General features: G+C 38.2%; 1 protein-coding gene and 1 long non-coding RNA gene across 5 annotated transcripts; one reads left to right on the forward strand and one right to left on the reverse strand.

The window, feature by feature from the left end:
• Positions 1 to 1,627: 1,627 nt before the first annotated feature.
• LOC138176232 (uncharacterized) lies at positions 1,628 to 7,556 on the reverse strand. Of its 2 annotated transcripts, XR_011172190.1 has the most exons (5): positions 6,929 to 7,556; positions 4,349 to 4,434; positions 3,602 to 3,672; positions 3,384 to 3,503; positions 1,628 to 1,904 (listed from the first exon to the last, which is right to left on the reverse strand). It is a non-coding gene; the product is annotated as an uncharacterized lncRNA (long non-coding RNA). The 2 variants fall into 2 exon arrangements; XR_011172194.1 differs by lacking the exon at positions 3,602 to 3,672 and having other exon boundaries at positions 6,929 to 7,548.
• Positions 7,557 to 29,237: 21,681 nt separating this feature from the next.
• MEFV (MEFV innate immunity regulator, pyrin) lies at positions 29,238 to 60,427 on the forward strand. 3 transcript variants are annotated; one of them, XM_069106807.1, is made up of 11 exons: positions 29,238 to 29,374; positions 31,659 to 32,011; positions 37,168 to 37,890; positions 47,810 to 48,249; positions 53,035 to 53,130; positions 54,660 to 54,890; positions 56,337 to 56,359; positions 58,016 to 58,131; positions 58,446 to 58,478; positions 59,075 to 59,107; positions 59,618 to 60,427. In XM_069106807.1, the coding sequence occupies exons 2-11, from the start codon at positions 31,732 to 31,734 to the stop codon at positions 60,160 to 60,162; spliced, it is 2,520 nt and encodes an 839-aa protein (XP_068962908.1). In that variant the 5' UTR covers positions 29,238 to 29,374; positions 31,659 to 31,731; the 3' UTR covers positions 60,163 to 60,427. The 3 variants fall into 3 exon arrangements, with proteins under 3 accessions (XP_068962908.1, XP_068962912.1, XP_068962913.1); XM_069106811.1 differs by lacking the exon at positions 29,238 to 29,374 and having other exon boundaries at positions 31,621 to 32,011; positions 54,717 to 54,890; XM_069106812.1 differs by lacking the exons at positions 29,238 to 29,374; positions 54,660 to 54,890; positions 56,337 to 56,359; ... (2 more) ...; positions 59,075 to 59,107; positions 59,618 to 60,427 and adding an exon at positions 53,344 to 54,631 and having other exon boundaries at positions 31,621 to 32,011.
• The last annotated feature ends 521 nt before the right edge of the window (positions 60,428 to 60,948 follow it).

Raw genomic sequence — 60,948 nt, forward strand, 5'->3', positions numbered from 1 at the left:
GTGGGTCAAGAGGGTTGTGACATTCTCTGATCCAGGAGAAGGCTATATATACCCTGATGTGAGGCTTTGCTTTGGGACTTACTTTAATAAGAGCTGTGTGATTTGACCAGATGAGACTCTGGGCAGCCGTTGAGCACCCCCCTACCCCCCCAACTCAGATGTTGATGCTTACCTCTCTGGTAAGTGACTAGGTATGGATGTAATGGTCAGGCAGCTGGAAGCCTGTCTGCTGATTTGTTTCTCTGTCTGTAATTTTTTTGTTTGCTTGTAACCTCTGTATTCTCTGAAGTTTGGGGTGCTGACCTTTTTCCCCTGAACTAGGTAAATGATATATGTTTGATTAAAGCAAGATTGTTAACCCATTTTGAGTTGCTTTCCTTTAGAAAAGCAGATCTAAGAACCTGTGTTGGCAGCTATCCTGGGGATGCTAGGGTGCTTGCTGTTACACCTGGTAGCTCACTAAAACTCATATCTTTTTTCATGAATTGGTACCTTCAAGTAAAAAAAGGTCTCTCCCACCCTGTACTTATTTTGTTGATTATTTTTCATCTAGGCACTAGACTGTTATCCCTATTAAATTTTATTTTATTATCAAGCCTATTTTTTCTAACTTGCTGAATTCTTTTTGTATCTTCGTTCTGTATTTCAAAATCCTTTCCAATTTCTTATCATTCACAAATTTGCCAAGTGTGTTGTCTAGGTATTTTTTTCATATAAATCACTAATAAAAATTTTAAACAGAAAGGACCAAGAACAGAACCTTAGGGTACTACACTGGGGACCACTTTCTAAGATTGACAACAATCCATCAATTATTACTATGGGTCCAATTCTGAACCTAGGCTCCTATAATCTTTTCTACATTTTTCCTTTGTGTCCATATCGTGACACTTTGTCAGATGCCTTGTTGAAATACTGATATGCTATGTCTATCACACTGGTCTATAATTTAGTAACCTTGCCCAAAAAAAGAGAATGAGATTAGTTTTCCTTGTCCTACCTTGATGATCCCCTATTCTTAGTTATCATTATTTCTAAGAGTTTAACCATCCTTTAGTAATGTTTTTGAATTTTGCCAAAACAGTTTTCAGAAGAAATCAACACTAACAGTCCCATGAAAAAATGCTTTAGATAACTACTGATTAGGAAAACGCAAATTAAAATAATACTGAGATACTACCTCATATCTAATCATATTGGTTAAAATGACAGAAAAGCAAAATGACAAATGCTTGAGGGGATGTGGAAAAAGTGGGACACTAATGCACTCTTTCTTGGTGGAACTGTGAATTGATCCAACCATTCTGGAGAGGAATTTGGAACTATACCTACAAAACCGTACACACTCTTTGACTCAGCACTACTAGGTCTGTATCCCAAAGAAAGCAAAGAAAAATGATCTATTGGTACCCAAATATTTGTAGCGGCTCTTTTTGTTGTGGCTATTGAAAATGTAGGAGATACCCAACAACTGAGGAAGGCTGAACAAGTTGTGATATATGAATGTAATGGAATACTATTGTGCTATAAGAAATTATGAGCAGAACAGTTTCAGAAAAACCTGAGAAGACTTTTACGAATTGATGCAAAGTGAACTATGAATAACCAAGATTCTATATAATCTATAGTTTAAAGAACTAATCTTTTTATGTTTTTTGAAAACCAGGACAATTCCCAACGTCCACTTTGAAGAACCTCACCTATTCTCCATGATCTTTCAAAGATCACCAATAGTGGCTAAGCAGTCACATAAAGTTCTTTGAGAACATCCTTGTCTGGGCCTGGTGGTTGGTTGACTCAGTGTGGGCAGTGAGGAACTCTTCTATCCTGTCCTCACCTCTCTGGAGGTTCACTCAATGCTTTCTAAACATTTTGTTCTGTCCTTCCCCATCCTAAGAAGTACCCTTTGCAAGAGAAAACAGAAACAAAGGAGTTGAGTCTTCCATGTGCCGCCAATTATCACACAGTGGTCTTCTCCCTTCTTGGAGCTTCCTTGTGCCTTCAATAAATCTTAGCTTTGCCCCCTTTTTTGCCCTGAGTATTGACCACCACTTTAGCTCTCTCAAAGGTAATTGCTTTTGACACTATTTTTACAGGACCATGCCACTCTTTTAGAGCATTCCTCCTCAGTTTTGCCTGTCTTTTAAAGTCTCTCAAAATGAAGCTGGTCAATGAGTTTGTTGTCTAAGTACATTTTTCCAGGTAGGTACCCCCCCCTCCATTTAGGCTCATTTGTGTCACTGACACCTGTTATTCACGATCCTCTGTATGCGTATCCTGGGTGGCTGTTAACCTGGTATGCCTGGCCTGCCTATTACTCTACATTGCCTCCTCCTAGAGTTGGGCTTCAAAGGATGGGCAAGGATGAGATGTGAACTTGAGGAAATAAATTTGGGCCAGATTGTTGTGAACACATGACAGGATAAGTCAGAATTTGATTTGAGAAGTAGTAACAAGGTTTGAGATGAAGATGGTACTTGGACAGTAATTTGTTATGGCGTTCAGGACAGGCTGTATAGAAGCAGGGAGGAAAGAGCGTAGCAAAAGGGAGACTATTTAGAAGGGTATTAAAATATTCTAAGTCACAGCATGTCAAAAAAATATTAATACTGTACCCTGTATTTTAGGCACACATATTCCAGAAATAATTTAACATTAATCTAATATCCAAACCATTTCTGGCTTAGAAAGAGAGATGTACAAACTGGAATAGTTCCTCCATGTCTTCTAACATACCTCAAAACAATTTTAGGTAACATTTACAAGAATCCTGAAGAAAATCACATTATGCAAAAACACAGTTTGGGGTTAACATTCTAGAAAAGATGAATAAAATAACCAAGTCACCATCCCATTTCTTTCTGGATGACTCCCTTTCAGGGGTCAATAAGGCTTCTTCTAAGAGATTTATAACAAGAATCTTTTGGAAAAGGAGGCCAAGAGTATACCTCCCTGTCCATGGAATAGAAAACATTTCCCTTGGAGGGTAGGAGGCATCTTAGTGCTCTCACACTTAAGTTTATTTATCACTCAATCCATTTCCCTAAGAAAAGTCATGGCTTTTGTTCTACCCGTTTTCCTAAGAGGAAAATTGGATAGGGATTTAGACTCAGAGAAAATATTTCTTAATATCTCTAGAGAAACTAAGAAGGAAATTTATAATATGTGTCCACAACTCATACTACTATATGTAAGGTACACTAAAGCTGAAAGATGAAAGTCCCTGCCCTTAGCCAAAAGGCAGATGATTTGGTGATAGAGTTTTTCTTCAGCATGGTGAGGGGGGGTTGGGAGTGTACAGGAAGGACAGATAAGGGCAAACTCAGAGGAAAGGCCAAATATGTACTGTTGGCTAGTACAAACCTGGTGGTTTGGGATTTTACCTGCCTAGGATGTTCAACTACTCTGCAGTAAGTCTGTGTAACACTGAGAAAACATCAACATCTTTGGCTGTATGTGTCACACACGGAGAGATGCTTGTCCCATGGCAAGTGGTATTTGTACTGTAGAACAAAATATGCCAGAAATTGATTTCAACTTTTTAAAAGAGAATTTGAGCTCTTGAACGTCTGCCTTATAAATAGCAGTTTAATTTTCTTACTCTTCCTCAGTTTTCTTTCACCAAAGTGAAATGATCACTGACATTATATTTCTTTCGCGTCATGAGATAAACTGTGAAAACAAAAGAGTTCAAAGTTCTGAAGAAATGTAACCACATAGTATATTATCTTTTAAAATGGCTTAACCTTTTTTTTGTGTCATTTTTTTGTTTTTTTTGAGGCAGGAAGGCAAGGCAATTGGGGTTAAATGACTTGCCTGAGGTCACACAGTTAGTAAGTGTGTCAAGTGTCTGAGGCCACATTTGAAACTCAGGTCCTCCAGACTCCAGGGCCGGTGCTCTATTCACTGTGCCACCTAGCTGCCCCATCAAAATCTTTTTAAAAAACAAGTTTGGAGATCGCAAATTAAGAACCCTTGACCCAGAAGATCTAAGGTTCCAATCCCCACTTCCCCAAATCCTGAGTGTTAGAGAAACCTAGAAAGACAAAGAAAGGTCGTGAAGACAAGTATATGACTTCAAGAAAAGAACAGAAGGGAAACCAGAAACTTTTGTTCAGAAAAGAGGTTTCAAGAAGTCAGAATTGTAAAATGGAAAAATTTTATAAATGTAAAGAATGTTGGAAAAGTTTCCATGGTTACTACTACCTTATCTTATACCAGAGAATCCACAAAGGAGAGAAGCTTCATAAATGTGGGAAATTGTATTAACTCAAACCTAGGCATTTTGCACTGAGTGCTTACAGGGAAGAAATCCCACAGTCAGCGTGGAAAAAAACTTTAACCATACCTTCACATTGTTACCATTGGTAAGATTTGACAGGATGACAGCCTTCCATTAAGTAGAATGCAGAATTCCTTGTTTACTGGAGATTCCTCAAAGGAAAGACGAAATGGAAAAAGCAATTACAGAATGAGCCTTATTCAAGAGTTAGCTGACACAGAGTAAACATTTAATAAATGCTTGTTAATTTGACTTATAAATAAATATAAGTAAAGGAGCTTCAGTCGAGGATCACAGTAATAAAAACTGACATTTACATCGAAATTTTAGGTTTGTCAAGGATAATTTTCTAGCTTGTGAACCTGGATAAGAGAAAGAGGGGTTGAAAAATATAGAAAGGTCAGAAGGGGGTGCTGTTTTAGTGTAAAAATAATGAGTTCTTAGAAACAAAGTAGGTACTCATTGATTGGGAAATGGTTAGACAAACTGTGATAAATAAATGTAATGGAATATTAATGTGCTGGTATTAATATGAACATGATAAATATGGAGAAGCACAGGACAGCTTAATATGAATTGACTGATGCAAAATGAAGTGAACAGGCCCAGGAAAATAGTATACACAATAACTACAACAATGTAAATGAAAATAACAACCACCACAAAACACTCAAAAACTTTACTCAAAAAAGTAAAATCATCTTTACTGCAAAGAAGAGATACAAGAAGACATTTCCCTCTGCCCCTTTGTGGAGGTCAGGGCTAAGGGGTGTGAAACATCAAATATGTCAGACTTGGGGGGAAGAGGGAATGTGGTGATTGATTTTATGGTATTTTTTTCCTCTCCCTCTCTCTCTTTCTCTCTCTCATAATGGTCAACTCTCTTCGAGAACTGTTGAAAAGGGATGTAGCTAATAATCTAGATGACGCAAAAAAAGATATCAATAGAAGTATTTTTAAAAGATAAGTTGTTATATATGTGTTGAATTAAAGATGTTTAGGGGATATTCATTTTGAGATGTCCAGAAGGCAGCTGAAAAGGCAGAACTGGACACTAGCTTGGGAAAGGTAGATCAAGTTGGGTAGGATAGCACTTTCCTAGCACTTGAATAGATGGTTCTGGGTAATATGAATGAAGATGAAAGTTTGATAGGAGTAAAAATAGAAGGGAAGTTCTAGCTCAGGCCTAGACTTCCATATGACATAGTGAAAGCTAAGGCAGCACATACCAAAAAGCTTCAAAGGGCAGCTCCGTACAAAAAAATCCACAGTCAGAGAATGAGAAATAAATTAATATCCAAAACAATCTTGAAGCAGGAAGGAGCTAAATGTGACAGACAAATGTCTTGTAGTAGTTGAGAGAAGGCAAAGCTCATATCTTCAGAACTTTCTGGAAACTGTGGGTTATTAATCTGAGAAGCTAGGTTGCATAGCAGATAGAGCACCAAGTACAAAGTCAGGAAAACCAGAGCTCAAATCTAGCCTCAGACACTTCCTACCCTTGTGACCCTGGGCAAGTCATGTAACCCTGGGCAAGCCATATAACCCTGTTTGCTTCAGTTTCTTCAACTGCAAAAAATGAAGGAAATAGCAAACCACACCAGTGTATTTGCCAAGAAAACCCTACTGGAGTCACAAAGTGTTGGACACACTACTGAATAATAACTATCCTGTTAATGTACTTTAGGAAGACTATTCCCTTGCGTTTTGCAATGAATCCCCTTTAAATACATGAGGTTAGTGTACTACTGCAGCACAAAATAAAGGATAGAAAAATCTTTGTAAATAAAGGGTAAAATCTGCTGTGCTAGATGATCTTTTTAATATCCTTCCCAGCTCAAGATCTCTTATGATAGGATAGTTAGCCTACATTTAATAGAGATTGGTCTTCAGCAAGGGATTCAATCAAGGTCACAAGTTATTGGCCTAGCTTAGGATCCTTTTCCCTCTGAGGAATCTTGAAAACTGATTAGTATCACAAAAATCAGAGGTATGTAGAATTCTCAATATATTCTCACTTCCCTATTTTATCTCAGTTTTTTACTGAAAATCTTAATTCGGGAAGATGTTTTTATCTTCATTCGCCCCTTGTAACAGGACTAACTTCTCTACAGTATCAGACATCCTTAACCACCTCCTGCAAAATCACCAATTGCCTGAAAAACGTTTACATCTGGATGTCCTATAGTCACCTTCAACACAACATTTCTAAAACTGAACTCATCTTCACCATCACACCAAACTCCAACTTACCAATCATTCCAAAAATACTGGGATTTATAGAGGCCATTAAGTATTTTTTGCCCGATCCAAATTAACCTAGTAATCGGGTTAAAGCAGATAAGTGTTATTCCTGCTCAGATTTACTTTACTCTAGGTTAGAACTAGAAGAAACCTTAGAGATATAGATCAACATCTTGCTTTTAATTATGGGAAAACCGAGGCCCATAGGAATGAAGTGATTTATCCCACAACAAAAAAAAGTGGCAGAGTTGCAACTACAATTCAGATCTCCTGAAATTCCAGACCTAGGTTTCTTCCCTTACATTATGTGTTGCAAGGCCAAACACACCTTTATGGAAAAGATGCCGCCATTTGCTTTAAGGGACAAAAAGGGGAGAGAGTAAAGAAAATCTGTCACCATACCTAGAAAACATATCGACTGACCAAACTTTATGGAGGGTTCTTCAAAAGCATAATCAGGATGCTGATAATCAACAGCAGGTCAGGACTCCATAAATCGGAAAGAGTTACAAATCTGAGGGAGGTCTTTTCCAGGGCGTGGTTCTGGGGATACAGGAAGGGACACGCCCTCGCCCGGCTTCATCCCAGAGGGCTACTCAATGGCTAGTTCGCTTTTCCGGAGGCATTCTGGGAAATATCAATCCCAGCGGGCTTCCTTCGCGCCGTTTGATTGGTCTGTTGAGTTCCGGCGTTCTCTGGGAGTTGTAGTTCCAGGAGCTACTCCTTCCAAGGGGGTTGGTTTCTCTTACTCTAAGAATTCCTGGTCCTAATTGAGGGAGATGGGGGAGGAACTGCTCTGCTCCTAACTCCCAGAGGTGGGGGATGGAGCCTGCGGGGGGAGACAGAGGCGGAGGCTAGTAGAATTGTTTTGGGGAAAGGGGGCAGCGAACAACCCCAACTGAACATGAGATGAAGAGTAAAAATGAACAATCATCTCCTCCCTTGCATCCAACCTCTTATATCTTGAGACACTCGAGCTCCTCAAAAGACCCCTTTTGTTCTAGTCTCAGGAGAGACCTCCTCCCTTCTGCCCCTTTACGCTCCTCCCCTTGCTCTCACTCCGCCTCCGGGAGATTGCCTCACCTCTGCCTACGCCCCTTTAGGCTCCTCCTCCTGTTCTCGCCCCGCCCCTAGGGAAACCGCCCCTTCAGATCCCGCCTCTTCCTGCTCTCGCTCCGCCCCTGGCAACTTGCTCCTCTCTCGGCCTGCCCCTCAAGACCCTTTTTTACTCCCCGCTCTCTGGGGGAAAGATTCTTCTAGCCTTTCCCCGGACCGGAGAAATCCCCTTCCTTAAATGTGCATGCTGGAAGGGATATCAGAGGTCACCTAGTCCAACCCGGATCTGAACAAAAGTCCCTTCCTTTTAAGGGAACTTTTAAGTTGTCCCCGCCTCCTGGGCGTCTATCCTCGCCAGTAAAGGGGCACGTCACCCCTTCCTTCCCAAAGCTGCTCAGGCTCTTCTGAACCTCTTCCACCCGCTCCACCTGGCTCTTTGAGTGTTTGTGCACTGAGCTGCTCTGTCACATCCCGAAAGGTTTCCTCCTTGGGCTCCCTCTGGATTCCTCTCTCTTCTCCTAAACTCCTACCTGACCCTCATACTCCTTGAAGACTGTCCCCAAACTGCCTTTTCCTTCCCTCCTATCTCCTCCCTTCTTGTTTCAGTCCTATGGGACTCTCTGTGACCTCAATCGGGGTTTTCTTAGCAAAGATACTGGAGTGGTTTGCCATTTCCTTCTCCAGCTCATTTTACAGCTGAGGAAACTGAGGCCAACAGGATTAAGTGACAGCTAGTATGTGTCTGAGGCCATATTTGAACTCGGACAGATGAGGATTTCTATGTCCAGCCCTAGCAAGCAATCCACTGAGCCATCTCCTCCTTTCTACACCTCAAAAAATGCTTTGTAGTTGAGGGTGGAGAGGGGGAGGATCATAGTAAAATGCAATTGTGAAGTGGATGTGGTTTTCTCTACTGGGCCTTCTACCCCCCTCAGGGATGTAAGTGCAAAAGCAGTCTGCCCAATCATGCCTCACCTCTTTCCCCTCTGACTTGTACCCAGCTGTGACCTGGCTTTGAATGAACTGACCTCAGACTAAAGGCGTGTCCTTCTATCACAGGGCTCTTAAAATAGCTGGGAGATTGAGTCAGCTGGCAAGACCTTAGAGTTTATCTAATCTATTTGATCTTCAGCTTTCTATTCCGCATTTTTTTAAAGTGTTAAACTCTTGTGATTTTCCCCCCCAAACATGATACCCTGATTACTATAGCCAATTGTCCAAACATATTAATTCCTTATCTTTTGTTTTGTTTTGTTTTTGAAGGCAATTGGGGTTAAGTGACTTGCCCAAAGTCACTAGTAATTGTGTCAAGTGTCTGAGGCTGAATTTGAACTCAGATCCTCCTGACTCCAGGGCCAGCATTCTATTCACTTCACCACCTAGCCGCCCCCAATTCCTTATCTTTCAGACCTTTTTATCCCTCCTCAAACGTCTCATGGCTCCCCACCTCCTCACCCCCATCCTCTCAGCTGAGAACTTTGCCTCATATTTTATAAAAACTGAGACCATTCCCAGTGAGTTGTCTTCTCCCCTCTTCCTCATCTCTTATTTCTCAGATGCCTTCTGCCACTATGACCTCCACTCCTGTCTTATAAGAAGTAAACTTACTCCTTATCAAGGCCCACTCTTTCACCTGAAAAAGTAATCCCATTTCTTCCTCTCTGCTCCAAAAGATTGCTCCCTCTGTCATCCCCACTCTGCCACTTATCTTTATTCTCTCTCTGTCTATTGGCTCCTTCCCTATTGCATAAAAACATGCTCATTCCCCCTCATCCTCTAAAAACACTCACTTGATTTTTCTATCCCTGATAACTGTTGTCTTATATCTTATCATTTGTGGCTAAAGTCCTTGAAAAGACCATCTATACTCTTCTCCCTCACTTTTTTTTGTTTTGTTCTGTTTTGAAGGGGAGAAGGCAAGGCCATTGGGGTTGTGACTTGCCCAAGGTCACACAGCTAGTAAATGTGTCAAGTGTCTGAGGTCAAATTTGAACTCAGGTCCTCCTGAATTCAAGGGCCATTGCTCTATTCACTGTGCCACCTAGCTGCACCTCTCATTTCTTTTTTTTCCCCTTTTTTTGGAGGGGGAAGTCAGGGCAACTGGGGTTGAGTGACTTGCCCAAGGTCACATGGCTAATTTTTTTGTGTTAAGTGTCTGAGGCTGGACTTGAACTCAGCTACTCCTGACTCTAGGGCCAGTGTTCTATTCACTGTGCCACCTAGCTGCCCCCACCTCTCACTTCTTAATCCCTTACAATCAGGCTTGCTGCCTCATCATTCCACTCAAACTCCTCTCTCCAAAATTACTAATGATCTCCTAATTGACAAATATAGTGGCTTTTTCTTAAGCCTCATTCTTCTTGACCTTTCTGTAGCCTTTGACACTTGATCACCCTCTTTTCCAATTACCTTTCAGACATCTCAAAATGTATGTCCAGTAAACATCTTAAACTTGACGTGCCTCAAACCAAACTCATTATCTTTCCCTTTAAATTCTCCCCCTTCTAAATTTCCTATGACTGAAGAGGGCAACACCATTAAGCCCATTCCCTCAGGTTCACAACCTAGGTGCCATCCTTGACTTCTTGCTATTATTCTCCATAACCAATATGTTGCCAGTACCTGTCAATTTCACCTTTGCAACATCTCTCAAATATGCCCCCTCTCTCTTCTTCTCACCACTTTGGTACTGGTCCTCATCACCTCACTCTTGGACTATGGCAATAGCCTGTTGGTGAATCTGCCTGCCTCAAGTCTCTCCCACTACAATCTATCCTCAATTCAGCCATTAAAATAGTTTTCCTAAAGCAAAGGCCTGACCATGTCATCTCCTTATTCAATAAACTTCAGTGGCTCCCTGTCACCTCCAGAATCAAATACCAAATCCCTTGTTTGGTATTCAAAGTCCTTCATAATCTAGACATCCCTCTCCTACTTTTCCAGTCTTTTTACACTTTGCTCCCCAGTATGTATTTTTTGATCTAGTGACATTGGCTTCCTCGTCGTTCTGTAAAAAAAACACTCCATGTCTTGTCTCTGGACATTTTTTCTCTCTCCCTTTTCTCTGCTTATTGGCTTCCCTGGCTTCCGTCAAAACACAATTAATGGGAAACATTTCCTAATCCTTGTTTATTCTAGTGCTTTCTATTCTATGTCCTGTACATAATTTGTAGGTGTATAGTTGTTTGCATATTGTCTCCTCCAAAAAAGACTGTCTTTTTTTGCCTCTTTTTGTATCTTCTGCTCTTTGCACAGTGCCTGACACATAATAGATATTTAATGAATCAATCAAATTTGCCTTTTTCAATGGAGTAGTATGGGTCCTAAGACTAATGACCAGATATATGGGGAAGCTATGTTGTGAGGAAGACAGAGTTAAATGTGATTATTAACCTTAACCTATTCACTTAATGAAAGACCTTCCCCCTCCCCCCATTTCATGCTGACCTATTATTACTTTTTTCCCTAAGAACTTTCCCCCAGAATATGAAAAGAGCATTATAAAAATATTATTTAATATTTTAAATTTTATTATAAATTAGATTTTCAATATGCCTCCACGGTACATATATGTTATTTTCCTCTTTCTTTGATGTGAGTCAAAAGTTATGCACACTTTAGTAACTTTGGGGCATAGTTCCAAATTATTTTTCAAAATGACTACACCAATTCACAGCTCTGCCAACAGTCAGATTATTATTTCCCCAAAGCTCCTGTAACAATTGTCATTTTCTTCTTTTGTTACCTTTGCCAGTCTGATTGACCAGGAACCCTGAAGTTACTTTAATTTTAAATTCTCTAATCATTAGTGACTTAGAGAATTTAAAAAATATAGTTGTTGAGAGCTTGTATTTCTTCTTTTTTAAAATTGTCCATTCACAGGCTTGCTAGGTGGTGCAGTGAGTAAGAACACCAGCCCCAGAGTCAGGAGGACCCGGGATGGGTTCCAGCCTCAGATATTTAACACCCACGCAAAAAAAATAACTGGCCACGTAACCTTGAGCAAGTTACTTAACCCCAATTGCTTAAAAAAATTTTTTTTTAATTGTCCATTCATATACTTTGACCATATCTATTAGATAATGACTCTAAGTCTTATATGAGTCAGTTCCAGTATCTTAGAATGAGCCTTTTATCAGAGAAGCTTCCTGCAAAGGTTTTGCCCATTTATATTCCCCTACTAATTTTACTACGTTACATTTGTTTGTGCAAAAAAATTTAAAATATATAATCAAAATGGTTTATTTTATCTTCTGTGACCCCATCACTTGTTTAGTCATGAATCCTTCACTATCCATAGATCTGAATGACAATTCACTCTTTATTCCTCTAATTTGCTTATGATATAACCTTCTATGTCTAGGTTATTTGTCCATTTGGAGTTAATCTTATTATATGATATGAAATATTGGTATAAATTTTATTTCTTCTAGACTACTGTCCAGTTTTCCCAGCATTTTTTGTCACCTAGTAATAAGGGTCTTTGGATTTGTAGAACACTATGCTACTGTGTTTCTTTGCTTCTATATGTTGTGTGACATCTCTGTTTTTTAACTAGTACTAAATTATTTTAATGATTTCTGATTTCTACTGCTTTGCCCCTCCCTCCTTATTTTCATTGAAATTCTTGAATTTTTGTTCCTCTGTGTGAATTTTACTATTATTTTTTCTGCTTCTTTAAGGTACTTCTTTAGCAGTTTTGTATAATACTGAATAAGTAAATTAATTTAAGTAGCATTGTCATTTTAAAATTATATTTACTCTACCCCTGAGTAATGAATATCTCTCTATTTATTTATTATTTATTTCTCCAGTTATGCAAAGAGTGTTTAATAGTTGGGTTCATATAATTCCTGGGATCATCTTGGAAGTTATACTACTAAATATTTTATATCTTCTATAGCTTTTAAATATAAATTTTATTTTCAGTTTCAAATTTTCTCCCTCCTCTCTCCTCTCCCCCACTAATTAAGAAGGCAAGAAAAGCAAGACCCATTGTAAATATGTATTAATGCAAAATAAATATCCATACTAGCTATGTCCAAAAAATGAGAAAGAAGAGGAGGAGGAGGAGAAGAAGAATCAAAGGAAGAATTTTATTTTGAGTCTTTTGGAATGGTATTTGGTCATTGTATTGATCAGAGTTTCAAAATCTTTTAAAGTTTATTATCTTTATAATGGGGTATTTGGAGTGCTCAGGAGGACTAACATTTCTTTTTTTAATTTTTAAAAATTAATTTGTTTGTTTACTTTTAGTTTACAAGATTCCATTCCACAATTCCTTGAGTTTCAAATTTTGTCCCCTCCCTCCTCTCCTCCCCCCCATGGCAGCATACAGTCAAGTATAGGATCTGCAAATACTTTCACATTAGATATTAGTCAGATTATAAAGACAGAGTGTATCAGATGGAATGAAAAATGGTAAAGAGGAAATAAAACCAAACAAGAAAAAGAAAAAGATCAGGTGATTTGCTTCAATCTGGATTCAAACTCAGTTCTTTCTAGTTCTTTCTCTGGATGTAGACATCTCTCTCCATCATGAGTCTTTTGGGATTGACTTATTTCACTGCATTGCTGAGAAAAGTCCAGTCTATCCAAGTTGGTCATCACACATATGTTGTGTCTATAATTGTGTACAAATTTCTGCTGGTTCTACTCTTCTCACTCAGTATCAGTTCATATAAGCCTCTCCAGGTAAATATGAAGTCCATCTGCTCCTCATTTCTTATAGCACAATAGGATTCCATTACATGCATATGCCATTACTTGTTCAGCCATTCCCCAGTTGATGGGCACCCCCTTAATTTCCAATTCTTTGCTACACAAAAAGAGCTGCTATAAATATTTTTGTACATATGGGTCTTCCCCCCACTTCTATGATCTCTTTGGGATATAACCCTAGAAGTGGTATTGCTGGGTCAAAGGATATGAAAGTATTTATAGCCCTTTGGGCATAATTCCAGATTGCTCTCCAGAAAGGTTGGATCAGTTCACAACTCCACCAGCAATGCATTAGTGTTCCACTTTGCCCACATCCTCTCCAGCATTTGTCATTTTCCTGTTTTGTCATCTTAGCCAATCTGACTGGTGAGATGTGGTACCTCAGAGTTGTTTTGATTTGCATTTCTCTAATCAATAGTGATTTAGAGCATTTCTTCATGTGCTTATAGATATCTTTAATTTCCTTCTCTGAAAACTGCCTGTTCATATCCTTTGACCATTTATCAATTGGGTAATGACTTGTATTCTTATAGATTTGACTCAATTCTCTGTATATTTTAGAAATGAGTCCTTTATCAGAGACATAGGTTGTAAAAATTCTTTCCCAATTTCCCACCTCCCTCTTAATCTTGGTTACATTGGCTTTGTTTGTACAGAAGCTTTTCAATTTAATGTAATCAAAATTATCCATTTTGCATTTCATAGTGCTCTCTAATTCTTGTTTGGTCATAAAAGTCTTTCCCTCTCCACAAATCTGACAGGTAAACTATTCCTTGCTTTCTGAGACTGCTTATGGTATCAACCTTTATACCTAGATCACGCACCCATTTAGACTTGATTTTGGGATATGGTGTTAGGTGATGGTCTGTGCTCAGTTTCTGCCATACCATATTCCAGTTTTCCCAGCAGTTTTTCTCAAGTAATGCGTTCTTATCCCCAAAACTGGGGTCTTTGGGTTTATCAAACAATAGATTACTATAGTCATTGATTGCTGAGTCTCGTGTGCCCAATCTATTCCATTGATCCACTCCTCTGTTCCTCAGCCAGTACCAAGTAGTTTTGATGACTGCTGCTTTATAATACAGATTAAAATCTGGTGTAGCTAGTCCACCTTCCCTAGCATTTCTTTTCATTAATTCCCTTGATATTCTGGACTGTTTGTTCTTCCAAATGAATTTTGTTACTATTTTTTCTAGCTCTATAAAGTTTTTTTTTTTTGTAAATTGATTGGTATGGCACTAAATATATAATTTAATTTAGGTAAAATTGTCATTTTTATTATATTAGCTCAACCCAGCCATGAGCAATTAATATTTTTCCAAGTAGTTAGATCTGACTTTATTTGTGTGAAAAGTGATCACATAGAGGACTAACACTTCTGGCACAAGGGCTTGCCAAACCCTTTTCAGTACTTCTTATCCACTTTGGTGTCCACCTGGTTCACTAAACTCTCACCTGTGGTTCCAAGCAGCTATAACATGTTCAGTGGCCATACCATTGTAAAATCTTCTTTGTTGACATGCTACACCAGGTTGAACATAATTGATTGGCCTCAAACCTGTTGGTGAATTAGGAGGATGTCTACCCCAAGCAAGTGAAAAATGGCCAGATGAGAACAGTTTGTTCCAATGGCCATGAAGGCAGCTAAAGCAGACAGTATGGAGGTCTTAGATTTTGGTCAGACACCAAAGATACCAAGGTCATCTACTGCATCCCAGGCTATCACCAGTCATCTTGATTTTTGTCTTGCCACTGGACTTCTATGACTCTGGAAAAGAGAATGAAGCTGATGACTTTGTTCAACTCTGACTCACATAATTCCAAGTCACATTTAAGTCAAGATATCACCTTGTGATGTCATTGGTCAATTTTGAAAATGGACAAAAAATAACTTTATATAATTGCTGTTATTGTATTAATTATTCTCCTGGTTTGTAACATTCTGCTATGTTATGTGGGTAGGTATACTCACCTCAACAGGCTTCGGACGTCTCTGGCTCCAGCGGCTCCAGCTACCGCTAGAGAATGACTCCACAGAATCCAAGAAAGGTACACTTTTCTTTATTAAGGACTAGAGGTTACATCTTCCATCCCGAACTACTCCCAACTGCTCTCTGCCTCTCCCCGGGTCGTCCCTTATCTTATCTTTTCTTTTTCCAGCCACTCCTCCCCTTCACTCATGGCCACAGCGAGCCAATCGTGTGCCACCCTGAAGAGGAGGAGGAAAGCCAAGTATGTGGTCATCCCGTGATGAAACACTAGGGCCTCACCCCGTGATGCCAACTCAGCACTTTTGGAGACCCCCCATGACGGGACGCCAGCGACCACGTGCACTCCTGTTAGCTCTGGACCTCACCGGCCTTACACTGGTTCTGCTCACTTCACTTTGCATCAGTTCATACAAGTCTCCTGGGTTTTTCCAAAATCATCCCCTTCATCATTTCTTATAGCACAATTGTATTCCATTATATCCATTTAAGTCAAGTTCAATCATTTCTCAGTTGATGGGAATTCCTTAAGTTTCCAATTCTTTCCCATCACAAAAAGGGCTACTGTAAATATTTTTGTACATATGTGTCCTTTTCCTCTTTTTTGGATCTCTTTGAGAGGTATAGACCTAGTAAAAGTATTGCTAAGTTAAAGGGCATACACATTTTAATAGCTTTGGGGGCATAGTTGTAAGTTGCTTTCTAGAATGCTTACACTACTACACAGTTCCATGATCTGTACCTATTTTGAATGGAATTCCTCTTTCTAGCTCTTCTTCTAGAATTTGTTGGCAGTATAGAAAGATTCTGATAATTTATGTCAAAAATTTTATATCCTGTAACTTTACTGAAGGTATTGTTTCAATTAATTTTTAGTTGATCCTTCAGGGTTTTCTAAGCAAATCATCAAATCACCTGCAAAAAATTTTACTATTTTCTTTCCTCTTTGCTTATGTTTATTCTCTAGATTTCTCCTTTTTGTCTTAGTAATACAGCTTTAGCAGTATGTTAATCAATAGCAGTGATAATGAATATCCTTGTTTTATACCTAATCTTATTGGAAAAGCCTCTAACTTTTTTCTATTACATATAATTTTTGCTGTTGGAAATAGATATTATTTACAATATGAGGGAAAGGTCCTTTTATTTCTATGCTTTTACTAGAAACAGGTACTGGGTTTTGACAAAAACCTTTTTAGCATTTCCAGATATAGTTACATGGTTTTTATTATTTATATTCTTAACATGATCTATCATATTTATCATGTGTTTAACCAACAATCCAACAATCTTGATATGAACACAAACTGATCATACCATATAATTTTTTTAATGTTTTGTTGTTCCCTACTTCTAATACTTGATTTAAAATTTGGGGGTCAATATTCATTAATATGTTGTTCTGAAGTTTTATTTTGCTACTTGGTCTCTTCATGGCTTAGATATTGAGACTATTTTTGTATCATAGAAGGAGATTTGAAGGGTATCTACTTTTTTTTTTTTATTAAGCAATCAGGGTTAAGTAACTTGCTCAAGGTTACACGGCCAGTTATTTCTGGGTGTGGTGCTGAGTATCTGAGCCCGGATTTGATCCAGGTCATCCCGACACTGGAGCCAGTGCTCTTACTTGCTGAGCCACCTGGCCGCCCCTAAGCAATTGGGGTTAAGTAACTTGCTCAAGGTTACATGGCCAGGTGTTTCTGGGTGGGTGCTAAGTGTCTGAGCCCGGGATTTGATCTCCAGGTCTTCTCAACACTGGAGCCTGTGCTCTTACTCGCTGTGCTACCTGGCCGCCCCGGGTATCTACTTTTCTTATTACTGCAATTTATGTAGTATTGGAATTAATTGTTCTTTAAATGGCACTTGTTAATTTGCTAGGTAGTGAAATGACTTTCTTTGGGGGTTAGTTTATGACTTATTTAATTTCTTTTCTGACATTGGATTCTTTAAATAGTCGATTTCTCCTTTGTTAATCTGGATAGTTTATATTTCTGTAAATAGTTATCTATTCTAAAATGCCTGTTTTCTTAAAATGTGATTGGGTAAAATAGTTTCTGATAATTTACTTTGTTTTCCTTTTTTGAGTTCTCTGTTATTGTTGATAACAACAGTTTGTTTTCCTTTCTTTTTATAAATCATATTAAATACCTGTTTATTTTATTATTATTATTTTTTAAAAAAAACTGAAGGGAAGGGGCAGCTAGGTGGTGCAGTGAGTAAAGTGCAGGCCCTGGAGTCAGGAAGACTGGAGTTCAGTTCCAGCTTCAGACACTTAACACCCACACACAAAAACTAGCCAGTAACCTTGGGCAAGTTACTTAACCCCAATTGCCCTCCCAAAAGGCAAAAAAAACAAAACAAAACCTGAAGGGAGCCAAAACATCTGATCCAGGAATCAGGCTGGTCCTAGATAAGCTTGCTCCAAGTTTTTGCTATGGCTAGTCCAAAGTAACTAGTCTTGGTTTTTTCACTTGAGAAGCAGCTGTTATCAGAGCCTTTCTGATATCCTGTGATTCAGGTAGGTACCCTGATCTGGGATTATTCCCAGAAGATGTTAACTGCCTATTATACATTTTTAGATACTATACTTTGGGACCTGATTATCTTCAAGGCCTAATAGTTGACATCACTACTTGGTATCTTATTACTGAACAAAGAGTATTAAGAAAACCAAGTGACCTATAATTACCTTCTTTGTTTTAATTCTCTATAAAAACCTTGCTCATGGTATCAATAAATAGATTGCTTGACAATCACACCTGGACCACATTTACACATCCCACTTTCTCAGTCTAGTCTGTCAGTTTAGAGCTGGCTTAAGAAACCAATCAAGTTAACTCTACAAAAAAACAGCTTAGTTTTATTTGTCAATTCAATTATTAACTTTTTGCCCTGAATTTTGTTAATCCCATCTTTAATTTCAGAATTTCTGGGGGTTCACATGCTCAATTCATAAATTTGTTCTTTCTCTCTTTTGGTGAAGAAAGTATTTAGAGATAATTTCCCCTAAGAATAGCTTTACATTATACCAAAAGTTTTGATGTGTTATGTACCTATTGTCATTTCCTTTGATGAAGTTTTCTATTGTTTTTTATAATTTGTTGTTTGAGCTAGTTCTTTAAAATTATGTCATTTCACCTCTAATCACTTTTCATTTCTTTCCTTAAAGTTCCTTTATTGAACATTGCTTTTATTCCATTGCAATCAGTAAATTATGTATGTAGCACTTCTGCTTTTCTAGCTTTTGGAGAGGACTTTGTGTCCCAATACATGATTAAAGTTTATAAAAGTGTCATACATTGCTTAGATTATGCAATTTCTTTTCTATTTCCATCTAGTAATAACCAAAGACCTATTTTCACTAATTTTCCTAAAGTTCTATTCATGTCCTTAAGTTCTTTCTTGTTCTTTCCTTATCTTTTGTTTGGATTTTTCTAAGTGTGAAAGTGTTTTATTAAGATTCCCCATTATTGTAATTTTACTCTCTATCTTGCCAGTTCAGTTAATTTTTTCTTTAAATATTTAGGTACTATACTAGTTGTTGGTTTGTATATATTAAGTAATGATATTGATTCATTATCTATGGTTGCTTATCTCTTTTAATCCTATCTATATCTGAAATCATAATTGCTGCCACTGTTTTTTCTGAGATCAGCTGATGCATAATAAACTTTGTTTTAGCTCCTCATTTCAGCTTTATGTGAATCTTTTGTTTTATGTGTTTTGTTTTGCATTTTGGAGGGAGGAAGGCAGGGCAATTGGGGTTAAGTGACTTGCCAAAGGTCACACAGTTAATAAGTGTGTCAAGTGTCTGAGGCCAGATTTGAACTCAGGTTCTCCTCACTCCAGGGCCAGTGCTCTATTCACTGCACCACCTAGCCACTCTTGTTTTACATGTTTTTTGTAAATGACATTGTCGGATTCTGTTTTCTAATCTCTTCTGCTATCCTCTTTCATTATGAGGGTGAGTTTATCCCATTCACATTTATGGTTATGCTTATTAATTTTCTATTTCTTTCTTGAAATTTTTCATCTCTTTGCTCCCATCCCTTTCTTTGCAAATATGAATATGGTGGTAAAAGAGAGAATCACTGATACTTAAAATCTAGAAATGCAATATCCAGTTTCCCTTCTGTTGTAGCTCTTCTCTTCCCCTTGCCTTACCCTGTATATCATGTTTTCACTTTTTTCTTCTTTCATTTTAATCCCCGTTTAGTTTTCCTCTCTCTAATTTTTAAGTTGTTTTTCTTTTTTGCTTATGACCATTTCCTTACCTATCCTATCTTTTCTTTTAGACTTCTCTCTATACTTCCTTTATCTCTGTCCCCTCCTATTTCTTTTTTTAAATTTACTGTAATTTAATACTGAAATCTCTGTATTGCTCTCTATCTCTTGTTTGGTCATAAATTCTTCCCTTCTCAATAGATCTGATAGACAGATTGTTCTTTGCTCTCCTAATTTTCTTATGTTATCACCCTTTATGTCTAAATCATATACCCATTTTGATTTTATCTTGGTATATGGTGTGAGATGTTGGTCTATACCTAGTTTCTGTCATGTTATTTTCTAGTTTTCCTAGCAGTTTTTGTCAGATAGTGGGTTATTATTCCAGAGGCTGGGTTCTTTGCATTTATTAGACACTAGGTTACTATGGTCATTCACTACTATGTCTTGTGTACCTATTCTATTCCATTGATCCACCACTCTGTTTTTTAGCCAGCACCAGATAGTTTTTTTTTTTAAAGCAATTGGGGTTAAGTAACTTGCTCAAGGTTACATGGCCAGTTATTTCTGGGTGTGGTGGCGATTATCTGAGCCCAGGATTTGATCTCCTGGTCATCCTGACACTGGAGCCGGTGCTCCTACTCGCTGAGCCACCTGGCCGCCCCCAGATAGTTTTGATGATTATTACTTTATAATATACTTTGAGATCTGGTATTGCTAGGCCACCTTTCTTTGCATTTTAAAAATTAATTCCCTTGATATTCTTGACCCTTTATTCTTTGAGATGAGTTTTGTTGCTTTTTTTACCTAGCTCTATAAAATTTTTTTTTTGTAGTTTGATATGTACCATTTGGCATGGCATTGAATAAGTAAATTAGTTTAGGCAGAATTGTCATTTTTATTATATTAGTTTGGTCTGTTCATGAGTAATTTATATTTTCCCAGTTGTTTAGATATGACTTTATTTGTGTGAAAAGTGTTTTGTAATTGTGTTCATATGGTTCCTGGATTTGTCTTGGCTGGTAGTTTCCCAAACTTTTTTTCATAGTTTCTCCAATTGTTTTAAATGGAATTTCTCTTTATGTCTCTTGCTGCTGGGCTTGTTGGTTATAAATCAAAATGCTGATGGTTTATGGAAGTTTACTTTATATCCCTGCAACTTTGCTAAAGTTGTTGTTTACAATAAGTGGTTTTTTAGTTGATTATATAGGATTCTCTAAGTATACCATTATGTCATTTGCAAAAAGTGATAGTTTTGTTACCTCCTTGCTTATTCTAATTCCTTCAATTTCTTTTTCTTCTTTTATTGCTAACATTAACATTTGTAGTACAATATTGAATAATGGTGATGATGGGCACCCTCATCTTATTGGAAAGGCTTCTAGCTTATCCCCGTTACAGATAATTCTTGCTCATGGTTTTAGATAGATACTACTTACCATTTTAAGGAATGCTCCCTTTATTCCTACACTCTCTAATGTTTTTAATAGGAATGGGTACTGTATTTTCTCAGAAGTTTTTTCAGTATCTGTTGGGACAATCATATGACTTATGTTGGTTTGTTATTAATATGGTCAACTATATTGCTAGTTTTCCTAATACTGAACCAACCCTGCATTCCTGGTATAAAGGGAACCTGGTTATAGTGTATGATCCTTGTGATATAGCTATAATCTTCTTGCTAGTGTTTTATTTAAAATTTTGTCTTAATATTCATTATGGAAGTGCATCTATAGTTTTCTTTCTCTGTTTCTGCTGTTCTTGGTTTAGATATTGCACGATATTTGTGTTGTAAAAGGAATTTGGTAGGTCGCCTTTTTTGCCTACTTTTTCCAAATATTTTACATGGTTTAAGAATGAGTTGTTCTTTAAATGTTTGGCAAACTTCACTTGTCAGTCCATCTGGTCCTGGAGATGTTTTCTTAAGGAGCATATTTATGGCTTGTTCAATTTCTTTTTCTAAGATAGGGTTATTTAAGTATTCTATTTCCTCTTCTGTTAATCTGGGCAATTTATATTTTTGTAAATATTCATCCATTTCACTTAGATTGTTAGATTTACTGACATATAATTCCATGAAATATTTAATAATGATTGATTTAATTTCCTCTTCATTGGTGGTGAATTCACCCTTTTTATTTTTGATATTGGATAATATGGTCTTCTCTCTTTTTTTGGATTATCTATCTTATTGATTTTTTCATAAAACTAGCTCCTAGTTTTATTTATTAGTTCAATAGTTTTCTTAATTTCAGTTTTATTAATCTCACCTGCAGTTTTCAGGATTTCTAATTTGGTGCTCAATTGGGGATTTTTAATTTGTTCTTTTTCTAGTTTTTTTAGTTGCCTGTCCAATTCATTGAAGTGCTCTTTCTCTTTTATTGATGTAAGAATTTGAGAAATAAAATTTTCCCTGAGTGCTACATTAGTTGCATCCCATAAATTTTGGTATACTATCTTATTGTTATCATTATCTTTAAGGAAATTATTGATTCTATGATTTGTTCTTTGACCCACTGATTCTTTAGCATTAGATTATTTAGTTTCCCATGAATTTTTAATCTATCTTTCCACTGCCCTGTGTTGAATGTAATTTTTATTGCATTATGATCCAGAAAGGATGCATTTAATATTTCTGCCTTTCTACATTTGATTTTGATGTTTTTATGCCCTAATACATGGTCACTTTTTAGGGAGATGCCATATACAGCTGAGAAAAAAGGTATATTCTTTTCTATTACCATTCAATTTTCTCCAAATGATCTGTCTTATCTAACTTTTCAAAATTTCTATTCATGTCCTTAGTTTCTTTCTTGTTTATTTTTTGGTTGGACTTATTGAGTTCTGAGAGGGGACAATAAGAACATCCTCCCCTCCCTACCCCCAGTATAGTTTTGCTGTCTATTTCATCCTGTAACTCACTTAACTTCTCCTTTAAGAATCTGGATGTTAGGGGTGGCTAGGTGGCTCTGTGAATAGAGCACCAGCCCTGGAGTCAAATCCAGCAAATCAGACACTCAACACAAAACTAGCTGTGTGACCTTGGGTAAGTCACTTAACCCCAATTGCCCTACCTTCTGCCTCCAAAAAAAAAAAAAAAGAATCTGGATGTTATACCACTTGGTACATATATGTTTCCTCTTACTGCTCTGTAGGGTAAGGTAGATTTCTACACTAATTTGATTGTAAGTTATTCCCTCTTTGAGCCAATTCTGATGAGAGTAAAGTTCAAGTGATGCCTACCACCCATCCTCCCATTTTCCTCTCCACTGTGCTAGGTCTTTCACACCTCTTTAATTTACCCTTTCTACCTCTCCTTTCTTTCTGCTCCCAATAGAATCCTCTTTTTTTTTTTTTTTGTTTTTGGAGGGCAGTTGGGTTAAGTGACTTGCCCAAGGTCACATGGCTAGTTTTTGTGTTAAGTGTCTGAGGCTGGATTTGAACTCAGGTCCTTCTGACTCCAGGGTCAGTGCTCTATTCACTGTGCCACCTAGCCACACTCTCTTTCTTACTCTTTAATTTTTTTATGTCATTCCCTCAAATTCACCGTATACTTGTACCCTTTGTCTATGCATACTCCTTCTAACTGCACTATTAGTGATATCATTCTTAAGAATTACAAGTATTTGGGGGCGGAGTCAAGATGGCAGAGTAGAAAGAGGACCTCCACACAACTCCAGCTCCCACCACCTCCAATCCATGTAAAAGGGTACTCTGAGCAAACTTTGGAGCTACAAAATCCACAAAATGAGACAGAGAAGCTAACCTCCCACTGAGGACAACCCAGCAGGCCAGCAGGAATCAGCAGTGCTTTGGGAGCTGAGCCTAGCCCCACTCTGAGGTTTTAGCCCTAGGGCAGGCCTGACCAGCTGCCGGGTGGAGGGACTCCAGATCACCAGCAGCTGTGGTCATATCCAGAATTATCAACACATAGATGCTAAAGACAAAGTGAGAGGTCAGTGCAGTGTGGACTTTGGGACCCAGTAGTTGGGAGTGCATTGGCTTTTGCCCCTGGGGCTAGAAGCTGCTGAGGGCTGTGGGCCAGCTGCCACCATGTGGCAGCTTCAGCTCCTGGCCTGCAGAGTGTAGGGGGACCAAGGGACCACTTGTTTTAACCTGCTTGGATCTGGATTTCAGTCTAGGGTGGAGGTCCTGGGGTGTGTGACCAGCTTGCCAGAGTGTGTGGAGGCTTCAGAGAGGCACCCAACTAATACCACCGGCAGCTGAGAATACCCCAGCATTTGGAACAAATCTCCCCTGTCTGGTGGCAGAGTCCTACTGTGGCAAAAAGCTAAGAGATTGAGAAGCAACATTACCAGGCAAAGGAAGCAAATGAAGCAAAGCAATCCAATATTAGACTCCTATTTTGCAGACAAAAAGAATCAAAGCATGGAACAGGAGAAAGACAGTGAAGTCTGCACCAAAAAGCTTCCAAGAAAAATACGACCTGGTTACAGGCCATAGAGGACCTTAAGAAGCAGATAAGAGAAGTGGAGGAAAAATTGGGAAGAGAAATGAGAACGATGCAAGAAAATTACAAAACGAGAGTCAGCAGCCTGACTGAGGAAAATAACACCTTAAAAAACAGACTAACTCAAATGGCAAAAGAGGCTCAAAAAGGCAATGAGGAGAAGAATGCCTTAAAAAGCTGAATTAGCCAGATGGAAAAAGAATCTCAAAAGCTCACTGAGGAGAATCATTCCTTCAGAATTATATTGGAGGAAATGGAAGCTAGTGACTTTATGAGAAATCAAGATGATGTTAAATAGACCCAAACAAATGAAAGAATAGAAGGCAATGTGAAATATCTCATGGGAAAAACCACTGACCTGGAAAATAGATCCAGGAGAGATAATTAAAAAATTATTGGACTACCTGAAGCCATGATCAAAGAAAGAACCTAGAAAGCAACCTCCAAGAAATTCTCAAGGAAAACTGCCCTGATGTTTTAGAACCAGAGGGCAAAATAGAGGTTGAAAGAATCCACCGATCATCCCCTGAAAAATATCCCAAAAAGAAAATTCCTAGGAATATTATAGCCAGGTTCCAGAATTCCCAGATCAAGGATAAAATATTACAAGCAGCCAGGAAGAAACAATTTAAATATTGTGGAAATACAATCAGTATAACTCAGGATCTGGCAGCTTCTACACTGAGGGATCGAAGGGCTTGGAATATGATATTCCAGAGGGCAAAGGAGCTGGAATTAAAACCAAGAATCACCTATCCAGAAAAACTGAGTATCATGTGTCAGGGGAAAATATGGTCATTCAGTGGAATAGAGGACTTTCAAACATTCTTGATGAAAAAAACAGAATTGAATAGAAAATCTGACATTCAGACACAAGAAGCAAGAGAAGCACAAGAAGGTAAACAGGGAAAAGAAATCATAAGAACTTATCAAAGTTGAACTATTAACATTCCTACATGGAAAAACGATAATTGTAACTGATGAAACTTTTCTCTGTATGAAATAGTTGAAGGGAATAGAAATATATATATACATATGAGGGTATATGGGAATATGAATACATATGTGAATGTGTGTATATATGTCTACAGGTATACATAGATAGAGAGCACAGGACCAATTGAATAGGAAGGGATAATACTTAAAAGGTGAAATTAAGAGGTGAAAGGAATATAATGAGAGGAGATGGGGAGAAACAAAATGGGGTAAACTATCTCATATAGAAGAGGCAAAGGAAAATGGTTACAATGGAGGGGAAGAATAGGAAGGCAAAAGGGAATGGGTCAACCTTATTCTCATTGAATTTGTCTCAGGGAGGGAATGAAATACACACTAAATAGGCTATCTCACCCTACAGGAGAGTAGGGGGGAAGGGGATTAGAGGGGGGATGATGGAAGGGAGGGCAGGTGGGGGCAAGGGGAGGGACGTTGATAGCACCCACTTTTGAAAAGGGACAGGATCAAAGTAGAGAATAGAACAAGTGGGAGGTGGGATAGGAGGGAGGGAAATATAGTCAGTCTTTTACAATGTATCTACTATGGTAATGTTTTGCATTAGCTACACATGTACAACCTATACTGAATTGCTTATCTTCCCAGTAAGTGTGGGTGACAAGGGAGGAAGGGAATGAATCTGGAATTCAAAGTTTTAAAATCAAATGTTTAAAGTATATATATATATATATATACTATTAATACTATTTTACATGTAATTGGGAAATAACCTATACAGGCACTGGGGCAGAGAGATCCACCCTGCCCTACTGGAAAAGTCGAAGGGGGTATAGGGAGAACATATGGGAGAGAACAGATTGGAGGAGGGGATATCCTGTGGGACTGGTATTTTGGGGCAGTGGGTGGAGGAAAAATGGGGAGAAAATTTGTAACTCAAAATCTGGTGGAAATGAATGATATAAATCAGAAGTTAATAAAGCATTTGAAAAATGAAAAAAAAAAGAAAGAACTATAAGTATCGGGGGCGGTGAATAGACTGGCCCTGGAGTCAGGAGGATCTGAGTTCAAATTCGGCCTCAGACCCTTCATTTCATTGTATTGGTGTTATACTTAGTGCCTACACCTGATTGGCTTAGCTTGCTGAAGCTTGAAATACATGGGCTTGATCTACCAGCCTCAGCCTTCTCAGTCACAGAGATTGTAGATGTTTGACACCACACCTGGCCTCAATATTTCTTCTCAATATTTCAATTTCAAAATATGACATTTTATGTTTAGATCATGTGTCCACTTGGAGCTTATCTTGGTATGTTGTGTGAGGTATCCAGTCCTTTCCAAAACACTAGGCTGCCTCCCCTGACATGGCACAGAACTGAATGTTAATGGTTTCACCAATCTCGAGGACAGCACATAGTATACAATAAAATATAATCAAGAGCTTTAAAAAATGTCTTCTAATTTCCTATATGGAGCCAGGATGCTATGAGGGCAACCCAGGAGCAAAGTGAAAACAAAAGCACTGCTGTTTCACCTACCCTAAGAAACATATTTGTTGAGGGTCATTCACCTATGACTAATCCTAGATAAAATAATGAATTGGATGAAACTGTGGTCAGTTTGCTGTCTTCTCTCTTACCCAAATCAGGCACTCATTTTCCAGGCTTACCCTGTTATTTCTAATGTACAAAATGCTAATCTATAAACTAATCCTAGCTAGTACAAATGTATACTTAGAAAAAAATTTCTAATTACTCAATACATAATGTTATGTGAAATGATGGTCCTAGTTTGCTTTATAGTTTACCAAGTATTCTCCTCATCTTGGAGTTAGGTAGCAGGACAATTACTATTCCCATCTGACAGATGACACTCAGAGGAGATATGCCTTACTAACATCTATCAGTCAGTAAGTGTCTGAGCCAGAACTTGGACATAGATCTCTCTTTATGCTAAGTGCTCATTCCATAGCATCATGTACCTAGTGTCTAATGGACTTTCATGGATTGTCCCTTGGTAGGGACATCAGATTCAAAATCCTAAGTGGGATGGAACATTGATGTATCCTAGAATCCTAGAAGAATTGATTGTTTTTGAGGGGCCCAAAATGTAAATTTCTGTCACTAATTGTACTCACCTTATGACAAAGAGAAGGTCACTTTCCCACGGTGGCGTATCTAGAATCCTTCATTCCTGCATCCCTTTTGTTCCTATCCTTATTCTTTTATTCTCAGACTTCTCCACCATCTTCTAGATTCAATCTCTGCTCTGTCTTTTCATCCATTCCTGAAAACCTTATTTCTGCATAGACTCTGGGGTTAGTTGAAAATGAGGTTGCTAAGATGAGCCATGCCTGGCAGATCAGTAGTGTAATGGCTCCTCTAGCATTTCCCAGCCTCTCTGTCTCCCTTTTGGCCCTCCTTTTCTGCCTCCTTTTGCCACTTTTGCTGTTTTCTGATTTCCCCTCTGCCTCACCTGTAGAGTTCCTCAGTTGACTTCTCTTTGCTCAATAAATACTGTCATCATAAAATCAGTGAACCAATTTCCTCTTTCAGATATGGTCTCTGTCTTTTTCCTTTCCTTTCAGATTCACTTCTGTGATTCATTTAGTAATCAATTCTCCATCCATTCCATTAATCTCCTGCTTATATTTGACTAGAAGGTCCCTCATACAAAATAAGGGAGTAGTTTTGGAAAGGTACTACTCTCAAAATTTAGGGCTCTTGCCTGAAAAGAAAAGAAATGCCCAGGTTTGTAATGAAGGAAAGAGGAAGTTGGATGTGTGACAGGAATATTTCATCTCACTTTGGGAAAGTCCTTTTGATGACTACTTGATGAATAAGGTAGATGTCATTACTGAAGTTCCATGAGAAAGGAAATTTAGGAATTTCCCAAAATATCTGTTTTTAATATGCTCAGCTCTCATCTACTTCCTGTGAAAGGCAAGTGAATACGTGTGAGAATATTTGATACCTTTGTTAATGTGTGGAGAAGAGGAGAAATCAGAAGCCATTCTGATTTGTTTTGGAGAGCTGAAAGGAAGTTAGGAAGCGAGTAGAAGAGAAGTCTTCCTAGAGGGGATTCTAGAGAATCAAATAGAAGTTAATTGAAACAATAACTTCACCAAAGTTGCAGGATAGAAAAATAAATCCATATTAATTGTCAAAACTTCTATATATTATCACAAAACCCAGCAAAATAAGACAGAAGATAAATTCTATTTAACGTAACTATAGAATGCATATAATACTTGGGAGTCTACCTACCAAGACACACATACAGGAACTATATGCATAGAACCATAAAACACTGTTTACAGAAATAAAGACAGACCTGAATAATTGAAGGAATTTTAGTTGCTCATGGGCAGGCCATACAAATATAAGAAAAATGGCAATACGACCCAAGTTAATTTGTTCATTTGATGCCATATTGGTCCAATTACCAAAGGATTACTTTATAGAATAACAAAATTCATCTGGAAGAACAAAAGGTCAAACATCTCAAAGGAATTAATCCAAAAAGTAGGAAGGAAGGGGGCTTAGCAATACCAGATCTTAATCTACAAAGCAGTAATTATTAAGACACTTTGAAACTGGTTAAGAAATAGGTTTGTCAGTGGAACAGTTTAGATACATAGTATATAAAAGCAAATTAATCTAGTAGCCTGATGTTTGATAGAACCCCTTCCCCCCACCTCCAGCAACTAGAGGTAAAAAAAACTATTTGACAAAAAGTGTTGAAAAAATTGGAAAACAGTTTGTTGGAAATTAGATTTAGACCAGTATCTCACACTGTACACCAAAGTTAGCTCAAAATGGACACGTGACTTAGATATAAAAGGTCATATTATAAACAAATTAGGAAAACAAAGAAGAAATTTCCTTGCAGAGCTATAGTCATGGAAAGAGTTCAAGGGACAGAGAAGATTGCAGAAGATAAAATAGGTAATTTTGATTACATAAAATTAAAAAAGTTTCACACAAAGAAAAGCAATGCAGCTAGAATAGGTAAATGGGGGAGAAACTATGATAGGCCTTATTTCATATATATGCATATATGTAATATATGTGTTTATATATACATATATCTGGAATTGATTAAAATTTATAAGAATAAACTCATTTTCCCAATTGATAAATGGGATATAAAAATATAAATATATAATATATATTAAAAGATATAAATTAGCAGGGAGGAAGGGAGGGAGGGAGAGTGAGAGAAAGAAAGAAAGGAAAAGAAAGAAAGAATATTATTATTCTCACTATTTTCATTTTACAGATAAGGAAATCAAGACCCATAGAGGCAAAGTGAGTTGCCCATGGGCATACAAGCAGTAAATATTAGAGCCTGATCTAGTTGGAGCCTCTATGACTATTGTGCCTGCCAGTACAACATGTCACATCCAAATCTTCTGCATTTAGGACACAACTCCAGGTCTGTCTCCACCATGAAATCTTTCCTTATTAATTAAGTCTACTATTTTTTCTTTCTTCTTTGAACTCCTAAAACATAGTCTGCTCTGTGTAATAGAATTAATCATTCACTGTTTTGCAGTTGTACTCAATTGATTTGTGTGTGATTTTTTTTCTTGATGAGATTCTAAATTCCTTGAGGGCATAGGCATTGTCATCTACTTCTGTAGGCCTCATAGTTGTAGCATAGGGCTGGGAAAATTATAGGTTTGGGGTAGTTCTTGAATTGAAATTCTACCCCCAAAATACTTACTGAGTTGATGCTGGGGGCTGTGGTGTCTCTTTTGACAGCCTAGACCTCAGCCTAAACAGATCAGAACTGTTATCAGATCCCTAGGTAAATGTTATACCTACCACATTCTAGGGCCTCTCATTAGCCCCTTATGTTCCCAGTGCCCTCAGGATGCTTTCTGGTTGTATGATTCTGTCTCCCCACCCTACATACATACTTTGACACTCTACCCAGATCTGCTCTCCTGAGAAAGGCACCAGATACTAGAATTAACCTGTCCTCTATGGCCACCTCCCACCCCACACCCTCAGCATAGCACCAGACACAAGGGTCCCCCATAGAGGCAGCATCAGTGCAGCACTAGGTAAACAGCCAGAGTCTACAACCCCTGGTACAAGAAGCCTGAGACAATACGCCTTCCAACCCAGGAACAGAGCTCAAATTTAAAAGAAAGGAAAAATCCCAAAATAATATGAGTTCAAAACAAAACAAAGCAGAAAAAGAATCCGACCATAAGAAAGTTATTATAGTGACAGAGAAGATCAAGACACAAACTCAGAAGAGGATAACAATGTCAATGCACCTATGAAAAAAATTCCAAAGAAAAACAGGAAGTGATTGTAAGCCCAGAAAGAACTCATAGAAGAGCTCAAAAAGGAACTTCAAAATCATATAAGATAAAATAAAAATTGGGAAAAGAAATGAGAGTGATGCAAGAGAATTACAGAAAAAAAAGAGTCAACAGCTTGGAAAAAGAAAATAACTGCTTTAAAAGTAGAAATGACGGGATGGGTAGGTGGTGCAGTGAGTAAAGTGCTGGCCCTGGAGTCAGGAGGACTCAAGTTTGGTTCCGACCTCAGACACTTAACACCCATGCAAAATAACTAGCCGCGTAACCTTGGGCAAGTTACTTAACCCCAACTGCCCTCCAAAAAAAAAAGCAAAAAAAAAAAAAGAGGCAGCCAGGTAGCACAATGAGTAAGAGCACCGGCCCCAGAGTCGGGATGACCTGGGATCAAATCTGGGCTCAGACACTTAGCACCCACCCAGAAACACCTGGCTGTGTAACCTTGAGCAAGTTACTTAACCCTAATTGCTTAAAAAAAAGTAGAAATGACCAAATGGAATAGGAGAAACAAAAAACTGCTTAAGAAAATGACTTCTTAAAAAGTAAAATTAGTCAAATTGAAAAGGAGGTACAAAAGCTAACTGAAGAAAATAACTCCTTAAAAGTTAGAATTGGGAAAGTGGAAGCCAATGACTCTATAATACATCAAGACTCAATCTCTCTCTTTTCTTTTTCTTATTTCTCTTGGTTTTTCCCTTTGGTTCTAATTCTTCTTTACAACATGATTAATGTGGAAATATGTTTAATATGATTGTACATGTTCAAAAACAGTTATAAGGGATGGCTCTGTGGGAGGGGAGAAAGGAGGGACATAGGGAAATGTAGGTGATAAGAAAACAAAAAATAACAATAAAAGTCCAATTTTAAGAAAAAATGCCTACCATTTTTGGAACTCAAAATCTTGTAAAAGTGAATGCTAAAATTTTTCTTGACATGTAATTGGGAAAAAAATAATATTAAATAACAAACTGTAATAAAACCTATACTACACACCTCAAAGAACAGTTGTGTGGAAAGCACTTTGTAGACTAAAAAATGTCACGTAAATGTTTATTGTTCTTTTTCTTCTTATTATTCCTTGAGCCTATATACAACCATTTGGCTAAAGTAGCAAGAGTAGTGGTCTCCCTGGCACTTGTTTGTTTCTTTCACAGTTAGATGACTGGAGGTCACCCTTCCCTAAAAGCCTTCATGATATTTTGATGCCTATGGAGCTGTGATTGATGAGCTGGTGGTTGGGAGAAGGTGGCCAGACCTCTGTCATAATAAAAGAGCTCATATGTTGATGGTAAGAGGAGGAGTCTGGTTTGCCACTGGTCCTCCCTCCCCTTCCTGTTTTCCTTCCTTTATTTCACAACTTGTCACTTCCCCGTATCTCTTTCACAGTCCCAGGGCTGGAGATTTCTGTTCCCTTACTGATGCCTGGCTTGATTGGCTCAAACAGCATTAACCCGGTCTTATGGCAAAGACCCTGAGTGACCACCTGCTGCATACCTTGGAGAGCCTGGTCACCTATGATCTGGAGAGGTTCAAGTTCAAACTGCAAAATGTCAACTTGGATAAAGATAGAGATCGCATTCCCCAAGGCAGGTTGCAAAATGCTGTGGGGCCGGTGGAACTTGCTGCCCTTCTGATCAACTCTTATGGGGAAAAATATGCTGTGAAGTTGACTCTGCAGGTGTTGCGAGCTATCAACCAAAATCTCCTGCTAGAGGAGCTCAGCAAAGCAACTAACACAGGTAAGTCTGGCAGCCATGAGAAGCAGCCTCTCTTTTTTTTTTCCTTCCAAAGCAATATTAGTGCCTCTTTACATTTGCATTGTTCTTCAGACTTTCAAAGAACCGTCACATCTGTTTTCTAGAAGATTGGAAACTGGAAGGGACCTTATTTTTAGAATTTAGAACATAATGTCAGTGTTAGAAGTCCCTGACACACACATAAAGTTAAGAACTCTTGCCCTAGAACATATGTTAGAAGTGGAAGGGAATCTGAAAAATAGAACATAGAATATTAGAACTAGGAGGAACCTTAAGATAATCAAATATCAGAGCTAGAAGGGATCTTATAACATAAACCACAAAATGCCAGAGTTAGAAGAGACATTAGAACAGAGACCATAAAATGATAGAGCTGGAGAGAACTTTAGAGAACGTTTTACAAAGGAGGAAATCAGTGAAGTGTCACGTTCGCAGAACCAGTCAGTAGAGCTAGGTCTCCTGATTCCTAATCCAATACTCTTTGTAGTATAGAATGTACCTTACACTGGCCCTTTCAGGCAGTTAGGGCAAGAAACTAATAAGCCTATTTTATAGATGGTGAAACTGAGATGTGCAGAGCTGGTGACTTGTCCAAAGTCATTTGGTTAATAGCTAAATCAGAAGGAAAGCCTAACTCACAAGCCTAACTCACAATGGCTCTTTCCATTAGATCAAAGTGCTAGTGGTTTCTCTTCATCACCTCTTGAGTTTCTTCATAGCTGGGTAATTTTCAAGTGTTCCCCCTTCTCAGAGGCAGAAGAATAATCTCTGGCTATGTGGAAACTTTCAGGCCCAGATCATTGCATTTCAGGAAACTTCTAGTTTCACTTCCTCTTTGGTTTCTCATTTTCTCCTGTTGTTCCTATATACTGCCCTAGGCCAGGTAGGTGACACCATGGAATCAGGAAGACTCTTCTTCCTGAGGTCAAATTTGGCCTCTGACACTTACTAGCTGTGTGAACCTGGGCTAGTCACTTAATCCTCTTTGTCTCAGTTTCCTCCTCTATAAAATGAGCTGGAGAAGGATGGCAAACCACTCCACTATCTTTGCCAAATGGGGTCATAAAGAGTCAGACATGACTGAACACTACCCTATTGCTTATCAATACCTTCCTTCCCCCTTTCTGAAAACCACCCCATGCATCAGACAGACATACACATATTCTAAAGCCTAGCCAGGGAAACTGTATTTGTTCAACAAGTCTAGAGTTTCCATTCCTAAAGACTGAATGGCCATCAGAGATAGATGGGATTTTGTATGACTTTGTCCAACTCTTCCACCTCAACCTTCCCCTTGTCCCTAGAAGATCCTTGGTGGAAACTGCCAGTCTTCTAGCTACCCCATTCCATTATCTACTGAATCCCACACTCCCTTTGATCACTGCTCTTGCCTTGCCACCCTCCTATCACTGCTCATACTTTGTCATGCTCCAACCCTGAATTATCTCCACTATCTACCTTCTCTACTTCTTCTTGCATACTTATTGCTGGGTGCTGCTAGAGAAAATTATTCAGCTATACTAACTGAATGCACTGCAAATTTAAGTTATCTAATATCAACTGGCTGCTCATGGCTCTATACCAGTCCTTTTATCCTTCCATGTGTAGAAGTAGCAAGTTATCACTGCATTTTACTTGCCCCTACCCTTATGTAGATTAGATTTCTTCCCCATCGTGGGAGGGCTTTTCTTCTTGATCCAAGCACAGAAAATTGGAAAGAAATGGCCAAGGCTCTCCCTCCAACACCACCCCAATTTATCACCTTGCCGCCTCCCAGACATAGTACTGACTCATTGTTTAGAAAGACCCTGGTATGATTGTTCCCTCTGCCTTGGGAAATTGAAGGAAAAAAAAGAGTTAATATTTCTTTTTTTTTTTTCAGCTCCAAGCCTTCAACAAGAGCATTGATCTGGCAAAATAACTTCCTTGTAATTTCTTTCTTTCCCTTCTGTTTGCTCCCTTCTGGCCCCTCTCTGCTATATTTGAGCAAGGAGACACATAGATTAGCAATGAAATGATTAAAAACAGTTATCACAGTATCATACTTTTGCTCAGAATAAAACAGAAAGGTAAACAAACTTTTAAGAAGGAAAGATATGTTTTGGGAAACAGGCATGCATCTTCTCAGAAGGGAGGGAAGGAAAGAAAGTACAAAGCTATTTGTCAGTTGTGCAGTCATGGGTAGGTTTCAGTGACATCATCAGCATCAGTCCTGACACATCTTGCACATGACATGCCCAGACATCCCTGGGCCTGGAGTCTGATACTGAGGACATTACAGCTAATGCTGTTCCCCTACATGGCTTCTGGTCTCCTGGCCCTAGTTCTTCTGCTTTCAGGACACTGCCCACCCTCCAACCCCCTCTTCTACTGCTAGTGCCAATGTGCTCTAGAATAACTTCAGCTACTCACAGTCCCTTTATTTGGAGGCTGAAGTTACATCAACCCGCATCCACCAATCCCCAGGTCAGAGCAAATTTCCCAGGGAGATTGAGGAGGAGTGGAGAATGGGAGCAGGCATCTATCTCCAGCATCCTGATCTCCTTGGCAGTGTTAAAGCAGTTCTTCAGTTCACTGAATGTCTTAATGCTTGTAATGGAAACCTTTTCTTTTCTTTTCAAACCACCTATGCCACTCTTCCCCTCTCCTTTTTAGCAGAGGAACTCACCTTTTATTTTACTAGGCAAATTGAGATCATCAGTCATACCTCCCTCCCCTATTCCATACTTCAAATCCCCTCAACATCATTCCCCATTCTCTTCACTTGTTCAAATCTTTGAGAAGCAGTGGCTTTTTTCCTTGCCCTTCTACGTGTCCCTGATCACATCTGGTTTCTCCAGGAATTTGCCCCTTTGATCAGTTTCCTACCCCCTGCCTCTGCAAATATCTTTAAGCATATTAGCCTTGTTGGTGCTCACTAATATATGTCTTCAGTCTAGAAGATTTTTCCATTTCCTTTCTAGAAGAAACACAGCTCTCTCTCTCTGTCTGTTCTTTGCTTCTTTTCTTTCCCGTGGAAAATGTCGTAGCTGCAAAGGAGAGGACAGATGCTATGAGAAATCTGAGAAGGGAAAATTTCCTTTTAGCTCAGGGAATCAAGAAAGGGCTTGTGAAGGAAGTGGTACCCAAGTCATGGCCTTGAAGATTGGGAACTGGGGTGAGGGCCATATGAGTAGTTATGGTAATAACTACCCTACCTACCTCACAGATAAGAGGACCACATGAAACAAAATACATAAAGTACTCTACAAATACAAGATATTCTCATTCAAATGCAGCTGTGGTTGTGTGAGATAGTTAAGATACATTGCATCTAAAATTAAGTATTCACCAGGACCTGTTCTTCAGGAGACTAGAGAGTTCAAATTCAAACAAATGGCATGACATTAATAATCTGGAAATTTGGGTGTTAGTCCAGCTACAACACTAATAAAATCTGTGACCTTGGGCAGCTCTTTTCTTCTCTGGGTGTCACATTTCCTCCTCTTATCAAGTCCTTTCCAGCTCAAATGTGTGATTCTGACTCTTAACAAAGTTAGGAGATGAGTGAGGCAAGAGTATTTGTCTTAGAATTCCTTAATGAGTAAGTAAGAATCAATTGAAATTATTATATTGAGTATATATATGCCATCAAAATTGTTTGGAACTTCTTTTCTTTTTCTTTTTTTTTGGAGGCAATTGGGATTAAGTGACTTGCCCAGGGTCACACAGTTAGTAAGTGTCCGAGGCCGAATTTGAACTCAACTCCTCCTGATTCCCGGGGCCCATGCTCTATCCACAGCCCTTTAAGAAACAGTGTGGTATAGTAGATACAGGATGCTAATCTTGGAGTCAGAAAGAGCTGGGTTTAAATGCCACATCTGACACTTTTTACCTGTGTGACCATGGGCAAGCCACTTGAACTTCAGGTAAATCTTAGGTAATTCTCTAAAATATATCTACTAAGTTATAGACAAATTACAATCTGAGCTGATGGAAGGAGTGCCCACACCTTCCAAGTCACAGCTCCTCATTTAATGTTTACAGAGGACTTCTTTCCTCAGAACATCCCTGTGAGACAGGTAATGAAAGTACTATTTTTAAAAATACATTTTATTGATACCTTTTGTTTTTAGATTACCAGAATTTATCCCAGTATCCCCTTTCTTGTAATGGAGAGCAACCCTATGTAATAAGTAATATTTTTTAAAAGGGGAAATGAGACAAAAAAAATCAGCAAAACTGATTAATACAAGGGGTGGCTAGGTGGCGCAGTGAATAGAGCACCTGTCCCTGGAGTCAGGAGGACCTGAGTTCAAATTTGAACTCACCACTTAACCGTTACTAGCCATGTGACCTTGGGCAAGTCACTTAACCCCAATTGCCCTGTCCTCCCCCCTTCAAAAAGCAAAAAGCCCCCAAAAAACAACAAAAAAACCCCTGATTAATATGTGGGACAAAAGTTTGAAAATAAATGCAATTTACCACACCTGTGGACCTCTGAAAAAGAATAAGGTAGCAGTGAAAATATTATTATCTCTTTTATGTATGAGAAAACAGAGGTGATTTAATTATGGTTACACAGCTAGTAAGTCAGAGCTGAATTACAGGTTTTCTGATACCCACTTTAGTTTTTTTTTTTTAGGTTAATTGAAAGTGTTGGCAATTTTTTTTAAAGAGATGTCAGTCCATCAACAAGCATTTATTTATTTATTTTTGGAGGGGGAAGGCAAGGCAATTGGGGTTAAGTGACTTGCCCAAGGTCACACAGCTAGTAAGTGTGTCAGGTGTGGGAGCCAAATTTGAACTCAGATCCTCCTGATTCCAGGGCTGATGCTTTATTCACTGTACCACCTAGCTGCCCTGGCAAGTTGTTTAAAACACTCTAAAAGTAATTTTAACCAAAATTCTTTGCATACCAAAATTTAGGGTGCTGATTACAAATTATTCATTAAAGGTAGAAAATAAAGCAAATAAATTGAATGTATCTGCTGTCCTGACTTAAAAGTAAAATTTAAACTTCATTTCTCGAAAATGTTTTATAATTTGTACTTTAGCTAATTTTGACAAGTGGTTCTCTCCTACGTCCTCCCTTCACCCCCAAATCTTCATTTTGAATTTATGAGTTTTTAATGATTTGTTATTTGCATTCCTTTCAGAATGTTTGACTCAAAAGTGTGTCACAGAAATCTCAGGAACCTCTGTTTTCTCAAGGGATACAGTATCTAAGAGCCTGATAATAGAGAATCCAGATGCTGATTTGCAGGACCCAAATAAAGTTGGCACAGTTGGGCTTCAGGTTCCAATTCCATCCATCCAGGTGTATCCTGGGCAAGAATGTCAGAAGAAGTCCCAGGAGGAATGGGAAGCTCAGAGGACTTTAAAGGGCTCACATCTGACTGAGGTTCTGGAGAGACAAAGAAACCAGAGTATGAATGTACCTCCCAAAAGGACCCAGCTGAGAGTCCGTATCATTTCTTCAGGAGACAAAGAACTTTCATCTCCAGAAGCTGCTATGATTTTTGAGGACAAGAGAGATGGGATTCTAGAAACAACTGTTCCCTTAAAGACAGCCGAAGCTAGAAATGCAGCTCTGGTTCCAGAGAGCAGCAGATATGAGAATTCGGAAGTTGCTGTCACCTTAGGGCAAAAAGCAAACAGAAATCAAAAGCTCTTTTTCTTGGGAGAGAAGGGAATAGAGAAGCAAGGATTGCATACATCTTTAGGAGAGCAAAACCACCCAAATAAAAATTCTGCTGATAATTGCCAAGACCCTGGGTCCCAAGAGGAAAAAAGACCTGGGAATATGGATACTTCCATGTCATCAGGAAAGAAAGAACCTAAGGATCCTGGAAACCAGTATTTAAAAGAAGCTTGTGAAGGTATTTTTCACAATATTTCTTTTCAGTCCCCTAAGTACTATCTTGTTATTTCCTCTTAATATCTCTTTATATCCTTAGTGGAATTCTTTGTTTAAAATAATTCTCTTTTAATGCAACAACTTGATGTTTTTAAATTATGCTACTTGAATGCTATTCTTTAAGAAGCCTCTTGGCTCTTAAATTTTAGGCTCAGAGTCAGAAGCTTGGGTTTTTGTCCTAGCTCTGACTGACGTTTTTATTAACAATATAGCAATGGATCATATAACTTTTTCTCTCTTAACCTCAGTCATCTTATTGTTAAAATGAAGATAATAATACGTCTCACAGTGTTCTTAGAAGAAAAGTGCTTTGAGAGGACTGTAAAATGCCTCATAAATGTTTTATTGTTGTTGGTATCATTATTATTATTTAATCTCTTTTAGGACAGGAGTGGGGGAGGGGCAATATAAGAGGTCTTAAAGACAATGTCTTTCTATTTGGGTCCTAAATGGCTTCTCAAGAAATGATGCAGAAATCTTGGAAAAGTGAAGCCTCAGGGGAGATGAGGGATCATAAGATTATAATTTCATTATGAGATCCTGATTTAGAGATGGAAATTACCTTAGAGGTCATTGTTGTCCAACTCCATCATTTTTACCAGAGAAGAAATGGAGTTGCATTAAGGTAAGTGACTTGATGGAACTCACATAGCTAGTAAGTGGCAAAGCTGGGATTTCAACCTAGGCCCCCGACTCCAAATCCAGATGTGAGTGAAATCACATGGATGGATAGGTTTGAAGCCTTGAGAAAGTATTTGGAACTTGATATGCAGAATACAGAGTTAGCAAGGGTAGGGGACCGGGGGAAGAGGGGGAGGTCAAGGAATCATAAAATCAAAAAAGTTGTAGATCTAGAAGGTCATGGAGCCCAACCTATAACCAAATAGTGAACTTCTCTCTATACCATCCCTACCAAGTGATCATCCAGTCTCCATTTGAAGACCTCCAGTGCTGGAAGACTAATTACAGTCCAGTTGGACAATTCAAATTAGGAAACTTGACTTTATGTTAAGCTGAAATTTGCCTCTGCAACTTAACTCCAGTTGGCAGAGCTGTGATCAGTGAGTGAAAGCCAAACAGGTCTAATCCCTTTTCCATATGATAAGTCTTCAAGTATTTGAAGACAGTGATATGTCCCCATTCCAGTTTCTCTTCTTCATGGAAAACATCCTCAGTTCAGATACAAGAAGCAAGAGAAGCATGAGAAGGTAAACAGGAAAAATAAATCATAAAGAACTTATCAATTCTGTCATTCAGTATGTTCCCTTATTGGGAAGATAAGTAATTCAATATAGGTTGTGCATGTGTAGCTATGCAAAACATTTCCATAGTGGATATATTGTGAAAGACTGACTATATTTCCCTCCATCCTATCCTGCCCCCCACTTGTTCTATTCTCTACTTTGACCCTGTCCCTTTTCAAAAGTGTGTGCTTCCAACTTCCCTCCCCCGCAACCTGGCCTCCCCTCCATCATCCTCCATCTCATCCTCTTCCCCCTTGCTCTCCTGTAGGGTGAGATACCCGATTTAATGTGTATGTCATTCCCTCCCTAAGTCAAATTCAATGAGAGTAAGGTTGACTCATTCCCTTTTGCCTTCTTGTTCTTCCTCTCCATTGTAACAGTTTTCCTTTGCCTCTTCTATATGAGATAATTTACCCCATTCTGTCTCTCCCCATCTCCTCTCATTATATTCCTCTCTCACCTCTCGATTTCACCTTTTAAATATCATCACTTCCTATTCAATTGGTCCTGTGCCCTCTGTCTATGTATACCTGCACACATATATACACACCCACATATGTATTCATATGCCCGTATACCCTCCTATATAAATATATATGTATGTATACACACACATATATATTTATATACATTTATATTCCCTTCAACTATTCTAATACTGAGAAAAGTTTCATAAGTTACAATTATCGTTTTTCCATGTAGGAATGTAAATAGTTTAACTTTGATAAGTTCTTTATGATTTATTTTTCCTGTTTACCTTCTCATGCTTCTCTTGCTTCTTGTATCTGAATGTCAAATTTTCTATTCAACTCTGGTTTTTTTTAATCAAGAATGCTTAAAAGTGTTCTATTCCACTAAAAGACCATATTTTCCCCTGACACATGATACTCAGTTTTGCTGAGTAGGTGATTCTTGGTTTTAATTCCAGCTACTTTGACCTCCAGAATATCATGTTTCAAGCCCTTAGATCCCTCAATGTAAAAGCTGCCAGATCCTGAGTTATCCTGATTGTGTTTCCACATTATTCAAATTGTTTCTTCTTGGCTACTTGTAATATTTTCTCCTTGATCTGGGAACTCTGGAACCTGGCTATAATATTCCTAGGAGTTTTCTTTTTGGGATCTTTTTCAGGAGGTGATCAGTGGATTGTTTTGACCTCTATTTTGCCCTCTGGTTCTAAAACATCAGGGCAATTTTCCTTGAGAGTTTCTTGAAGGATGATTTCTAGGTTCTTTTTTGATCATGGCTTTCAGGTAGTCCAATAATTTTAAAATTATCTCTCCTGGATCTATTTTCCAGGTCAGTGGTTTTCCTAATGAGATATTTCACATTGCCTTCTATTTTTCATTTGTTTGAATTTGTTTAATAGTATCTTGATTTCTCATAAAGTCACTAGCTTCCATTTGCTCCAATTAATTCAGTGAGCTTTTGAGATTCTGCTTCCCATTTTTTAATGATACATCCTAGAATTTTACCAGAAATTAGGATCAAGTTCACTAGTTTGATTAATCTAACATCTTTAAAAAACTCGGTTTAACATTTGCCTGTATTGATTTCATAGGACCTCTCCCTCACTCCATGATTTTTCAAACTTTACTTTAAGGCACACATCCATGAGTTCTTTCAGGATGCTATACTTTAGTAAGTGTGGGACTAAGGACTTAAATTCATTGAGGGCATTTGGGTACTCTTTTACCATCTTCAATATCATGTTACCATTTTTATTCTATATTTCCCAGTCAACATGCATTTTTTAACTTTTAAAAATTTTGTTTCTTTTTAACATCCTTTTCTTTTTAAATTTTGGATTCCAAATTCTCTCCTTCCCTTCACACCCTCATCCACTTCTCATTGAGAAGGCAAGCAATATTATATCAATATATCTGTGAAATCATGCAAAACATATTTCTATATTAGCCATATTTTTTTAAAAAGCAAGAAAAATGAAAGTGAGAAAATTATATATCAGTTTGTACTCAGAGTTCATCAGTTGTTTCTCTGGTGTTTGGTAGCATTTTTTCCATCATGAATCCTTTGGAATTGTGTTGGATCATTATACTGATCAGATAGCCAAGTATTTCACAGTTGGTCATCATTACAACATTGCTGTTTCTGTGCACAATGATCTTCCAGTTATCACTTCAGTTTGTATCAGTTGTTATAGGTCTTGCCATGTTTTTCTGAAACCATCCCTCTCATCATTTCCCAACAGAACAGTAGTATTCCATCACAGTCATATGCCACAACTTTCAACACGCATTCGTTAAGCACTTTTATGTACCAGGCACTCTGTTAAGTTCTGCGGGTACAAAAAAGGGCAAAAATAGTCCATTGTCCTTGATAAGAAAATAGAAACAAAATAAGAATTGAAGTTATGTTTTTTCATCATCATCTATTATTGTTGTTTCATCCACATAAAGTAGCTGACATGCCATTCTTTGATCCTATTCCTTATTTTACTTTAATTTGGCTCCAACTTCTGCTGTAAGATCTCCTCTTTCTCTTTTAATTTTGTCCTTAAAATTCAGAACAAGGCTCAGTTCAATTTGGTCTTTAGCATTCTTGACATTTTTAGTGGACCATACCATTTGTGTTGATCTGGTTTCCTACCTTTGCTTTTATCTTCTGTATATGTCTCTTAAATTTGTCAATTATTTCACTGTACAACTATCCACTTCTCTTTAGACAAATTTCTCTTCCATCCTCATCAAAATGATTTATTTGTACTGTCATAATTTTGTTTTTGAGAATATCTCATCCCCCTTGTGCCAGTTTCCCTGGTAGAATTTTAGACCATAGGACCCATTCTGTCCTTTCTCTGGTCTCCTTGAAGCTTACTCTGCCAAAATATAGGGCACACATTGACTTTTCTTCCTTTTAAATGCTAAGATGGGGTAGTAACTTCTTCTCAATGCTATCATTTTTATTTCAACTCAGAATCAGTTGCAGAATAGTTCCTTTCATTGCTTTCTCCATATTTTCAAGAATGGAATAAAATTAAGGCAGGTCAGTAATTTACAAACTATTCTGCTTTTAGCCAAAATAAAGCTCCAGAAGATATTTAAATAGGTGAAATTACTCCCACACTACTATATCATACTGCCATGTTAGGTTTTTGATGTTTCCAGAACTTATTGTCTATTTTGTTCTTCTGGTTGGTTTATGTCTAGTATACTCCAGACCATTACTTTTATTACATTACCACCTCTAAAGATGGGAAAGAACCTAATAATGATAATAATATCTAGCATTTATATAGCACTTCAAAGTTTGTAAATGCTTTTCATATATTATTTCATTTGATCCTTACAATAACCATGTAAGGCAGGTGCCAGCATCATCTAGTTCAAACCCCTCTTTTCCACAATACTGTCCCTTCAGTTTCTTTCTTTACTGATACCTAAATGCTCTCCATCGTGCTTTCCCCATAAATAATGGTCATCACGTTAGACAATACTCAGGGGTTCTAAATTATATCATGGATATATGCCCCAGCAATACAACTATGTCCTGATTGTTCATGTCAAACTGATACATGACCACCCTGGCATAGGCCTCATCTCTTCTTCCTGTGACCAGTATTGGATGTCCTCCTCCCCAGGCTAACCTACAGATACTCATTGTTATTCTGCTGAATATGAGGAGCTGCTTCCTCTTCAAGATGTTAGCCCTACCTTCACACCTACAAGATAACTCTGAAATTTCTGTGGTCTTTCCTTCTCCGTGTTACCTCTTCCGTCCCATAACTTCCTTACATAAGTTTGAATTCTCTTTTGCTTTTTTAGATTTCTTCTCCTTTTTCTTCCCTTATCAAAGCACTTTTTTTCAATCATACCTGATAATCTTGATATAAAACCTGATGATTAAATATTGATTTAATTTTAATCATATCTAATAATCTCAAGAGCAGAGAGTCATTCTTCTAGGGCTTTCATCTTCTCTTTCGGCAGGAAACAGTTGTATTTTGTGCATAGGCATTCATTTATTTATTTTTTGGTTCTAGCAGAAATACCACCATCTTTGAAGGTCATTTAAATACTCCCCTTGCCTTCCATACTTGCTGAAAGTGAGATCCTCAGCTCTTCACCACTCTTGTTACTAATTCCCATCATAGTCTTCTGTAGCAAATATCCTATTTTGCCATGGTAATCCACTATGTTGGGAGGTTCTTTCCCCAGGATCATCTGAATAAAAGTTTGTTTTTTTAAAATATTAACTTTGCCACTTTTTCTCAGTACTTCACACCTTGCCAGGTGCATTAGATTGAAGAACATCTAAATCTAAATAGTAAATATGTTTAAATGTTGCCTTCAATAATATATTCTTTATATAAAAAAATTAATGCTGTACCCTGCATTTAGGCACCAAAGAATAATTTGCAAGAAATAATTTCATTTAATTAACATTAATATGCAGGCAGGTAATTTCGAATTTAGAGACATGTCCAAACTGTTATAAACCCCACTGTCCTCTGACATGACTCTCTGTCCCAAGATTTCAGATAAAATTTATGGGAACCTTAAACAAGGAAAAGATATCTTAAAATGCAGTTTGGGTTAATATTATAGAATTGAGTAATCAAGTCACTATCTTATTTCTCCTGGACCTCACTCCTGGAGTTGAACAAATGGACTTCCTCTCTTTCATGGATCTATTAATCTTTTCTCAATGGAGAAAGTCCACCAAAACACTTACTAGCTGTGTGACCCTGGGTAAGTCACTTAACCCTGTTTGCCTCAGTTCCTCATTTAGAGAATGAGTTGGAGAAGGAAATGGCAAACCACTCCAGTATCTTTGTTAAGAAAACAGTCTCTGTGTTCTAGAATGGCATATTTTCTTCTTTAGACAAGGGAATGGTTATTAGTGCAGTCACCTGCATGTATTGAATTATTCTTCAATATTAAAGATCTTGACTTCGTGCAGCTGTTTGGTGGTTAACAACAATCTTGCAAAAGTTTTTCCATACTTTTCATTGTGGCTGCCCTACAGTATTGCAACTTCAAAATTCATCCTAAAAGGATATATACTAAGATTGTACTTCCGAAAAATCCCTCTGTGTAGGCTTCATGCAGTCTTCAAAGATGCCAAAGATGATTCATGGCCTGATTTTTCTGTTCTGTTTATCATCATCATCATTATTTGTCTGAGGTTAGATTTGAACTCAGGTCCTCCTAACTCCAGGGTTGGTGCTCTATTCACTGTACCACCTAGCCACCCTATTATAATTTCTTTAAACTCTCCTGAATTATCTCCTGGGAACAGGTTGATATTCACTCAGGAAGGGGTCATCTGTTTGACAGACATTTCTAACTTTACTAATCTGCCTTAATATTTACCAAATTCAAATGGATACATGGACAGACCAGAATATACTCATTGGAATACTTAGGATTGTTGCTAATCAAAAGTGCACTCTGTATTCCAAAGTCTCTGACTATGAAATAGTACTAATTTGTAAATCAATTACATCATTTTGATTAAGAAAGATCTAATCTAATTTTACAAATAAATCATACTATATATAATTCCAAAATTAAAAGCGTTTATATGCAATAATTTTCAAAGTCACAATGTTAAACACATAAAGACTTAACACTAAACGTAAGATGATCTCATGGACTTAACATATAAACACAAAACTTACTGCCAGTCTAATATTACAATGAATGTATCTCTAAATTAGCCATATGGAAAAACCACTCCATTTATTTATAAATTTTGACATTCTATACTTGTTGCTTCCAGAAAAATTATCATTTTGATTTTCATAGCTACAGAGGTGTGGCACCAGTGCTTGCTATTCAGAACATAAATCAACTATGCTGTAAATAATAACTGTTCCAAATTAATCTGTCCAATACAATATAACAATATAAATCGAAATTTTAAATTGCTCAATGTTAAAACTTGCTACATGATTACAGCTACATTTCCATATCAATAAGAATTCCAAAATCTATAAAATCAGTCTTGGACATCAATAGCAAAAATTAGCTCCAAATCCCTGAGGAAGAATTAAGCATTTCTTTAAATTGGAGTTTCACAGTTTTACACACATCTTGCTCTCCTCTTATCTCGGTTATGTCTAAAATTCTCTTAAACTAGCACTGCTGCTTTCTGAAATCCTGGGCTTCCTCCCCTTGCATTTCTTGAAGTAAGCTTTTACTGGAGATTCTGATAGTTGGCAAAAATGAGGACACTGTATTGGAAATAAAAAATTGAAGTTATTCATCTATGTTCTAGTTAAGTTAATACCATTTTAAACAAAGTTACATTTTGCAGATTTTCTGCTTTTAAGAACACCTTTCCATACTTCTCATTGACTACTAATTGAGCAAGTCTATAATGTGTCAGTCAGTATAAACCATCTCTAATTTCCTTGGAATGCATCCATTACTATTGATTAGATTACTATGTCCCACACAAGAGGCAGAAAATAGGAAGACTGGGGAATAAGAAAATAAGCACAGGAAGGAAAAGGAGACAGCTAGATGAAATGTGATGTATAATCTTGTCTCCTCTGGGGCCAGCTAGATTTTGTAGACTAGGCAGGTTTGAACTCACTTAGTCACCAATTAAGATGACTTAATTCCAAGGTAGGAGTTCCAAAACTGAGTAGAATAACTTTTTCAGGCACTAGTAGAGTAGATTCTAGAAGTCTTGTGTTTAGGGTACTGGTGCAAGTGGGGAGAAATGAGGCTGCAGAGGTAGCAGGTCAGATGGCAAGGTGGATGACTGGAAAAAATATGAAGCATCTCATTATATGACATAATAATAACCTTTGGTTCTTTGGCTGCACAAATGCCTAGGTGTCCAGTAGAACATAAAAAAGGCCGTGGTGAATCAAAGGCCTAGGCTGAGCTAGCCCAACATTCAGCTCTGATAGTAGCACTATGTACTATGTACAGGATGTACTATGAGGGAGTGTGGGTATCTTCCACAAAGGTTGAGGGGTATCTTCAAAATCCCAGCTTCCCTTAATAACCCTTTGTGGTTTGTTATACAAAAGTTGTCTACACAATTCTTTTAAATCTGTCCATATGTTCAGCCTGTATCTGATATTTAGGGCAATGAGCTCCAGAAGTTTGATTCCTGATTTGTGGAGTAGGAAGTCCTTTTTATTCCTTCTAAACTTAATTCTTTCAAGCTGTAACAGGCACTTCACATTCTTCTGGTGTATATTTGGCCAGCAAGTCTGTGTTTACCTTATTCATAACTTTCATGATTTGATTTATTTTTTTGGTCCAGACTTGTGACTTTATTATTATCTGGAAACTCCCAGTGAGAAAGCTCCTTCTACCAATGCAGATAATGACTGTTCTGCAACTTATAGTCTTAGAGAGTTGCCTAGATCATTGAGAGTTTAAATTATTTCTCAAGGGGCACACAGCTAGTAGGGGTGACTTGCACCTAGGCCTTCATGACATAGACCAAGTACCCATGACATCACGCTCTCTCTCTCCATGATGTTATAAACCTTGACTTATAGAAGATTCATAGACTTTAAGAAAGAGAGGGAGAGAGAAACACAGAGAGAGACAGAGACAGAGAACATTCATTTAGTTCAGGAGTTCATAACCTATAGAGATTTCAAAGAATTTGTGAACTTACGGGAAAAAAAAATCTATCTTTATTTTTACAAACCTTTAACAAGCTTAGCACTTCCTTTAATTATGAATATAGGCGACAATTTTGAGGAGAGGTCATGGATTTTACTAGACTGCCAAAGGGATCCATGAAATAAAAAAAGGGCAAGAATCCCTGATTAAACCAAATCATTCATTTTTATAGATTTAGTAAACTTAGGCCTAGAGAGGAGTACCTTGTACTTCTTGTAAATAAGTACCTTGTACGATCAAATTAGCTGCAAAGTCAACACCAGTTTGTTGTTGTTGTTATGACTGTTCAGCTGTTTTACCTAAGCCTTATCGCCTCATCTCTTTTCTCAGCTTTCATGTTTCTAGATTGTAAATGTCTTGTCTTTTTCATCTGGCCTCATCCCCTATAGAATCATAGACAATAGAAGTCAGAGTTAGAAGGAACCTCAAGAACTTGGGATGGGAGACCTGGAAAGGACACTGGAGTGTGACATGTAGAAAGTCTGAACTGACAGGGATTTCAGAATATAGACTACAGGTGTCAGAGCCAGAAGAGATTTTAGAACATAGTGAAAAAAAAGGGGGGGGGGGCCATTGCTATATTTCAAGTCAGACAACCTGGGTTCAAATCCTGGCTCTTTTACTACCTATTTGACTTTGAACAGGTCACTTTATTAATTTCGTTGGCCCTTAGTTCCTCATCTGTAAAATGAAGTTGGCCTAGATCAGAGGTTCTTAAGTTGAGGTTAAATATTTTTATTATTATATTTAAATATAGTTGGCCTCCTTTGTAATTTTGTAAATTATTTTATGCATTTTAGAATTATTATTCTGAGAAGAGGTCCATAGGCCTCATCAGATTGCTAAAGGGGTCCATAACACAGAAGTGTTTAGAAACTTTTGGGATAGATGATCTCTAAGGGTACTTCCTAGTTCTAAATCTCACGATGCTATGAACACAGAGCATGGAATATTAGAGCTAGGAGAAAACTTAAGGAGAAAACAACAGCCCCTATAGCCCCTGGTCTACTTCTTTCAGATGAGCTGACACTGAGCAAGACACCCATCAAAGCCTTCAACTTCATGAAGATCACGGGAGCCCCTGTCAGAGCAGTGTCCCTGAGGAGAATGCAGGAGTCATGTTCTATATGTCAGGACATGGTGGAAAAAGCATCGAGAAATTCCTGTAGACATGACATCAGATATCATCGCAATGTTGGGTATAATGTCTGTCTCAAATGCCAGGCCATGTTTCCTAAGAATTTTCAACACAGCAAGAGCTTAGGAAACATATCCACTGACTTCCAGGAGCCAATGCTAAGCCCTGGCTCCACACCTTATTGTGAATACCACCCAAAGCAGCTCCAACTGCTGTTCTGCAAAGATCATGGAAAAACCATTTGTCTCAATTGTAGTATGTCCCTGGATCACAAAGGTCATCGAATACTCTCCATAGAGGAGGCTGCTCAGAGCTACAAGGTAGGATCCTCTAGAAGGCTGGATATCCTTCTGCACAACTATCTGGGTTTTTGATACCCACTAGATGGCTATGCGTGGGGTGAGTGTGTGTATGGGAGATGGATATTTATCCTTTTTTTTCTGCAACCACTTTGGAAAAGGGCCTAATATTCCATTTAGTGGCTGGATAAAACTGACCCTCAGCACATTTGGGGAATAGGTCAAGCTTGTCTTTGGGACTCTCCCACCTTCCTTTTTTAAATTTTTATTTAATTTTTAAAAATTAATGAACATTTATTTTGTCTCCCTCCTATCTCCCTTCCTCCACTAGAAAAAAAGAAAAAAGAAAAAAATTATTGATCATGATCTGTGCTTTGATTCACCAAATCTTTAGGAATAAGCTATTTAGTCTTCAATTACTTTCAATTCAATTGTTTCTTCAAAGACTTCAAAAATTAAATTTCATTTTTTATCTATCAAGCATTTATAAATGAAAAAACTCTTGTAACAAATTCCATACTGGTCATGTTAAAAAAATGTGTCTTATTTTATTCTGGTTATTAGTCTATTATTTCTGTGTTGGGAGATATTATTCTTCATTATTAGTTTTCTGGGAGTATTGCTGATTATTACATTGATCTGGGTTCTTAAGTCTTTCAAAATAATTTATTTTAACAATATTGTTATAATGTAACTTGTTTTCCTGATTTTGTTGACTTTACCCTGCATTGTTTCATATAAGTCTTCCCAGGTTTCTCTGAAACCATCTCTTTCATTATTTCTTATACAACAATAGTATTCTATTACATTAACATATTACTTTCCCTTTAGAATCACAAAACATAGAAGGTTCTAAACTGGAAGGGAATTTACAATGGGAAACAGAATGTTATAGTTAGAAGGAAGCTTAGAATTTAGAATATTAGAACATAGAATATTAACATTAGAACAGAACTCAGAATTCCTTTAGTACAGCCCTGTCACTATACATTTGAGGAAAATGAAGCCCAGAGAAGATAACTGATTTGCCCATAGTCATTAAGCTAGTGAGTAGTAGAACCAGTACTAAATGCTAGCTGCCCTGGCTTTTAACCCAAGGCTCATCCTATTACATCATATTTTCTCTCTCTTTGTTTTTGTGGCTATTCTGTTGCAACACTCTGTATCTCCTAACTTCCCCATAGCTATCTAGATCACATGGTTTAGGCACCCCCATACATATCTAGAAGTGCCACATTCTCCAAACCTATTCTCTCTTACAAACTCTGATACTTCCCCATTCCTAATTAAAATGCTAGATGGCTGTCTCTAAGAAAACAATTAGAAAAGATTTATGGAATTTTTACTATATGCTCAGCACAGTGGGATATGTAAGAGAAATATGGTAGAGCACTAGCCCTGGAGTCCAGAGGACCTGAGTTCAAATCCGGCCTCAGACACTTAACACTTACTAGCCCTGTGACCTTGGGCACTTGCCCCAATTGCCCTGCCCTCCCCCCTCCAAAAAAAAAAAAGAGAGAGAGAAATACAGGATATAGTCTTTTCCCTCATGGAGCTCACAGTTTCAATCAAGAGATAAAAGTAACAAACACAAAACAATTAGAGAACAGCACAGGACAGTCTATAATCAAATGCCAAGTTGTATAACTGTAGACTACAATTGCAATAGACCAGAAAAGGGAGAAGAAAAGTCAAAATGTGTAGATTTACTTGAGGTGGTAAATAGACCTAGGATTTACATTAGTAGACAGTGTTGTGGTGCAGTAGAGCAAGCAAGGGCATAGAGATGGGAATGAGGATGACCTATGCTGAGGACAGGGAGGAGACCTCTGACTGAAACAGAGTATGTTGAGAAGCAGTAGGCAATTAGGTTGGGCAAATTTATAGCAACTATATGAATACAGCTACATAACATGCTTTACACAAATTAAGATGGATCCAAATAATTGGAGAATTATGGATTGCTCCTGGATAGGCTGAGTCAATATAAGAAAAATGACAATACTGACTTAATTAATTTACTTATTCAATACCATACCAATCAAACTACCAAAGGATTACTTTATAGAGATAGAAAAAAATAATAATAATGAAAATTAGCTGGAGAAACCAAAGATCTAAAATCTAAAGGAAGATAATGAAAAAATGGGAAAGAAGGGGCCTAACAGTACCAGATCTTAAACTGTATTCTACAAATCAGCACTTATCAAATCCATTTATTATACTGGTTTAAGAAATAGAGAGCTCAATCATTAGAAAAGATCAGGAGCATAATATATAAAATCAAATAGCCTCAAGTTTGATAAACTCAAAGATCCTAGCTATTGAGGCAGGAGCCCACTATTCACCAAAAACTATTGGGAATCTCACCCCAGATGCCAGCATAAATTCCAAATGGATACATGACTTAGACACGAAGGGAGAAATCATAGAGTAGAGAAGCAAAAAAGAAATAACCTGTCAGATCTATGGATACAAGAAGAATTCATGACCAAATAAATAAAGAGGGTCACAAAAAATAAAATGGACATTGTGTTTATATAAAATTGAAAGATTTTTTTACACAAATAAAGCCAAAGCACTAAAATTAGAACAGACAGGGACTCAATTATAAATTATAGAAGGTCTTAAAAGACAGGCATAGAAGTTTAGATATGATGAATAAGCTGTGGGGAATATGAGATGAACTAATCTACACTCAGGTCCTAATGACTGACAACAACCAGCGACACTAATTGGGTATCAGAATAGGTTGGAGGGGCAGAATGTTTTCTGTAAGAGCCTTCTGGCTGCCCCTTAAATCATACCCCATAGGTGGCTGTCTGCCCTCCCTCTACATAAGACCACCCCTTCCCACAGATAATTGAGCAAATGCCCTTTTCCCTTTTAGGGTAGATCTGCCCTGGATATATGGGACCTTTGAGGAATTCCCTCTGTATCATTGAAAGTCTGTATCATATTCTCAAGGGTTTCATCTAGAGAAAACAGTATGACGGTGCCAAAGGTAGGATTATAGGGGTAGCATGGTATGGTAGAAAGAAACAATGTCAGAAGATTTAATGGCTTTGCCACTTACTAGCCATGTGATTTTGGACAATTCACCTGATCTCTCTGAGCCTCAATTTTCTCATCTGTCAAATGGCCATAATAATACTTGGACTTCCTAACTTATAATGATGTTGGAAGAAAGTACTCTGTACTTAGTAAAGCAGCATAGGAATAGTCAATTCAACAAATCTTTCAATTCAACATATATTAAATATCTACCATGCACAATGCCCAAATGAAATAAGACACAGTCCTTACATAGTTTAATAGAAATTAATACAAATACACAAATAACCACAATAAAAAAATTAGAATATGAGGGGCGGCCAGGTGGCTCAGTGAGTAAGAACACTGGCCCCAGAGTTGGGATGACCTGGGATCGAATCCAGGCTCAGATACTTAGCACCACACCCAGAAATAACTGGCCGAGTAACCTTGAGCAAGTTACTTAACCCCAATTGCTTAAAAAAAAAATAGAATATGTTAAGTGGATGGGAGAGATCCCTATCAAATGCTATAAGAAATTGGAGGAGGGAAGAGATTGCTTCTACTTTGGGAGATCAGGAAAGACTTCATGCAAGAGCTTGGCACTAAAGATGGACTTTGAAGGAAGCAAAAAATTTTAATTGGTGGAGATGAAGTTGGGGTGGAGAACAATTCCAGGCATATGGGATAGTGCTCAAAGGCAAGGAGGTGGGAACAGGCCCAACAAGATTGGAAAACAACTAGTTTGCTTCAGTAGGAACAGAGGATAGAGGGGAGTAGTATTAGACAATACTGAAACAGTAGCCTTGAGTCAAATTCCGGAGGGCCTTTAATACCAAGCTAAGGAGTTTGTGGTAAGCAATTGAGACACACTAAAAGTTTTTGAGTGGGGAAGTGAAGTCTTTTGATTTGTATACTAGAAAAATTAGGAAGTTCTGTGAAGTATGACCTGTTTTGGTTATGAATTCTAGACTACTGCCCTTAAGTTATCCAAAAACCCATGCCTGGATATTTCTAAGAAAAGAACTTGAGGTCAGTGTACTACAGTCCAGCGTGGAGGCAGGGAATGAAAGGGAGCAGTGTTTCCTGATTGTTACTAATGTACTACACTTTTTTTTTTTACCAGTTCATACAATTTTTTAACACAACTTCTCCTTACTTCTTAAAATATACTTAAAAAAAAACTGAATCAAAAAAAAAAAACCAAACCTGAATCGTTATTATCCTTGAATCTTCTTCTTCCCAGCCCCTGTCTCCCTCAGGATAAGCTGGTGGGAAAAGAGCTAGATTTGAAGCAAGAGGAGCTGGAATCCGATCCTAGCCCTGCCAATTAATGCCTATATGATCCTGGGAAAATCACTTAACCTTTCTGGACCTGTTTCCTTATGTGAAAAATAAGGAGTCTGTACCAGATAACCTCTAAGGTCCCTTTCTAACCTGCCATCTTTTTCTTTGGCTCCTAGTCTTTTATCTTGTTCCTTTCTATGAAAACTTTTGCCCTTCTCTTTATCACTCATGGTCATTCTCACTCACTGTACTCTCGTATCTTGGCTTATCTTTATTCCTAGAGCACTTGGACCTAATGGGTCTTGGGCCACTGTGGGCTCAAGAGACTTAATCTTTGCCCCACTAATATGTTATATGAAATGATTGCTTTGGCATTGATCTGCTAAGGGCCCCATCCCTGCTCATTTAAGTAGGGCTTATATTTACAGCAAGTTAAAGAGTAGGGACTTTATTCTGATCCTCAACATTTTAAAAAATTTAAACCAGGAACAACTTCAGAGCCATCTGGAGCATCTTAAGAAAGTAAGAGAAATAGCTGAAGAGAAGAAATCACAAGGAAATGAGACAATGGCAGCCTTCCTGGTAAGGACAGTGACATTCTGCAGACACTCCTCTCTGGGGAACTACAGGAAGAGAAGTTTGCTACTGGATCAAAACAGGACCAAGGCTTGAGCCCTTTTGAGACTTTCCTAATTCCTGGGGAAATAGAGAGAACTCAGAAATATAGATGGCTTTCATTGGTGGTCAAGAAGGGTGGGGGAAACTACTAAAAAGTGGTTGCTTTATCTTTTACAGTTATCCCTTCCACTTCTCAGGGGTTGGGAGTGCAGTGCCTCCACAAGTCTGGAAAATCCAAAAAAAATTTTGGCCTTCCTTTTGTACCAGAAAAGAAGTCTGATTTTTTTCTTTTTCTTTTATGGGGTGTTTACAGTACCTTATTGTAAAATTTGTGTTAGGTATTTGGTCATAGGCTCTTTGTCATCTGTTGGCCTTGGAGTATCATCTGTGGCTTCTACAGAACTCCCCCAAAATTCCCATTTAATTTCTTATGTCGATCTGCAATATATCAAAACCTCAATGGGGCAGCTAGGTGGTGCAGTGAATAAAGCATTGGCCCTGGAGTCAGGAGAACCTGAGTTCAAATCCGGCCTTAGACACTTAATACTCACTAGCTGTGTGACCTTGGGCAAGTCACTTAACCCCAATTGCCCTGCTCTCCCCTCTCCAAAAAGCAAAAAAACAAAACAAAACAAAAACCTCAATAGGGAAAGTCTCAATGTGGAAGAAATTACTGTGTATTATCAGCAAGTGGACAGATCATTCAGAAGGGTGAAGTGAGCGATGAGAACTCTACTCCTTAATAGCTAGGAAGTTCCTAGTGTTGCTGCACCCATGTGGTCTGCCCTAGCTTTACCCAAGAGACTTTCTATAGATATAGGGAAGGCAATGGAAGGGCTTAGACTCCTCCCATTACTTCCCCCTACCCCCATAGGTGTAGCAGATACACATACAAGGTGTTCCAATAAATGTTTAACAAGTGGCTCTTTGAAAAAGAAATGCCCACATAACACAAATTTTACCTGCATTTTTCACATTTTCTCTATTACTTTCTTAAGTCTACACAACAAAAAAATAATAATAAATCAAGCCCCGATTTATAGTGTTTATTGATTTCTGAGGTGTAAATGCTCACACTGAAAATGAGTCAGCTCCAGTAACCACTATACATTTTGTTTTGCTTTTTCATTTTATTTTTCAGTTAACAAGCATTTATTTTCTCTCCCTCTCAGACTCACTTCCACTTAAGAAGGAAACTCCCCCCACCACCACCAAAATCCTTATAACAAACATGAGTAGTCAAGTAAAACAAATTCCCATATCATCCATATCCAAAACGTCCCTGAGGGAAGAGACAGAACCACCCTCAGGCCCGTCCTGAGGAATGGGCATCCTTAACACATATCCAGAGTTCCTCTAACCTTTATGGGCTTCCACTAAACCACAGTGATGGATCTAGTGGTCATCCTCACAGCGAAAACCTCAAGTGGGTAATGTCCCCGAGCCATCCCTAACACACTTGACCCCTGTCTTCCTAACACTATTGCTCCTAGAGCAAGACAGAGGCTCAGAAGGAGCAGATTATGTCCCGACTGACTCAGCTGCATCAGTTTCTAGCAGAACAAGAGCAGCTCTTCCTGGCCTGGTTGGAAGAACTATCCAGGACCATCTTCAGGAGCAAGGCAGAGCACATCACCAGAGCATCCCAGGAAATCTCCCTTCTTGAAGAGCTGATGGGGGAGCTGGAAGAAAAACAGAAACAGCCAGCATGGGAACTCCTACAGGTGAAAATGAGTGACCCCTTGCATACAGAAGGGCCCTGTCAGAATGGAGGCCTCGTATGTTCATCATTCCAATTTATGCTATGCTTACGCCAGGCTATCAGCATCCCAGGCTCATTCTGTGCCCTTGCGTTCCTGCCTTAACCTGAAGTCTAGGTAATTTCCAGGGCCCCGTTAGCATATATGTGGAGAAAAGCTCGGCATGCCTGTGCCACTTGACGAGTTCTGGTAAAACCCTTGAGTGTCTTCAGTTGTCTGTAAAACTCCTTGGGAGCTCAGATAATTTTCCAGGCATTTCCCAACATATTGAGATCTCTTTAAGGAAGGAAGTCTTAAGACCCAAGTAGAATTGGTTATTCAACACGACCTCCTCCTTCCTATTTTATTAGTAACTTACACTCATATAGACACTGAAAATTTTGTATTCAATCCAACAGAAACTTCAGGGAACCAACCAACTTTTGTTTTGGGTTTTTTTTTGGGGGGGAGGGAGGAAGAACCCAGCAGTGGGAAGGAACCATTTGAAAACTCACCAAGGGCTATCAAATCATCTTTGCTAATTTCTACATGTTCCAGTTAATGTCCAAGGTTAGATTAATGTCAGGTATAATTTGTCAAATGTTCAGTGAAAACAAAAGCTCATACATGTCTTTGTTCTTGCTCCCTTTGACCCAATGGATTGACTTTCCTGGATCAATCAGTAGAGACACAACTGTGAAATTGAAGCAGTATTGACAATTCATGGGGGCACTTTGGTTTATACTGAACCAAACTTTCTCAAGCTAATGTCAGATTTTTTTGCTTATTGTTTAACATTAGCTATAATATACATACATGTTGGCCTGAATATAAGTTAATTCTCTCCTTCCCCTAAAAGTAAATCTCTTTGAAAGGAAAAAAAAATCTAGATGTACATTGTAAAGTAGCAGTGAATACAGGACTCATGCAAGGTTTAACACAAAATGGAGTGTGGAAAGTGTGGCCTGTATCTGGACCAAAATGATACATACCAAGATGCTTTTCTGCCTCTGGGGAAGTTGTACCATATAGTACAATGGTCTTAAGCTGTCTGAAATGGCATGGCTCCTATAGCCTAATAAACAAGGGGCTCACTCTTTTATATTTGAAATGAACTGTCAGGAATCAGCACCTGAATGTGTTTCCCTCAAGGGTTGTTAAAGTCAAAGAGGAGGATTAGGGTTAAAATTAACCCTTGTATCTCCTGCTGGAACTTTGATAGCAAAGCAGTGGGAGAGGTGGAGGACATCAGTACTAGGCTAGAGCCAGCAGCACGTGTAGGAGGGGTTGCTGAAATAGTGGACAGTGGTGGTGGGTGTGGGACCTGAGTAATTCTGGACTGTAGCTGAACATGTCAAATCAAGACTTTACTAAGAGTAAGCAGTAGCTCCAGAGCAAGACTGACAGATTGTTTCCCTTTTTCTCCCCTAGGATATCAGAGTCACCCTGATGAGGTAACTACACAGCTCACAAAACACACACACACAGTACGCACAAACACACACACACATACACAGACGGTGCTGAGAAGAGGCTGAACATTTAGAAGGCCTAACTCCTCAGGTTCTGTAACTCAGAACTTTCCATGCTGGATCCCAATTGCTTTGGGGGTGTCTTGCATTTCCTTCTTTCCAATGGGTAGGTATTTCCTTGAACCTCCAGTTGGATCTGAATAGTTCCTCCCAGAGGAAGTGAGATGACTCTGGCTCAGGAAAGAAGACCATGCCATCTGTCCATGAAAGGTTTCCCTCTGCAATTCTCAGAAACAGTACCCTTTGTAATCAGTTTATTGGTCTCAGGGTAGTTCTTAGGGACAGGCACCCTTCATCTAACCATGTCCTTCCTAATCCATGAGGCAGAAAGGCCAGACCAGTGTACCCAATAACTGCCCTGCCCTGATCCTGGTGCATCAGTTGTTCATTCCACAAACATTCACAAAATGTTGAGTATGTATTGGTATGATGTTGGGAGTTAGAGAAAAAAAGGATAAGTAAGACATGATTGCTGCTCTCAGGGAACTTACCATCTAATAGTGGAGATTAAACATGTATACGGGTTACAAGTTAAAATATATATATAAATATAAAATTAAACAACAAATTGAATATACGAATTAAAATCTGATAAATACACAGGAAAACTAGCAAGTATTGTTAGACCAGCAAAGGTGACTTCTGAGAGTTTCAGGTCATTTTTTATGATTTTCGAGTAGGTGATTTTTGAGCTGGGCCTTAGAACATGGCTAGGATGCTTAGAGTGGGTGATCCCTAAGAACTTGGGGCTGATGAGACAGGGAAAAGCCATTGATAAGCTGGAGGGGGTCCAGAGTAATTCAGCCGTGATAATCAAGAGCATTAAGTTCATACCACAGGAGCTTCCACTGAGGGAACTTGGCATGTTTAACTTGGAGAGATGATTGGAGGGGGAGTAAGGGACAATGGTAGCTATTTTAAGGCATTTGTAGGGCTGTCATGTGGTGTATGGATTAGCCTTGATCTATGTGGCCCCAGAGTGCAGAAGTTGGAGCAATGGGTAAAAGTTACAAAGAAGCACATTTAAGTTTAACATAAAGAAAAGCTTTTCAACAAAGAGAGCTGTCCAAGTTTGGAGTGGGCTGCAACCGGAGGCAGTGCATTTCCGTCACAGGAGATCTTCCAGCAAGAGAACGACCACTTATTGGACATTTTATCAAAGGGATTTGGTAGGGGGTTGGACTGTGTGGCTATTGGGGTCTCTTCCAAACTGTTGCTGTGTTAATTTTTTATTATAAGATCACAATTTGTGGAGGATGCATGGGATTCAAGGATTTGGGGGCTGATCAGGAAGGGTAGGATTTTCATAAAGGACAGAGGCTTTCTCTGAGAATTTCATCTACAAAGAAGAGAGTCCTCTAATAGAGATTAGAATGAGGCCAAAAGGTAATGTGGCATTTGCCTAATGTACTAGGTGGATTGAGAAGTAGCACTGGTCTGCTTCCCTATGTAGAAGTCAATTGGAAGTTTCCTTGGCCTTCACTTCTGTAGGAATTTGAGAAGTGAGAGGAGAGCTTTCTCTCAACCACCACGTTCACGGTGACATTCACCAATTTTTGCTGTCTGTTGTATCTGTAGGGCAGAATGGGTGACTCTACCTAAGGAGTGGGCTGTGTCTCCTGAGTTGAAAGAGAAAATTCACATTCTCTTCTGGAAATCAGAGTGTGTGCAGAAGAGCATGAGGCGGTTCATAGGTTTGTATATAAAGCTGTTTGGTATTTAGAGAAATTGGAAACAGCATAGCCATCTCATCCCTGGATCAGACAGCAGAATTCAATGTCTTTATCTTGGTCCCTTTTTTCTTTTCATCTTTTAACAATACTATTAATTTCTACCTGAAATCTCCCTTGCAAGGGGTCATAAGAACTCATCTCTTCAGATAGCAGAATTCAGTGTCTTTATCTTGGTCCCTTTTTTCTTTTTGTCTTTCAACAATGCTATTAATTTCCACCTGAAATCTCCCTTACAAGGGGTCATAGGAACTCAACTCATTTCCTTTTTCTCCTAGAGAGTCTGCAATCAGAAATGGAAACATTCAAAAGTAAGTGTCTGGATCTACTTACCCAAGAAGGGAGGGAATAGTTTTATATTGTTTCAAGAATGCTAATTTCTCTTGAGTTATTTAGAAAGAGAAACTGAGGGGGGAAAAGGATTATTTCCTAGTAGAAATCCCCCAAAGCTCACTTGTATGAGCCTCTCTTTTTGTTCCCCTTTGGCTATGTGACTTGGAGCTTCCTAAATAAAGGAGGCATATTTTCAAGGAATCAGCCTGGCCTTGAGCCATCAATCTCTTCCTTCCAATTTCTTTGGTCAGGTTCTGTAGGTTTTCCCCTAATACCTTTGTTATTTGATAAAACTTGATAGTGTTCTTTCTGCTTTTCCAAAGCTCTCCCTCCCTTAGCTTGTTCCCACCCTAGGCCCAGATCAAGAGTGAGGCTAAATCTGGGGAAGATAAAAACCATATACCGTAAACCATATATCAATTGTAGGGATTTATGAAATTCCTAAGAACCTACTATCCTGGGGGAAGTTCCTAAAATACATCAAGTTCCATGTTTCATTGTAGAAGTCAGAAGAGAGAGTTAGATCTTAGTTTATACACTCAGCTTCTTTCTCATCTTTTTTTTATCTGTTCAGTTTTACAGCTGAGAGAAGTCCAATTACATACAGGTAAGTGGCTAAGATCAGAGATCTTCAGAGCAGCAGAAAACCTAACTCAGGATCCCCCAGTTCTTTACTCTGACATCTGAAAAGAACAGCTAACAGTTCCAGAGTCTGGAAAAGGCATATATATATATATATATACATATACACAAAGTCTGAAAATTTCATATATTGTCTCTGTATTAACACACAGTAATCTGTCCACTAAATTCTCTGAGCCTACACTACAATATATTTAACAACACAAAATAAATACTAGCAGACCATGGAGAAAAGAATGTTCTAATATACATACATACATATATATGTTTATACACATACATGCATATATATATGTATGTTTATATCACATATATCATATATTTATATAAAATTGTTCCACATATTCCCTTATATTATAGTATCCTGGGGAGCTGCCAACTTTGCCTTCCTTATTTTTACCTTTCCCTAAAACTTATTGGGTAGAGAGTGGAGATACCATCAATTTCTCATTGGTTATTTGAATTTTCATTGTAGCTAATGTAACTCTGGACCCAGAAACAGCTCACCCCAAACTTATCATATCTGATGATCTAAAAAGTGTGACACTTGGGAAGAAATGTCAGAAGTTGCCTAATGGCCCACAAAGATTTGATGATTCTGTCATCGTTCTGGGATCTCCAAGTTTTGTCTCAGGAAAATGGTATTGGCAGGTATACGTGGGAGACAAAAGTATGTGGACTTTGGGAGTTTGCAAAAATTCTGTAAATAGGAAGGGGAGCACAGCCTTTTCCCCAGGAAATGGATATTGGTTGGTAATGATGACCAAAAAGAATGAGTATGTTGCCTCCACCATTCCACCAGCCCCTCTTTATTTAGGGGAGCCCCCCAGATGTGTGGGAATTTTCCTGGACTATGAAGCTGGAGATATTTCCTTTTACAATGTGACTGCCAAATCCCACATCTATACTTTCCATTTCTCCAATTCTTCCTCTGATCCTCTCAGACCTGTCTTCAGCCCTGGTCTGCATGATAAAGGCAAAAATGAATGTCCTCTGACCATCTGTCGAGGGAGTATGTAGAAGTAAAGAAGCTTAGTATCCATGTTACAGAACGTGAACCTACTCGGGAGATCTCATGCTCTCCATAATGTTTTATACCTTATTTATGGAGTAAACAAACACGTCTTATGTTTTGTTATAGTTATCACTGTGCTTGCTTTTAACCCTCCTACTAGATTATAAACTCTCTCAGGAAGGAACTGTCCTATTCATTTCTGTATTCCCCATAGAAATGTGAACAAAGACTTGTAAATAGTAGGTGCTAAATAAATGTTTGTTGAATGAATGATTAGCCTCAGTATCTTTTGACAAGAATCTATCTGTAATAAAAACAAATTGGAATTGTTAGAAAAATAGAGATTATCATCAGTGAAACAGATTAGGAATACTTTTGTAAAAGTCCCATTTGGTTCTTGGAAATATTTATATTCTTAAGAACTACCATTTAGAGGGGCAGCTAGGTGGCACAGTGAATAGAACATAGTCAGGAGGACCTGAGTTCAAATATGGCCTCAGACACTTAACACTTACTAGCTGTGTGACCTTGGGCAAGTCATTTAGCCCCAATTGCATTCTCCCCTCCAAAAGGCAAACAAACAAAACTACCATTTAGAATAATCACGTATTTTAGCTCTAGCCTTTCCAGAAATTTATTCAATTCCATATTTTCACTTTTGTTTATCTTTTTGTTGGATCTGTCCACAACTGAGACATTGAAACCTCTTGCTATTAGCATATTAATGTTTATATTTTCTTTATTAATTTAGTTAAGGGTAGAGCACTTGGAGCTTATCATTTAATAGCATT

This window comes from Petaurus breviceps, unplaced genomic scaffold (assembly GCF_028583685.1).
Source record: "Petaurus breviceps papuanus isolate PSGF00001 unplaced genomic scaffold, PetGlider_PUasm1.0 138, whole genome shotgun sequence".
Taxonomy (NCBI): Eukaryota; Metazoa; Chordata; class Mammalia; order Diprotodontia; family Petauridae; genus Petaurus; species Petaurus breviceps.

Coding starts and splice junctions, on each gene's coding strand:
- MEFV (XM_069106807.1), top strand. CDS start 31,732: ATGGCAAAGACCCTGAGTGACCACCTGCTGCATACCTTGGAGAGCCTG. Junction 53,131..54,659: donor AGACAATGGCAGCCTTCCTG/GTAAGGACAGTG, acceptor TATTGCTCCTAG/AGCAAGACAGAGGCTCAGAA. Junction 54,891..56,336: donor CAGCATGGGAACTCCTACAG/GTGAAAATGAGT, acceptor TTTCTCCCCTAG/GATATCAGAGTCACCCTGAT.